The sequence below is a fragment of the Solanum stenotomum genome, chromosome 1, assembly GCF_019186545.1.
Source record: "Solanum stenotomum isolate F172 chromosome 1, ASM1918654v1, whole genome shotgun sequence".
Taxonomy (NCBI): Eukaryota; Viridiplantae; Streptophyta; class Magnoliopsida; order Solanales; family Solanaceae; genus Solanum; species Solanum stenotomum.
The window spans coordinates 92,532,203-92,603,458 of NC_064282.1; the positions used below are offsets into that span (position 1 = coordinate 92,532,203).

A 71,256-nucleotide genomic window follows, 5' to 3' on the forward strand; every position below is an offset into this window, starting at 1 on the left:
TTAGACTAGATATTCCATTTTTCCTCTTTTCGGATGATAGAATGAGCATCATAGTTTCGTCCATATTTGTTGCCCAAACGATTATAAATTAAAGGGAAAAAGGATAAATATACCCCAGAACTATCATAAATGGCAACTCTTGGGAGTGGCCCAGTGGTTTGGGCTTGGGACTTCTATGTTGGAGGTTTCAAGTTCGAAACCCCTTGCTAGCGAAAGCAAGGGGTTTGCCTTTTGGGTCGAGCTCGTTGCACCGGGCTTGCCTAGTGAGGGTTACCTCTCCTATGTGGTTTGCAAGCTATTGCATAGGAGCGGGGGTTTTATGCTGTGCGCGTCCAAAGGGTAGCGGCTGCGAGTTTCCCTTGTCATAAAAAAAAAACTATCGTAAATGGTATGTAGATACCTATTGTCATACTTTTGGGACATTGGTGCCCCTATCATTCAAAAACTAGAGCATATATATCCTTTATACTAACGAATATACACATGCCATAATCTTATTCACCAACTCGATATATATTAAATATCATATCGGCGGATAAGAGTGTGCCACGTGTCCCTATTTAGTCTTCCGTTATAGAGTGGAGCATATATGCTCTAGTTTTTGGATGACAGGGGCATCAATGTCCAAAAGTATGACGGAGGGTATCAGCATACCATTTACGATAGTTTGGGGTATATTTATCATTTTTCCCTAAATTAAAAAATGAAAATATCATAAAGTGCATTAGTCGACATTCCTATTAAGTTGGCCAATAGGGGTATTAACTGATTTTTAATTTTTAATTTAGATTACTAGACTTGGTATTGGGCTAACATCCAATTGGATATAAAGAATTTTGAGGGAAAATTTCATAAGTAGTATTAGCATCCCTTTTTGCAAAATATAGTGAAATTTCCTCCCTAAACTTCTTTCAATACGTAGCAAAATGCATTGTATCCGCGAACATATAAAATCCATTTCTGATTGAATCGAGTAGATATAGTTTATTATTGTAACTATATGTGTATGTACATATTTTTAAAGCAGAAGTTGGATGTATGTGAAGACATCAACTATACGTGTGGCCAACCATATCGAATTTATGTATTTTCAAATGGTAAGTGCACAACATTGGCAATTGTATGGAAGATTAATTGCATGTGAAGGGTATGCAAATTACTTCCTCCGTTCCAAAGTGTCTCTTTAGCAAACCAATTGTCCCGAGTGTCACCTTAGGAATTCAAGACAAAAATTACTATGTTTTTTCAACTGTACCCTTATACTTCATCTACTTAATAATGTTCAATTTTCAAGAGACATTTATTAAAAAGGGAAATTTAGTAAATTACTCATTGTATTTATTGATTTCTTAATGGGCGTGATTTTTACTAAGGTGACACTTATTTTGGGACGAAGCGAGTATATGTCAAGTATTTGTTCAATGATGGCAATCTCTAAAACACCTAACAAACAAGTAGGATTGGGATGAACTGTGATGACTAGGATTTTTAGATACACAAATACACGTTACATAACACACGATGGACAAGGCTATTTGACAATTTCTCACCATCACACGACGAACAAATAAAAAACAAAATTCAAGGCTAATATACAAATTTAATGGGAAACAAAAAGTAATATTTAAAGGCAATTCTCAAAATATGGGTGATCATTTAGGGAATTAACTCGTAATTAAACCCCAAGTTCAGGTTCAATAAAAAATCACATTTATATATATATGTTTCCTCTGTTTACAAAATTATTGCAGATAATGGAATTCTGGGCTCTTTTTAGGTGCTACTTGGTTCCTCTTCTTCAACTTCAGATGCAGCAGTTTCCAACTTCTCAAACTTTGCAACTCGAAATATCGCCAAATTAGTATCCCCTGAATGACAAAATGTTTCGAAAAGACTAATCAACTCGGGGTAGTAGGAAGTTTGACACGTACAATACAAGAGTTTAACTTCTATGAACTGACAGTTTAAATGAGCTTTTAGTGTATAAGGTCACCTAACTCATAATAAGTGAGACTAGTAAACCAAAATAAAATAAAATTGAGAACATACACCAACAGGTTAAAATACGGTGATAGTTTAAACGTTGTTTACGTGTCAGTGTATATAAGTTAAATACTTGATAAACTCGAGCAAACAATACAACCATCCCATGGACAAGGAAAGATCCCTTCTCGTCGTGTTGCCACTCATAAATCATAAGAAAGTAAGAGAAAAAAATTCAGTGAAACGAAATGAAAGATTGAAGATCTATTGTAAAGTATGCCTTTTTCTTCACAAAGATGATGTAACAAGTAGTAGCGGAGCTAGGATTTTGGTTCAAAATATGAAGAAGTAGACAAACGAAGTTGATAATGTATGATTAACAACAAAAACTATACCAAACGTCACGAGACTTCCAGGCAATGCAGCAGCAGCCACACCAGGTACAAGCCTTTTCTCACCGATGAAAGTGCCATTCGTGCTGTCTAAATCTGTCACTACGAGATAGTCCTCCATGTTCTGCAGCCGAGCATGTATTGCAGATACTGTTTGTACATCAACAGGTTTTCAGATACAAGCAGAAACTAAACGTTTCGTTTGGCAACAATTTATTCTCGAAAGATGAAAAACACAAAGCATTTCAGAAAGAGTTTAACTTCTATATACTGACAGTGAAATTTACTATTAAGTCATCTCAAAGATAACTATAAGTAACTGTCTTATTCATACCATGGTGAAACTAAAAAACAAGAGAGGCAACCAGTTATAACAACTTAAATTGCATCGATAGTGTAAGAATTGTAGTAAACTGTCCCACGGAAGATCAAGTTGGTGAGTCGTGTGATGAGAAAACTTCCCACAGAGTTCGGAGAGCATTGAATTAGAACGAGAGGTTATATAAGCTATCACACGAACAGTTTTATTACCTGTAGGCACTGGAATGACTACATCTGCCTTATCAGCAACGCGTCCAACAATTACTGCACCCTAAAGAATGTAACAAAACTTGCAGTTAACATACATGACATACGCGAAACAGGAAATTGGCTACGAAGAGCATCACAACATAGTACTTACAGAAGGTATTTCAAGAGAGCGCGGCTTTGCAGTTGGAGAACCAATGTGTCTTGTGTCTCCATCACCTTAGTTTGATGTATTCAACATTTGATAGTAAGTCAATAGCTCTAAGCTAAACATCAACAAAATGCTAAGAAACTCCGTGTATAGTTAACCATATCTAGAGTTTACTATACTCTGCAGCTTATACACATTGATTATCTTGCTTCAAAGCATCAACAATTAGCAGTACATATAGCGTATGAACAGTAGTGGAACCAAGAATTTCACAAAGGGTATCCAGAAATAGCACAACAACAACTCTTTTCAAAGAGTGGAAAAAACATTTGCTATTAGTGAGAGTCAAACACGCAAGTATTCCCTCATTACAAGCGTCTGAAACCATTAGGCTACACTAGCTTGTTGTGTTACCTGACAACCATGTAGCTATGCCACTGCGTATGAGTCATAGTAATGAAGTCAAGGACAAAGAAAAACAACAAACTATAAGGGAACATATCGGTTTTAGTCATCGATTTTGATCCTTGTATTATTTGATTAAGCATATCTAACGTCTGACTAAAAAACCGCCCGAGTATGGTCCCTGAAGTTAACTCACAAGTTATTAACTTCCATAGGATTGTCTAATGCCTCAATCTTTGAGCTGCTAACGTAGATTGAGATGTCGTTTTATCTTTTGGTAACCGTGGTGTCCGGATTAGGTTGTTGCACTTGCACCTCGACTATTTCACCGAGTACCTCTTACCAGGGGCGGAGGCAGCCTTCTAACAGGGGGTTCATCCGAACTCCCTTCGGCGGAAAATATTAGTATTAATACATTGTTAAAATTATTTTTTATGTATATATAGTAGTTGTCGAACCCCCTTCGGTCAGTTCGTGTGTTTAGTCCTTCAGATTTTGAACCCCCTTATTAAAAATCCTAGCCCCGTCACTGCCTCTTACCAACATTGATACCTAACAACTCTACCCACCAAGTATTTTTTAATCGGATATCTGCTACCTCTTACTAACATTCGTACCTGGTAACTCTACTCACCAAAAGTCTAGGCAGATGGAAGACATCACTTAGCATTGTCTTTCGTCATTTTCACCCTCTTCATTGACCGTCAAAACACAACCTTTTCACCCATTTTATTGGCCTTTAGGCAACATTCCTAAGTGCAGATTTTTTTTTTTAACCAAACGGATCTTAGGCCTAATTTACATCCAAAAACTAGCTCAAAAAGAGAAGGATTGCCCAAGCCATATACAGAGTCCAGGGTTCTCGTCCTTCACCGATATGGGACTCATTCCATTCATCACCCTTTTTTTCATTTAAGTACTACTCCCTCCGTTTTATTTTACTTGACCTCGATATTATTTCATTTCACTTATCCATTTTAGTAAATCAAGTGCCCTTAGTTTTAAATAACTACATAAACTAGTAGTACTTGTCAAATATAAAATTCCAAAACATCGTTAATAATATTAATTTAATAAAATACACTTCTAATAAAAACTTTCTTAAGGGACATGTCAAGTTAACATGGATCAACTAATATAAAACAGAGCGAGTACTAGCATTTCATAATTTTGATCCCATTTTTTCCCATACAATTATTAAGTACTAACACACCACCACCACCACCAAAAATAACAACATAATGTAATTCTACGAGTTGAATCTGAGGAGGGCAGTATGTACGCAAAAAAACTACTACATGCTAAAAAAAGAGAAAAAGAACACATACCTATAAATTCAAGAACCCATGATACTGAACCATTAGTTGAATTACTCTCAACCACAGAAGCATAGATAGGTCCAAAATGCCTCAATTGCCTAGAACTACATTTTAGCTTTTTGGTTATGGAATTAAATCCAAGAAAATTAATTGAATTTGAAGAACAAATAGTAACTCTAGAAGGGAAAAAAGATGGTATTTTTTGGAGATTAACATAGGAAATAGACTGTGAAGTTGTAGTTAATTCCATCTTCTTCTTTTCTTTTTTTTTTGAATTTTTTGGTTCACTCTTTATGACATGTATATATATGGTTTGTGGATAAAATTGCTTTAGAGGAAAATGTGGTTAAGAACTTTGCTTTTGTAAAATGTTGTCACCAAGATTGTGGATAGCAAAAATGTCAAGTAATACTAGTGCCTAGCTCCTAGCAAAATTAAATTTTGTAGGTCACTTAGTTTTTTATTTATAATTTTTTATAATAGATTTTTATTTTGAAATAATACGTAAATATGTTTAAAAAAATAGTTTTAGTTAATATTTATGTTCTCCAACTTTTTGTTTGTACAAATAGACACTTACATCTTTGTTTGGATGTTTGGTATGTATTATTTCATAATGGATTGTATTATATTGTATTGTGTTGTTTTGTATCGTATAATATTGTTTAATAATACAACATTTGAATGGATTGTATCGTTCTCCATCGTTACATAATGCACATATTCATAATTTGAATGATAAATCTACAAGAAATTGTAGGATACGGGTAGAACTAATGTGAAAAACTAGGATAAATGAAAAAAATAAAATTATTAAATAATACATATAAAATGAGAAGAAAATATTAACATAACGATGCGACCACACCAAATCGATCATTGCACAAAATGTGTCTTTTCGTCGTTACCTAACGATGAATTTAAACAATACAGTACAATAGAATTTACGTAACAATCAAAATAAACATTGTATTTATACTAACAATACACCATGTAACAACCATCCAAATAATATGTTAAAGTTGTATAAAGTAGAATAAGTAGACACACACGTTCTACATAGCATATATAATATAAATCAATTTGAGTATATTACCCAATTCTTAAAAAACTCAGGCTATACAATCTAGATTTTAACATGTTAGATCTCTTGCATTCACTAAAGTTTGTGACCCAATAAAAATAAAATAAGTCTCATAAAATTTGATTTAAAATCTCCATAGAAGATACTACCCCTAAAAATAAAATTCTAATTTAAAAAGGATTGAAAAGTTGGGGTCTTTTATTCATTACTAATCCTAATTTAGGTAAAACTCTTAAGTTGGCCTAGTTTTTTTTTAGTATTAAAATTTGCAAAATTCCTCTTTTCAATCAATTATGACTCCTCACTCAGAAATGAAAACTTCTTGAAAGAATGATTTTTTTTTAATTAGAAAATGTTTATCTTATCTCAATTCAGAAAAAAAAAAAAAGAAATAAAAATATTTCTATTTTATGTGAATTATTTTTCTTGCTGTTTAAATGAAAATTTATGACAGACTACGATCTTATATATATAATCTATACTATCAGTTTAAAAGATAAATGGATTTATTCTATTTTAATTGTTAAAATGAGATTAAGAAGAAGAAAAAAAATATCATTTTCTACTTATTTATTAGTTAAAGTAATTTTAAAAGAAAGAAACAAGAATGTGGTTATTTAAAAGTAATATTTATTTTATCCAAATGCCCTAGTAATTATTTTATGCCCTCATAGTAATCCCGTCATTAATTTTTATTTAGATATTGATAAAAAAAATGTAATAAAATAGAAAATAATTTTCTTTCTTAATATTTACCGAATTGAAGTAAGATAAAATTTCTAACTAAAAAAAGCATCGTTAGAAAATTAAAAGGATGTGTTTAAAAGAAAAAATAATAATATAATTATTTGAAAAATTACATTTTGACCCATTAAGTAACAATAATTAAAACATTTATGGACCAAACTATTGACAATAAAAATATTTATGGATTAAATCATTCACTAAAGATATCTTTATTCATTTCGCATCATTTAAAAATATTTTTGATCCTTTTATTTAGAATAGTTTAGAAGGGTAATGCCCCCTCTATTAATAGTTTAGAAGGGTATATTAAGGCATATAGTTAAAGGAGATACTTATTATGTCTTTTCCCTATAAATAACACAAAGAGTTAAGTAAATAAAAAATATACTCTAAAATATAGTATACATATCCTTCACATGGTTTTCAACTAAAGTTAAAACAAAAGACATTTCATTCTTGAACTTTTATGTTTGTTTGCTCTTATTTGGATAAAATTAGGTATATGTGAAATGAAATATTTGAATTCACATATACCAAACATCTTCCAATATATATAAAAGGATATGTATAGAAATGTTCAAGAAAACCTTTCTTTTTCTCATGTGTTTTTTCTAATAAAAAGGGAAGTTTCATTATTTGAATGGGTCATTAATTTCTTCCTTATTATCCATGACAATATTTGAAATTGTAAATAACAATCTATCATTAAGAAAAATAACTAATCTCATAATAGAGTTGATAAATTCATACAGTAATAATATTTATATAATCTTTTGTATTAAAAGGTCTCTTAGAAATATAAGAATATTACTGAAAAATAAATAAATGTATGAAAAATGTCTTTTTCATCAATCGAGACAAATAATTTATTTATGATTAAAATCTCCTATCAATTCGTAAATCGATTAATTATCAAATACAAGTAACAGATTTATCGATTATTTCATCGATGTCTCCCATTCATTCTTTTTCGCTTTATTGTCTTAATTTCTTAGAAAACCTCCTCTCTCTCTCTTTTTTTTTATGTATGAATTATCTACTCCAATCAAATGCATATATAACTAGAGATATTTCATAGTTAGATTTTTATTGATACTTTCAAAATGATGTAAGATTGTGAAACATTATATTTTAGATAAGAATTGAGTACTTTCACCTAATTAATTTTATCTTAATAATTTCTTTGCATAAAAAAAGAATTTATTATGTTGAAAATAAAAAAAATCTTTACATAAGTAGCCAAATAAATTATACACATATCATCGATTATTATTAAAATAATTAATTTGGTAAACAACTATTTAGATTAATTTTTCTATATAGAAAATTCAGAGAGTACAAATCCCTTGTTTGCATTAAAGACTTGGGAGAATATTAGGCAGTACAATCTATCATAAATAGTACTAATTAATGTCACTGACTTAAGTTGTACTTTTAAATTATTCTCTGGCTATGTTTCATCTTATTTGGGGTGGGGGTGGGGTGGGTGAGAGACTATGAAATTATTAAAGAAAAGCTTTTTAAAAATTAACTCAAATTCCTTATATGGTACTTCCTCCTATTTTCATATTATAAGTGCTGTTTTTATTTTTTTTAATTAAAATTTAAAAATAAATGATGTTTGATATGATTAAAAGAATAGTAAATTTTTTACTTGATAGATGAATTTTTTTGAGGTAGAAATGCATGTTTTGTCTCATACAAATTAATATCATGGTGGGTGGTGATATATATTTTAGAAACTTTTAATTGGCTAATTTTTATTCTTTAATAGTATTCCTCCAATTTTAATTTGTTTATCTAATTTTCTTTTTTAATTTATTTAAAAAAGAAACGCATCTTTTTTTAATTTTAATAATTTTTTAATTTCGACACTTCATGTGACAACTTTGTTCATTATAAATATCTTTAGGACCCGCTTGGCCATCCCAATTTAGTTACTTTTTTTCAGAATACTTTTTCATTTTGCTTAAGAATCAGTGTTTGATCATGAAATTTCAAATTTAACTTTACGCTGGATTCCAAATTAGGAAAACAACATATACTAATATATTTCCAGCTTTATTTTCATAATTTCAAATAAAATGTTGTCTTCTCTCCTTTGCCAAAAATATAGTTAAACACAACTTCATCTTCAATTTCATTTTGAATTTCAATTTCATAAATTTCAGCTATAATTTAAATTATTTGAAATTAATGGTTAAATATGTACTTGGTTTAAGAAATGAGTATATTCGGGACAACGTAGGAGTAACTTTGGTGGAAGACAAGAACCAGAAAGTGAGAGTGAGATGGTTCGGAACATGTGAAGAGGAGATGTCCAAATGCCCTAGTGTATATGTGTGAGAGGTTGGCAATGAGCGGTTTTACGAGAGGTAGAGATAGACCCAAGAAGTAATGGGTAGAGGTGATTAAACATGACATGACATGATTCAACTTACTGTGGATATGACTTTAGATAGGAGGTTCTGGAGGACACAGATTAGGAAAGCAGGTAGCAATGCATTATCTCGTTGTTCGTCCATACTAGTAATAATATTGCTTCAACAGTTTCTTATCCTTTGATTTGTATTATTATTTTTTGTTACTTGCACTTTGATAACCATATTACTTTGTTATAGTTACTGTTCTATTATTATTTGTTGTTTCTTGTATTTCGGTTATTTCTTTTTTTGAAATATTTTGGTCATTTTTTCTTAAACTGAGATCTATCAGAAATGACCTCTCTATCTATAAAATAAGAGTAAAATTTATATACATTCTATCTATGTTTAAACCCTACTTTACGTAATCATAATTAATATATTATTGTTATTATTTAAGATTACAATATTCAAAAAAATTCTTTTTATCATGCCCAATAAAATTAAGATAAAAGATAAACAAATAGGAGGGGAAGGACTAGAAATAATAAGCAATAATTAGGTTAAAAAGGGGAAACTTTTTTTATAGTGTAATGCCAAATTTCCCTCTCTATCTTATTATCAAGCTCTCTTTGTTGTGTTATGTGGACTCCTTAAATTTCTTCCTAATTCTTTAGTTAATTAATTATATCATTTCTTAATGATCAACCCCATACATAAGTGGATAACTTATTTGTTTCGTTTGATGGGGGTATTATTTTTAAAATTTATTTTTTAAAATGATATATTTTATATCAAAAAACATTTTAACTTTATTTTTTTCTTGTACCTTATGACATATATTTACTTTCTTGTAATTGGTTTTACAATTAGTGTACATTTCTGTAGTTAACTTATTTGTGCATGCTTTAGCTAGGATAATTATTTGTCATAATATATAAATATGTTTTTTAAAATTTGGTCTTAATTCATAATGGTATAATACATAAATGTGTCATTCAATTTGGCTTTAGTTGATATTTATATTCTCCAACTTTGGGTGTGCATAGGTAGACACTTAAACTTGTATAAAATTGAACAAATAAACACATTCGTCTTATGTGACATCCCATATGACAATTTTGTGTCCTACAGTTACGTGTATTATGCCACGTAGGACGTGTATGTCTACTTGTTCAATTTTATACAAAGTTAAGTGTCTACTTGTGCACACCCAAAGTTGGAGAGCATATATAAAAACTGAAGTCAAGTTAGAGGGCATATTTATGTATTGTGTCATTCACATTTATGTCATTTAATCTTGGGTGTGCACACTTAGACACACAAATATATATAAAGTTGAACAGAGAGACACATGCGTACTACATGACATCTTATGTGACAATTTGAATCCAACGTGGTGCCCTATGTGTATTATGTCATGTAGGACTCACGTGTCTGTTTGTTCAACTTTATGCAAATTTAAATATCTACTTGTGCATCTCCAAAATTAAATAACATAAATTTTTAAAAAGTTTAAGTTAAAGAACATATTTCTATTTTACGCCAGTTATTTCTATATCTAGTTAGATAGAATGGGGATTTCTATCATTTATTTCTAATAAAAAATATATAATATATACTCGCTTACGATTTGAGTATTAATTGGGAAGACCCTTCTTTTAAATAATATATATAAAAAAGGAATTAATAAGTCACATGACTTTGAAACCAAGAGTAAATAATTCTTTATTTATACAACCCCACATGTTAAAAACTCCTCTATTTTTCTTTGTTATTTATTTGCAAAGTAATCCAAGATTTCCTTTGCTATATTTTTTTTTTTTAAGAAAGAAGAAAAAATGGTGAAAAGATAGAGAGAAAATAAAAGGTATCATCAAAGAATGTGGTGTTGTGAATAAAATTATTTTTTCTTTAATTAAAAATTTTGTTTTTAAGCTTTGAATTTGAAAAAATCTTTAGTAAAGAATTTTACCTTATTTCCTTTTTCCGACCAAAGTCACTTAGAGGTCGTTTGATGAGAAACAAGTTATTCATCTATTATTTTTCGTATAAGTCATACGTCGTTTTCTAGGTAAATAAAAAATAATTTTTTCTGTATAAAATTAATACGACGTTTAGTTGACAATTTAGAAACCCGCATATAACTAATACAAAATAAGTTAGGAGGAATTATATGTATTATTTTATGCAATGATAGACAATGGAATACTAATAATTAATTCATGCATAACTGAGCATGTATAAAATAATACATAAATTCACTCATTACTAATCTCTAAGTAACTCTAATCGGCTACTAAATCGAATATTTGAAGAAAAATAAAAATAAATAAATAAACGTGGTAAAAGCTTCAAATTAAAGAAAGCAAATGATTTCTTTTTTCCTTAATTTAATAATGTGGGTGTTTATCTATCCCTAATCTTTCTCCTATATTTTCTCACTCTTCTTGTTGCAATGTAAAACCTCTCTCTTTCTCTCTCTTTTTTGTATTTTTTTTTGCCCTTTTGGCTTCTTTATTTGAAATTCCTTAAGCTGCTGACACCTTAACTATCTCTTGTTGTGTTTCTCTTTTCTCAAACTCTTTTTGTTTTCATTAATAAGTGGATCTTGATTTCTTTTCTTCACCAAACAACAATTGGGTGGTTTTGCTCAAAAAGATTCTTACTTTTGTTCATTTACTCATTTTTAAAGTTTGGGGTTTTGCATTACCATTTCATCTTTCAGTTTTGTTTAATGGGTCTTGAAAAAGTTTGAGTCTTGGGTTTTGTATAATTCACATTTTGGGTTTTTTGAGTTCATTTTTTAAAAGGGGTTCTTGTATATTGGGTTTTAAGCTTAATTTCAGTTTTTTCTGTGTTGAATTCAATTGAATTCTGTTAATTTTTTGTTAAGGGACTGATAAGTGGTCACTAGCTCAAGGACTTTGTTGGACTGCTTCACTAGCTTTCTTAATTCAGGTATGATTAAATGTTGATTTTGTGATGAATTTTTAGTTTGAGCTTGTTATGTTTCCTGGTTTTATTAGGCCTTTATTTGTCTAAGCATTTTTGTATGTATTTTTTTGGTGGGGGGTGGGGGTAGGGGAGGTATGAATGGGTTTTAATTGGTGTGAGTGAAGTCTGTAAATTTTAGGAGTTCATTTTCATTTTGACAACAAGGAAGAGGATATACCACTGTAATCTCATTAGTGGGGTCTTAGGAGGGTGGTGTGTATACAGTCTTGCCCAACAACGAAAAGAAAGATCGATTCTTTGGAATCAAGGTAGAGTGGTGTGTATGAAGTTTTACCCAACAACGAAAAGAAAGATCATTCTTTGGGATCACTTGTGAAGTTAGAGAGATTGTTTTCGATAGATTCTCGATTTTCTGATTTTATTACGTGTTAAATTGCTTTTGGGGTTTGGAGTGGGTGGGGCTAGGTGTGAGTGGGTTCTTATTGGTGTTAGTGAAGTCTGTAAATTTTCAACTAGGAGTCCAAGTGTGAGTAAGCTAGCGTTGGTCATAGATTTTGAAAATTTATCTTCAAATATCTATTTGGCTATGAAATTTGATTAGATTTTGAAAAAGTATCTTCAAAATATTTTCAAGTTCACAGTCCAAATTTTGGGAAAATTTTCACTTCCACTCGTAAAACTTCAATTTTTTCCTAGTAAAATGCATGTCCAAACACAATTTCAAGTATCAAAATCACAATTTCAAAAATTGAATTTTCAAGTTTCAACGTCAAAATCGTGGTCAAACGTGAGCCAAGTATTTTGACGTGGTTGAGGGTCTTGCCTTCCATAGTGGAGGTAGAGGGTTCATTAGTAGCATAGCTTCCGCTTCCGCTTCCACTTCAACTTCCCCTTCCCCAGTCCATGATGTAATAAAAGAGTGTAGGTATTTTAACCTTTTTAGTGTGAGGTTATGCTGTGCAATACAATTCACAGGACATTTTGTGCATTTGTCCTTATGTTATTTTAATCGGAATTTTCATAGTGAAACCAACAAGAGCCTATTGGTGGAAAAAGTTCCCCAAAGAAATTGATTTCCTTTGCAGCTAAATTGTTGAGTTCGTGATATGCTGATTTTGAAGCTAAATGATTGATCAATATTATCGTCATCTTCTTTTATTTATTTGTTTTCAGAAGTTAGCAGCTTCTTTGTTTTATTCGACAAATATGACGTATATGTTTATTTGCTTTGATCAAATCATAAAGTTATTATATATACCTAGGATTGAGCTCAGTGAATTTCTTTGTGGACTTCATAATATTAACATTTTACTTCTTCTGTTTCATTTCATTTTACCCCAAATAACTTATTGTGTCGTATTATTTCGTAGTTAATGAGATTAGGTGGGTCTGGTGAGTTTTTAGAAGTTTGATGCCCTGAATTATGTATCGGGGAATTCTGAATAAGTTATCCCTTTTCATCATTTATCGTTTTATCTTTTATGTTATTCTGTGTGAATCTAGGTGAACTTGCTTTCTGAAGTTGGTGGTTTATATCTATCGTTTCTAAATTCTGTGGGTTCAGCCCTTTTGTAGTGCTGTTATTTGAATAAAATCCTTAACTTATCCCAAGTTTCTTTTTTTGGCAGTTTCTGATATTAAGCTCGACTGGCTTCGTCATGCACGAGGTCACTCGCTTGGAACATATCGCCTTTATTTTTGCCTCGACTTTATAACAAACAATTTCATCTCCTTCTATTGGCAATTACATGCTATTTTTTTTAATTTATTAAACATTTTTAGGATATGAGCATGACAAGTGAAACCGAGGAAAGGATGACATCCAAAGTTGACATGGATTCACCAGATGAAGCTAGCGGTGGAGATTTAGGAGAAAGTGTACCACTTAAAAAAGGTCCCTGGACTTCTGCGGAAGATGTGATTTTAGTGGATTATGTCATGACACATGGTGAGGGGAACTGGAATGCTGTGCAGAGGCATTCAGGACTTGCTCGTTGTGGTAAAAGTTGCCGTTTGCGGTGGGCAAATCACCTGAGACCAGATTTAAAGAAAGGTGCATTCACCCCCGAGGAAGAGCAGCGGATAGTTGAACTGCATGCTAAAATGGGAAATAAATGGGCACGAATGGCTGTTGAGGTTCATACTATCTCTCTATCTTTTCATAAAATCTTCAAATAAAATGTCTTTAACTGGCATCCTTCATTTATGTTTTTACTTCATATTAATTCCTATTTAAGTTGGATTTCCTACCCCCGATAAATTCGAGGTTTCTGCCATTACTGTGGACAGAATCCATATCATCATTCCTTCCGGACAATGTCTTGTAGTCCTTGATAAGTACTCTTTTTATTACTCCCTTTATCAGATTTTCTGTGGTATGCTTTTCTTTTTAGTCTATCCCAAAAAGAATGACATATTTATATATTTAGAAACAATCTAACTTTAAACTTCCTATTTTACCCTTATGAGATGATTTAGTACTACAGAGATTTCTATGGCTTGTTTTATGCCTTAATTTCCTCAAGTTTCAAAAGTCTTTCTTTCTTAAACTTTGTGTTCAGTCAAACAACATCAGGTAAAATGACATGGAGGGAGTAATACTTAAATTTTGAATAAGTAATTAGTGTTCCCTCCATCTTAATTTATGTGGCACTGTTTGGCTTGGCAAAAAGTTTAAGAAAGGAAGACTTTAGAAATTCGTGGTCTAAAATAAATCTTAGACATTTGTGTGGCTATAAATCATTTCATTAAGGGTAAAAGGGGAATTTTAAAGCCAGTTACCTATTTCAAAAAAATTATAGAAAAGTGACGTTCATTTTGGGACAAACTAAAAAGAAAAGGGTCTGACATAAATTGGGACAGAAAGAGTATTATTTTGATCAGTATGTCGTCTAATTATGAGTCTTTGCTATCCTTCAAATTTCCAGTTGTGTGTCCGGGGATCTTGATCTGTTCAATCTTTTTGAATCAGATTTAGTTTTTCTTTCCGGTATCCCCCTGCTTGTAATCATGCTATCCCAAATTCTATAATTGTTGACAACTTTTGTGTTATCGTGTTAAATTATAATAAGTAATCCTCAATGATACAGCTGAGGGACTTTCGGAAACAGCCTCTCTACCTCCACGAGATAGTGGTATGGTCTGCGTTCACTCTACCTCCCCAGACCCCACTTAGTGAGATTTCGCTGGGTATGTTGTTGTAATCCTCAATGATACTACAATGTACTACGGAAAAAAAACAGTAAGATCCTCACTAAGAGCACTTCCTAAAACCAGTCCTGATGGCTCCTCTTGTTGGACTGGACATCGGCCTGCCCAATTACTTATCAAAGAACTAGCAACTGAGCTAGTATTGGCAGTCATCAATAGCATCAGTCATGTCAATAGGCTCTCTAGTGCCAGGAGGAGTGTCTTTAAACAGAAAGCGCTCAGATGGCACTTTACCTCCAGAAATCAGAATAAGAGAAAGCCCTCACTTCCCACCCATAGCTCTCGCGTAAAGTTATCCGTAGTTCTTGTTGACACTTCATGTTGTGTAATCAAACCCATCCTGTTTATTGATAACAGTTGGCCATCCATTTAATTTGCTATGTAACTAGAGCTGCATTTTCTTTAAATCCTGGTCAGGGTATGAAATGAATTCCCTTACTGATAGACTTGTTTCTCTTACGTATGTCGATTGGACTCATTTTCAGAACTGAAGTGGACTCAGATTAATCTATCTTGTGAAAATGAGACTTGAATATTTAGAAATATAAGAATATTACTACAAGATGCAAATTTCTTATTTCAAAATGATGAAAACATGTACTTAAAATCTTAATGAAGATTGTTTTGATAATTCATAGAAGCATAATAGGACTACCACTTCGGGACACAGGGGTTCTGAGCCTTAGAAATCCAAAATATTACATCTACTCAGATGGGCATTGCATTAGGGGTTGATCATGTGAACAGTTTATGGCCGTACCAGCATAGCTTTGCCAATCAGGCTTTTGTTGGCAAATGGTTTTTCTATATCTCTTTAAATAGAACTTGTTATTAACTATTGAAGTTTCGTTCTCTGGAGTATCTTGCTGCATTTGTTTTGCTCTATGTTCGACACTAAGGGGTGTCCAAAATTCACCTAATTATGCCTTGATCAGAAGAGATATGGCTTGGATTTAGAGATTCATATACCACCGTAACAGTTGCCAGAATCCAAGATGTAAAAGGTTTCTGGCTCAATGAGGTTATTGCATCGTCAAGTCTCATCTACATTAACAGATTTTGTTTTTTTTGAGAACGGTAAATTTACTTCTATATATCCATCAGGTATACTACCACAAGTGTAGTCCCCCTTCACAAAAGTTGTCACTTTACATTAACAGATTTGTATGTACATTTATTATACACTTGGTCATTGTCCCTTGACCAGGATATGAAAACTAGACAAAAATGTTTGCCTGGTTAAAAGGTGAGAACTGAAGTTACAAATAATGAACGCCACATTGTCAGAGCCCCTTTCTCCCAAGACGATTTTCTCTAACACTATCTGCTGTCACTTGAAATAGTCCGAGTTACATTCTTCCTTCATTTTGATACACATGATTATGCTAATGAATAGTGTTTTTGTTCTTCGTAGAACTTATACAGTTATACTTCTTTTAGTACTTTACATTTTAAAAAAGGTCTCATGACTTTGTAAGAATCTGTCTCAACACTTATGTGGTCCCGGATTTGCTGTCCAACTTCTACTTTAGGTTCTCCCACAGCTCATAGTACTTCAATAGTCTATTATGGACTAGAAAAGGTTTAAATTCTTTAAAACACTAACCTATCATTTCCACATTGAGACCCGCTTCTGTATAAATACCATAATTGAACTCTTATCACAATAACAATTAAAGAGAAATAATGTTAGGCTGGAGATATTATTTATTAAGTAGGAGTGTGATATCTTCAAATTCTCTGTTGGATAATCGGTGGTATATGATTAATATTAACTTTTGTTATGCCCTTTCTACCCTTTCAGCTGCCTGGCCGCACAGATAATGAGATAAAGAACTACTGGAACACCAGAATAAAAAGACGACAACGTGCAGGCTTGCCAATTTACCCTCCAGATATTTCTTTCCTGGTAAGTCAGAACAAACAAAATGAGGAGTTGGGTGCATTCTCCTCTGCAGATGCGCAAAATTCTGATGTCTTGGGAATTAACAATTTTGAGATTCCTGCTGTGGAGTTCAAAAAATTGGAACTCAATCATCTGTTGTATCCGCCACAACTTGCTGACATTCCTGCTCGTAGCTTGCTTAATGATCCTGTAAGTAACTTTCTGGCCCAGGGTCATAGGGCTCCCTATAGTAGTACGTATTTCCTTTCTACAACGTATCCCTCAAAGCGTATACGAGGATCAGAATCTGTGTTCTCCGGTTCAAATGGTGATCTCCTCAACTCCTTACAATATCAGAATGACGGTTCTTTGCTTGCTCAACCCTTGGGTTTTTCTTCATATAGTCATAATTTAACATATGATGATAACCGATCATTCTCAAGTGTAGTTCCGGGCGGCCATGCCTACTTAAATGGCAACTCCTCTTCAGAGCCCACATGGGCAATGAAGCTGGAGCTCCCTTCACTCCAAAACCAGTCAGAAAACTGGGGCTCACCTCATTCGGCTCTTCCTTCATTAGACTCTGTTGATATTCTGATTCAATCCCCTCCAGCTGGACATAGTGAATCCGGTAGTCTGTCACCTAGCAACAGTGGTCTACTGGATGCTGTGCTTCATGAATCCCAAACTATGAAAGCTTCACACGATAACTCACACCAAGGGAACGAGACATCTGGTGTTACAGTCAATAATTCATGTCCAGATCTCAAAGGATGGGATGGGCATCCAATCTCTCCTTTAAGTCAATTCTCTGCATCAGTATTTAGTGAGTACACCCCTATCAGTGAAAGTTCATTACACGAGTTCCTGTCAATGACCACAATGCCAGGTGAGGACGGTTCATTTACTGACTACTCCTGGTTATCTGCATAGTTGAAGTTTATTGTGTTTCTATAATTGGATTCTTCCATGATGTTAAAGGATGCAAGATTAAGCAAGAGATTGTCGATCTAGCCCCCTTGGACGAGGAAGACGACACATCAAACCAAACGATCTTTTCCAGTCCCAAGACACAGCATGCTAATAACCATCTGGCTTCGAAAGATGCTCTTATTTCTTGCTTTTTCGATGATTGTGCCTGGGATTGCAAGCAAATCCATGCAGTAGCCACATCATCAGGTCAAGCTAGTGGACACAATTCTTGTTCTTGGGATGCCATGTCAGCCGTGTAGGCTACAGCCCGAATGAGATTATGATAGTTTTGATAACGTCTTTTGACACAAAAGTTGGTTATCTCAGCTATCCATTTCTGGGTTTTCCTGTGTGCATCAGTTTAAGGCAATCTAGAGACAAAAACAATGAAATATTTTTTTATGTGGCATCAAGTTGGACTGCAGTTTTCTAAATATTAGACTGAGACATGCTTAATTAAGGCAACATGGACAGTGAGCATTCATGTAGCCTACCTCAACTTGCTTGTTATTGATGGGGTGGTTGTTTGCTGTTGTAAATCAACTATGGAATATGCTAGCTTTTTATTTTTCGATATTCTATATAAAAAAACAAGCAGTCGATCTCACAGGATGAATGACTTCCAGTGCATAGATGCACCAGTTAGCTCAAACAATTAATTTTAAATAAAACGTAGTCTGGTGCACTAAGTTCTTGCTTTTGTCGGGATACCAATAAAGAGTTCAATCACATTCTTGAAACAAAAATCTTTTACACCTCGATGATGTAATATTCACTTGTACTCTTCTAAACTTAGATTTTTTGATTTACTATAAACAAAAACACAATACCCGTGATTTGAAAAGGATATAATGTACGCAAAACTTATCCGCCCTACCTTCTACATAGTTATACATAGCTATATAGCTATATATCCAAGTGACTCTTACCATTACCATTTCTAGCGCTCCCCCTCAATATAATGGCACAACTGCTTAACTCCACTTCGAAAATGTGTGTTTTTAATTTTCTATACAGAATTCATTGCATTGGCAGGAAATTTAACATTCGTAAAAGTTCATAGTCTTTAATTTTCTTAATAATGACTTTTAAGTTTTGAACTTTCACAAAATAGGTTCAAGGACCAAAATTACACATTTGGATAAATTGGGTTGAATACCAGAATAACGAAAAACAGAATAAGGCAAAATCACCATTTCCACTATTCAAACAGATATGAGAAAAAAGAATCAACCAAACAACCCATATATCAACAGAAGAATCAACTCATTTCTCCCTAGTCTTACTACAACAGCTTAAATGACAGGTCTGATCTGACTTTCACTGAAGGTAAAGAACACAACCAGTAAAAATTTTGAAGCTAAGAGTTGGTCTTACAGAGTTCCAGAGCAACGACTACTTGCCAGCATAGGAAATAGGCAACAGCAATTCAGAAGTTTGGTACTAAACCAGAGAAGAGGCAGCAACGTTTTTCTACTAAGCATCACTTGTGAAGTAGAAACAAGAGTATCCTCCAATCAGGGGTTGAAGTTACAAAGGCTATAATGGCAACAGCAAAGGTATCGACTTTCCAGAATCACGTCTTAACCCTAAATAGTCTACTGAAACTCAAACTTGGTGTCAGCAAAAATGTTTAAAAACTCAGTATGGAACAACTTCCAGGATACTGGTATTACAAACAGACTTGTTCGGTATTTCAGAAACTATGGTACATTTACCTTCCTGTATCATTTTCAACACATCTTCCAATATACAGAACAATAAAATCAGGGTTCTCTATCTAAAATCAGGTCCGGTGCCTAACCCTCCTGCCATTGGTATCGCCACCATCGGAAAGCTGGGCCCAAACGCTTCTAGACTTTCCGCCTCCACTGCTACAATCATCCTCACAACCAGCAACGGTTTTAAGAAGCTCTGACTGAAGAGAAGGGCAGTTTTCCTTCAGGTATTCAAATCCATCAGATTGCATGACAGCTGCAGAAATATGCCAACAAATAGATGAGGGAAATTGCAGTGCAAAGAAAGCACGCGAAAAACACACCTACAGGCTGCAGTTTTCCATATACCATAGCCTTTAACATAGAAAGGTCCCCAAATGAACTTTGACACTAGTTATAATCGAAGCTAAACTCCCCAAGGGGGCAGCAACTCATCAAACAAATGCTCGAGACACTTGGACATCCAAAGGGATATGCACATTCTTTTGTGACATTCTGTAGCACTAAGTCAGTTTTTTTTCTTTGGATCAGTTCTATAACAGTATCTCACTTAGTGTCATGACTTGCTCAGTGAGACTTCTTTTAGAGCCCACTCGATGGAAAAACAGGTTTGCAATTAAAATAAACTATGTGATTCATTTCATCATTTTTAGTTCATTCACCAAATAATAGCCTGTTTGGATTGGCTTATTTCAAGTAATTTAAGCACTTTTGGAGTGTTTGGGTAAATTAAAAAATGCTTATAAGCACACTTGGTTTTAAGCTAAAATGATAAAAATAATCTTTATGATAAAAATAAGACAAAAGCTATAAGTTACAATTTCTAACTTATGGTTTTTGGCTTATAAGTCAAAAATCAAAAGGCAATCCAAACAGGTTCTAATACTTCAAGTCCATTTTAGCAATAAGTGCCCCCTCCCAAAAGCACTCAAATAACAAAACCAGAAAATAATTACATTGATCTATAACTTTTTTAGGTATCTTGATTCAAATTTGACATATCCTAACTTGGTGAACACCAAAGCTTCTGATGCAGGAATTACCGGCTGTTTTGATGCTTTCTGCTTTAAGACAGTGGTGAGGCCAAGAACATTTCTTCTTTCAGTTCAGTGAAAAATCTCATTGCTATTTTGATGTTCATATGCAGAAAACTCATTTGATTTCCCAATTGAGAATTTATTTCACTTGAGTGGAATCCAATCATAAATCATTCCATGATGCACCCTAATGCAGCTCTAGAGAAAAGCAACCTAACAACAGAACAACGGAAGCTGGAGTTTGACAGTTAAGTCAGACTTCTTTTGGTGCTGTGTAGAGTGTGGCTTAAGACTTGAGGTGCATGGCTGGGTGTAGTCTTGCTGGTGCAACAAAAGGAGATTAATGGATCCATAGAAGTTCAGTTGATAACACCATCGGGCGAAATTGTGTTCAACGAAATTGAAGTCAGCATGTATAACATCCGTGGCATAGATGTCCATGCCAAATTCATGAGCACAAGTTATAACCATTTCCCATCCCTTCACCAGGAGAGGATAGCAATCCACTTCATCAGCGTAATTGCTAGATACTTTTTTGCTATGGGCTTGTTACATTGTCTAAAGAGGTACTGATCAAATGTATATCTGGGATGACATGCAGCTTCTCATTTTGTAAGAAGAAGGGAGGCCGTGAAAAAACAACAAGGTAAAGACAAAAGAAATGCATCATAGAAGCCCTTCATACCCAAGTCTAACTCTTCAATAAAATATCTCTAAATCCCCTCTTTTTTCCAGTTATCTCTAGAGAACCTCCAGTGCGAGAGAATCCCAAATTATTGAATATAGGAATGAAATGGGTCCAAATGGAGCGAGATAGACACTGAGGATTCATATAGCAAACCCTTAGCTAGGAATCAGGCAGAGCTTCTGTGTCTGTCGTTGTTGTTTACGATACTCTAAAGCAGCTTCAATTTAGAAAAGTTCTAAGCAAAATGCTCTTATTCCACCTGGCAGCTGCACTTCTCAATTTTCAGTATTTTCCATGAGAAGAGAAAAGAAAAAGAAGAGCATTCTCAATAAAAGAAGAAAGACTTATTTCCTTTTATGTCCTATCAGACATAAAATATATGGTCAGCCTCAGGAAAGAAGCATAATGCCCTACTGAATAGGTTTTGGAAAAGAGAGAAGGCAAGAAACTCAGCAAAGAGACAGACATGGGAATGGTTAACTATACAGACAAAGATAGATCCGATAGATACTGTTGACATGCTAAGGGTCCACTACTCCACAGCTTTCTGCTCAAGTGAACAAAAAAAATGACAAATAACCCGCCCAAGAAACAAAAAATTTGGGGGGGGGACACCAATGACAAGGCAAAATGCACAATGTTCATGCTAAACAAACCACCAATTTTCATTTATTGCAATCCAAGACAAGGAAATTGCACTAGTTTCACCTAAACAGTTCAGGAAAACTGCAGAAATCACTATAAAATATAGACAAGTTGCAATAATAAGATCTCTTATACCTGCAAGATTTTCAGCAGCAAACCTAAGGCAAACTGCTTTGAGTTCTGTGGCATGGTAACGGTCAGCTAAAGCAAGAGTTCTGGAAACAGAGTTCACCGAGATATCTTTGCAAAGATGAGATTCGCACACCCGCCTTAGTCTTGTTAAATCATACCGATCGGCTGCTGCTAGCAGTTTCGCTGTCAATGTATCGGTCACAGAAGGAATAGAAGAAGAACTAGTATCTTCTATCTCTTCATCTACAAGAGAATCTCTGTATATGAAGTGCAACATAGCCTGTTTCATGCCACAAGAATATATATATCAAAAAGAAGGGTGAGTGAGAATGTCATGTTTTGTTCTGAAGAAATTTGATCTTTTTCTGCCAAAACACGGAAGTTATTTTGGAGAAACAAATACAGCAAGAGAGATGGAGCAATGCCACTATTTGAGGCAATGAGAAATTTTGTCTTCTTCGACAGCACAAGAAAACCCAATTTAAAATAAAATGATTAACAAAGTAAAAAAAGAAAAATGAAATTGATGCTCACTTTAAAGACCCTGGGTTCCATATCTGTGACAACAATCTCCTGCGTATCGCCCATCAGTTCATCAAACAATTCAGTGCGAAATACAGGAGAACGAGCAGTTAATACCAGCTTATGGGCATGAAATTTTTCACCAGCCACAATGAAAACAACATCAGAGCCTTCCATATTCTCTAATAGCATTCCAAAGTGTGATCCCATATCAGAATCTGGAACCTGGATTGGCTGTAAGCTCGAGATATCAATTGTAGATCGAACAACTCCCACAGTGCAATTGATTTTCAAACAGTCATCCTTGAGATAATCTGAATTCTCAAGTAAAGCTCGTCTAAAGAAACGTTTGTATCCCCTGCATCACATAGATAAACAACATAGCAAATTTTGTCTTAAGTTGTACCAGCAAATATTAGGCTTAAAGTAAAAGGGTAAAATAAAGCTCAATTAGGCCTAGACACAAATTCTAGTTTGTATTTTTTCTTTCATTCATGCCAAAGAATAGAAAATTTCAAGAAAGACAGAAACCTAATAATAGAGCATGTGCCAATAAAGGAAATGCATCACTGTCAGCAAGTGCCTAATATTTCCCCTAAATACTTCGACTCGGTTAGATCTAAGTTGCTCGGACTCGGGTGTCCGTATCCCCGAATCTTAAAAGCTAAACACTCTACCCACCCCGGACCACCTGTGGGATTCCACTTGGTATGTTGTTGTTGTATCTAAGATAAAATTATGAGGCCAGATTGGGGAAGGGGATGAGGTTTGGATTAGGATCTCGGGGGGGGACAAGTAATGAGAGTAGGGATAAATCCATGCGACTTGCTTTTCCTATTTTTACTATGAAAGCCATTTTCCTTATTTCCAATAAGCTTACTTTCCTAAAGAAAATATTTTCCAAAAAGTTTTTACCAATCGAATAAGAGAAAATACCATACCGAACACGCCCTGATATGGGGTAAAGATGACAATTAGTAAGTAATAAAGAATTTATTTATTTCATGCAATTGGTCGATAAAAAAAGATACGATTTCCTTCGAAGAGGCAACACAAATGCACCAAAGGAACATTCTTAGTAATTTCTTTAGACTTTATTAATTATTCCATCAAATGTATGAATAATATTTTATTCCTATTTACTCAATATTTCGTAAAAACTTATACCTATGTTTTATTAAGCATTCTTTGCAGACATACTTGGCATTTTACTGAAAGTTGAGACCTTTATTTGAGAAAGGAAAAGGAAAGAAAGGAGAAAGTATTTATGAAGGAAAGGTAAGTTGGAATTAGCTAACTTATCATTAATTATCATAAATAATCATTAGTTGGAATAAAAGGTGTTTAATTTGATAAATATAATGTCTAATTGTAAAATTCAGGTATTATCATATAACCTTATGTGAGAACTAACAAAAAAGGTGATGAAATTCTATATATAAAAAATGATATATAAAACACATTGTGTTGCCAGGGGCTGAGGCATAAGGGTACGGGGGGATTCAATTGAACCCATTTCGTTGATAATTTATACTACATATGTAAATAGGGGGGGAAAAGTTGTATCTATATAAGTTGTTAAATCCCCTTGGCATACAAAATAAAAATAAATTGATCACCATTATTGAATTATGACTCTTCCACTGATTGTTATGCTATGCAATGTTACGATTACAGCATACCAAGGTACTATATCACAAGCTTTTGTATTTATAGTAATTTTTTTAACTTAATCTTTCAAAAAAAAAATTGTGAAGGAAATATCATAAAATCTACTATATATATTGATAATATTCTTATAAATCTCATATTTGAAAAAAAACAATAGCTCCCAAAAATGATATATGACTTGATTTTCGAATTAAGGGAATAATTACTAAATAATAGTTATTGATAATTTAAGAATTAATTAAAACACAAACATAATAGTGTGAAGGTGCAAAACAAAGAAATAACTTCAATGTCGAAATATACTGACAAAAGAAGTTGGGGAAGTGAAGAAGTAAATGAGTTAATAATTTATTTATGTTTTTGTAGATATCATCTACTGTCTCCATTCACTTGTACTTGACCATTTTGAACTTTGCACGTCCCATAAAAACAATGATTAATATGAGCATTTTACTGCAATATCCATACTAATTAATGTTAAGCCTTAGATCATGAGAAATAATTTGGGATATAAGCAATTAATGCTAAAGGTAAGACGTGAAAAAAATATGTTTATCTATTGATATGACAAAAGTGACGAGTAAAAGTGAAAATATATTTTTAGTATAGTCGACAAGTAAGAGTGAATGAAGGAGTAAAAAAGTTGAGATTTTAATGACAGAGAAGGTTATAATGTTACACTCTATACAAATTGTACTTGATTGCATTGTTACAACATACATAGAATTACTATTAAAAGGACGAGTAGAAATCAACTTTATATCTTCATCCATGGATTCTTTATTCATACTTATTCAATTAGAAGTATTGATCCAATTTATATTACTTTTTCATTTTATTTTTACAAAAAAATCAAGTAATACTATTTTTTATTATTTCATTAAATTATATTTTAAAAATAATATACAACTTGTTTTGGTACAGAAAGAAAAAACAAATTTTACCGCAAACTGGTAGTGAGTAGGAATGAAGACTTCACATTATATTTCAAATTTGATACAATTATCCTCTAACTCGACAATTTGCTTAACTTCACTTACAACAGAAAGTCTGCAGAGAGACGAGAGAGAGTTGTTCGGATGGTAAGTACCCCTTACTTTCAACCCGAAGGTTGTGAGTTCGAGTCACCAAGGAAGCAAAGTCATTTAGTTGTCCACCATGAAAGTACAGAAATGCATCTAAATACTCGAACACAAATTGTCATACTTAACAAAATCCCAATAGAACTCTGCCTAATCAAGCTTACCAAAGCATAGCTAGCTCTGAAGCCCGCTATGAAAAGGAGTGTTGCAGTAGGTAGACAACAAGCATAATATCATCTAACTATAGTTAATACTCCTAATACCGAATCCTGAATAAAGTGGATGGAAATATAATTATACCCGACCCCAACTAATTTCTCTCACAACTTCACATAAGGCAGAGGAGTTTGATCACTTTTGGGGTAATGGTGGAGGAATAGAGGCATACTAGATTTACAACAACAACATACCCAATGAAATCCCACAAGTGAGATCTAAACAACATACTAGATTTGATTGAACAAAATTCTAATCAACACAATTGGAACTAATACTTCCCAGAAAGCTCATAAATAGCAGCTGCAACAGCACATCTTTCACATAAACCAATACAATAAAACAACAACAACAACAATAAAGCATGAAATTCACTGCAAATTAAAGCTAAATTACATAAGCTAAAAAGAATCCAAAAAGAAAAAAAAATCTCAACTTTACCACTGCCCCAAAGCTCGGCATCAAATTAAAACTAAATTAACAGGAGTTAAAGCAAATTACCACATGCTGCCGCGGTATTTCAATGTATACGGTCCACTTTCAAGTGACCGATCAAAATGACTATGAACCTTATGCTTCCCTTTACCACTCTGATCAACCAACGTCAATTCAAACAAAGCCCTAACATCCGTTCCTTCACTCGCCAACGCAATAAAAAGTGACACATACGTTGAATTATCCTCAGGGTTTTTCCCATCAGGATAAAAGTAAATAGCCCATTGATGTCCACCAACGGTAAAATTATCACTCGCGATGTGTTTCCCAACTCCCATTCCTTTAGCCAATGAATACCCCTGAATCACAAACCTGTGTGAACCGTTTACCGTTTCCGTCACCGACCGGGAACTCGTCGCCCGGGTTAACGGACTCGTGTCGGAGACGTGGGTGATTATCGGCTGCTCCGACATTGTGAATTGTGGATTTTTTTGGTTCGTTAGGGTTTGGAAAAGGGGAAATTCATGGAGGAAGGGGACTGAGAGGGAATTAATTGGAAAGCTTAGGGTAAAATATGGGAAGATTGAGAATGAAAATTTGATTTAGGGTTTTGGATTTTGTTCGGAAGATTGAAAGATAAAACAATGGTCGGAGATTTTCGAATTAATTGGGTGGCGTTAAGAACTTTGGGAGGAAAAATATGGGAAGTGTGAGTACTACGAAAATATGTTTTATGACATATTTTTTTGTCTTTTTTTTTTCCGACGGACTAATTTAGATTCATGTTAGATAAAAATTTATTCGGAGATATCGTTTTCAATGGGAAAAAAATTCATATGCAATGCTCAAACGCGAAATCTCTAGCCAAGAGTTGGTTAAGAAAGAAACAAATTCATTCACTACACTACATTTTCTGGTGGTTTCTGTGTCTGTTTTTATTAGGTAACTTATCGAGCTTCACTAATTTGTGAGTTAATTACTTAGATACACGCTAGTATGTTAGTTTGTGATATTACGAATCTTATTATATTTTGATGTGTCGAGATACATGTATCTCGGGATACATGGGGTCAAATTATTTGTAATTTATTCTAGATGCACGGTATCCAAGTGGATTCGCATGTATCTAGAATACATAAACAAATCTCGTTCGCCACTTTCATATCTCACTTGTATATCTGTTGTCCGGATACATGTAAATCACAACAGATGTATGTAAATAGTGAGTATCTACTAACTAGTATGATTCACATTTATCTAACTTAAGAATTGGTATGGATTGTTAGATATTGAGGTAATAAATTATAATTATATCAAACTATGAAGATAATTATAAATATGATAGGAATATTGTGTAATTAGATAATTTCTCCAAATTTGCTCATGTTTCACTTGACTAAGTATTTACTAATTAGTAATAAAATGATAAGTTTATTATATCATATTTAAAATATTATAATTTTATTAGTTACAATATTTATGATTAGTAACAAAAAAAGTAAATTAAAAATTAAATAATAAATTGTCCTTTAATTTTTTAATTACATAAATAAAAGTAAAATATTTATTTTTAATATATTGAACATGTAGAGTGGGCGGAGAAAGAACTTCTCTATTTGTTGCATGAAAATTTTCAAGTGGTAATGTATTTGAGGTATCAATAATCAGGTTAAATTTTTATTCATATATGATATTTATATTAAATCGTGTAAATTTGTTATAGTTAAATTATTTAATAATGTGGGGGATCCATGATAATTAATTGTGATTTAACTTGAAGCGGTATATAAAAATATATATCATGCATTTATTAGCGTAGGTAAACATATATGAAATTAACCATTTATTAGTGATGTTGAAAGATGACCGAAAGAAAATAATGGTAGATCTATTATGAAAGATAGGATTCATAAGAACTTAGTAATTTTTACTCAAGTTCTCTATATATATATGTAATTCACTAAATATTTTCAAATACTTAATCATTAATCTAATTATTTATTATATATTCATTTTAAATCAGTATAATTTTGAGTTGTTTGGTAGAATGTATTAGAAAAATATTGTATGAATTAATTTTTTGTATATATAACTAATGTTATACACTCTGTTGTGAACTGAAATGTGTATTAGTAATTCATGAAAATTCATGATTTTGATAGTAATGCACGAGTTTTTAATGCATGCATTAGCATGATTAAAGACACAATTATCCCTAAAACCTTTTTTTATATATATTTTACCATATTTGTGGAAGATATTTTTATAATTTTTTTTTTATAGAAATTATGTCATGCATGTTATTTTTAATACGTCAAACCAAACAATGCATTATAATGCAAACATAACTAATACCAATACATCAAACCAAACAATGCATTATAATTTAAAGATGTAGTTCAAGTTGGAGGTATAGTTAATGGTTTTTTCTTTTTGCCAAGAATTCTAAATAGGCGTTTGGATATGCGATCATACGTGATTTCATATCATGAGATGAAATTTCAAATTCTCCAAAAAGCACGATTTGGAATTTTCAAATCATAATTTTGAAATTTTCAAATACAACAATTAATCCACAATTTATATTTTGTAAAAACAACCCCACATTTATATCTACTAATTATTTATTTCATATAAAACAAAATTTATAATTCATATCACTACTTTTTAAATCAATTGTATATCATATAACGATTATTCTCACCAACATAAAATTTATTATTACTTCAAATCAATTCTTAATTTGCTATTTATATTCACCAATTTCATTATTTTTTATCAAATTTATTTACCAATCAAATGACTAACAAATGGCTAAAAGAAACAATGTTTGTTCGTCTTCTCGATCATATGATCGAAAAATGCAAGTTCAATGTGAGAAGATTGTATGTTCTACGTGGGAGGATTATATTAAAGACTAATCATTTGTCCCATGTTTAGTTGTGAATTATACTAAAAATAGTTGTCCCATAATAGTTGATCACCTTACTAATTCAAGAAAGTATTAATTAAAATTTTCCTTTATTACCCTTACAATTAACTTCTTTGAAAATGTTCACATAATTTGTTTTGTAAAATTTCCAATAAGCTTTTAAGGGTTGAATTAGTAAAATAATCTTCTTGTTTATGATTTCTTAAGCACCGTGCAAAATGAGAAGTGATCAATTACTATGCGACGAAGGGAGTAGTAAACTACAACTTATGTTCAATTTTATTTTTTTATTTAATTAAGTTTGATCAATAAATGTTGTATCTATTTAGAATAGATTTGTGATAGTGTATTGTGTGATTTTATAAACTTTTTGCTTATTTGATATGATTGTATAAAAAGAATTAAGACAATTTTATTAGTCTTACAACTTATGATTTTTTTTTAATGTTTATGAAAAAACATACAACACAAAAAGTCTAAATTGCATGTCCAAATAAAAATTTAACTACATATTATGATTTTATATCGCATGGCCAAATAAAAATTTAACTACATATTATGATTTTATATCGCATGGCCAAACAAACCCAAATTTTAATTAGGCACATGTGCTAATTGAGCACATGAATACAATATTTATTGTGAAAAAGGGTAAAAGAATAACTTTAAATTATGTGAAATAGAATAAAAATACTTTTCATTAATAAGTTGGTAAAAAAATGTCCATATTATTAATAATTTAGCTCAAATAAAAATATTATTTATTTACAAACACTCAAAAAAGCTTATATGTGTTCTCAAACACAAACAACATTTTATTTTTTCTTATAAATTTTGAAAGTGGAAAATAAAGGAAAATCCATTTCTATTGAAAGGAAAGGATAGAAAACCAATCAAAAAATTTCATTTCTTGGAATATTTATCTTGTTTAGGATTTATTTATTTATCTTTTTGGAGCAATTTGGAAAAAAGAAAAATAATATTGGAGCTATTTATAAATCTTTTCTAAAACCCTCTTTACCTTATAGTGGCAAGAACCAGTCCATTGACTCATTTGGAGTGTTGAAGAGCTCAAAGAAAATGGGCGAAAAAGGAGGAACCCAAATCTCAACAAACACAAACAAGATGATAACTGTTGAAGAAGCACTTGAGATTGTGCTAAATGTGGCTCAGCGGCTACCGCCTGTGACTTTGCCTATTCATGAGGTTTTAGGCAAAGTTTTGGCTGAGGATATCTCTGCGCCTGACCCTCTTCCTCCATATCCGGCATCTATAAAGGTACTATACTTATGTACCGTTTTATCAAATGGGTATTGCTCAGTATNGATTTATTTATTTATCTTTTTGGAGCAATTTGGAATAAAGAAAAATAATATTGGAGCTATTTATAAATCTTTTCTAAAACCTTCTTAACCTTATAGCGGCGAGTACTAGTTCAGTGACTCATTTGGAGTGTTGAAGAGCTCAAAGAAAATGGGCGAAAATGGAGGAACCCAAATCTCAACTAACACAAACAAGATGATAACTGTTGAAGAAGCACTTGAGATTGTGCTAAATGTGGCTCAGCGTTTGCCGCCTGTGACTTTGCCTATTCATGAGGTTTCAGGCAAAGTTTTGGCTGAGGATATCACTGCGCCTGACCCTCTTCCTCCATATCCGGCATCTATAAAGGTACTATTTTTTCACACTTATGTACTGTTTTATCAAATGGGTATTGTTCAGTATTGGAAAATGTGGTATATATTAGTGTTAATCGACTTTTTTTGGTGTTTAGTTGTTGAATTTTGGAATTAATGCCATGGGTTTTCTGGGAAAGTTGTTATTTTTTGTAGTCAATGCCCCTTTTCGCAGGTTGGAGTGCCTAGACTGTTGGGGGGTTGGAAGGGTTATGTGTAGGGGCGGAGCCAGATAGGGCCAAGGGGTTCATCTGGACTTCCTTTGGTGGAAAATTACATAGTTTATTTGGGGATTAGATGCTGAACCCCTTTGGCTTCTTGGTGTGTTTACTTTTTCATATTCTGAACACCTTTGGTGAAAATTTTGGCACTGCCACTAGTTGGGTGGCGAAAAAAAGGATAATTGTCCTTATATGGGCCACCTGAAGGTTAAGAGGCCACCATTTGAATGACAATATCATGAGTTCCAAATCTGGTGGCCTTTTGGTTACTGCTGTCCAAATGGGTTTTCATCTACCCTTGAATCAATTGATCAACTAGACTCGTTTAAAGTAGATGGGATTGGCAAAGAAAATGGACTTTTGAGGCAATTTGACCCAACAAGCTAGCTCGTGTGGTGAGGATTGCTCAAGATCAAATGGAGATAAAAACCCATTCATGGGAGGGTTAGGTAGTGAAGGAAGGATAATTTCCATTTATGGACAACCTGATGGTTAAGAGGCCACTGTTTGAATGACAGTATCATGAATTCCAAATCTGGTGGCCTTTTGGTTATTGCTATCAAAATGGTTTTCATCTACCCTTTGACCCTTAAATCAATCTATCAACTAGGCCTCGTTTAGAATAGATGGGATTGGTAAATGGACTTTGAGGCTAATTTGACCAAAAAATGCCAGCTTGTGTGGTGAGGATTGCTCAAGATCATAAGGAGATAAAAACCCTTTCAATCAACGAATGTGTGACGCATAACAACATTAACTATGTCTATAACTCTATATGAATCTTCTATAGACTAATTTCCTTTCTTCAGGCCCCAAAAATGATTTTGCTTCATAGAAGAGCAATCAATCATAGTCCACAATAAAGGGGTAGGGTTATGGTATTATGTACCTAAAATAGACAACTTATGATGATCCTCTACCTAGTACCCGAGTAACTATGTTAAATTAACAAGAATTCTAATTGATGGTTGGCTTGCTCCTTTTTTTCAATAATGGTCAAGAAGGATTTCTCAGTTTCCCACTTCTAAACTCGATGGATGATGTCCCTTCCCTATATTTTTCTCCACTTAATGGAGTTAGGTCTCATCTATTTGCACTTAATGAAGGCTTGTGTGTTAATTATTAAGATCTCAATCATGAAATACATTGTTTCTTTGGGTTTCAAGGTTAATCATTCAAATTTTAATTATTATATGCATTTGCTTATTATTTTTATGTTACAACCATATAATAAGTCTGAATAGATTTGAATGAATAACACCTAGAATAAAGTTGTAATATTATTGAAAGGTTATCTATTCAAGGGTTTTTGCAAAGAAGACATTACACCATTGCTCCATCCACATCCACCACCCATCATTATCAACTACCATCGCTGCCACCACCCATGATTGTCAATACTACCACCATCCNCCCACAATGTACTATCTTTGCTGCTGAAGCAACCCCCGAGGGCGTGGTTGTTGGCTTAATTTGGGCCATAATTAAAGCTTAAGAATAATACTAGGACCGAAGGGCATTGGAAATCCACAAAACCATCACAATTATTAAAAAAAGGTCACACACCATCACTTAGGTAAGGGAAAAGATTATATATAAATGCCTCTTTGCATGTTTCACTTGGTTGGTAATTAGAAGAGCTTGTCTCACCCATGACGTGCTACAAAGAAGAGGTATACAGATCTGTTCAAAGTGCTACATGTGTGGACAGAAGACTGAAGTAAATGGTCATCTGTTTCTGCATTGCAAGATAGCTACAGATCTGTGGAACATGTTCGTTTGTATACTCGGGGTTAACTGGACAATGCCCAGAACCACTTTTGAGTCCTAACACACTGGCAAGGAATCGGAAAGAGAGGATCAAAAGAAGACTGGTGGAAAAATATCCCTTCTTGCATATGGTGGACACTATGGAAGGAAAGGAATGGGAGATGTTTTGAAGGAAAGGTTAGCAGCCAAGAGGAGATCAAGATGAGATGTCTTAGTCTTTTGTATTTTTGGTGTAAGCAAAATTTAGTGGGGGAAGTAGATAGCCTTGTGGAGTTTAAAAGCCAATTGTAAAGTTAGTTTTGTCTTTTTGGATTTGAGTATGATGGCACCCCCTGGGGGTATGTAAATCCCATCTCATCGATTTTGATGAGTTCTTTTGTGTGAATACAAAGTTACCTATTTCAAAAAAATATAAATGCCTCTTTACATTTTGTTCATTAAAATCTTCGTACTTACTTTGAAGAATTAGTAGTAGGCTTCTCTCGCGTCTTCTGCTATTATCTATTTAGTTCGTTAAAGTTGCCTGCCATTTGCTTTGAGCATTGTAGTCTTGGGACATCTAAATTATGATTTTCGCTGTACCATTCCCAGAATTTGATGCTCAAGATAACAAGCTTGAGAAAAGAAGAGGTTTACATATCATTCTCTGCTTTGCTGAATAAGCATGGCGATTCTAGAAGTTGTACTTATTAAGTTCTAATGGTGAAACAGCACTGTGAAACTGATGAATTTTCCATTCATGGAGAAATTCAGAAAATGAGAGATGTCAGCTTGTTCAAGGAGTATTTTTTAAGATCAATGAGCTTTGATTTAGGGAGGGGGGTGGGGGTGGGGGGTAATTGACGATACATGATAAACTTGAGATTAAGACGGATACGAGATAGAAACAGTATCAGTTTGGAAGATGAAAGAAAAATGGGAGATGGCTAAAGATATAAATTGATGAAACTGAATGTTTATATAGTTACTTGAGTTGGAAGCAGAAAATATCTCAACAGAAGGCATCTTGATAAATAGTTTCTTTTATGTTGTTGCCTCCCTCTTTGTAGGGTATGGTTAACTTTCATTTGGGTGGACCTGTTGCAGGACGGGTATGCTGTTGTTGCTGCTGATGGACCTGGTGAATATCCTGTAATTATTGAATCAAGAGCAGGAAATGATGCACTTGGTGTGGCAGTTACTCCTGGGACTGTTGCATATGTAACTACTGGAGGTCTGTTTGTTCAGATATTGTGGTTCCTTTGATAGTGTTAGCTCTATACCTTTATCCCTAGACAAATATATTTGCTCTTGTTGATCTTGGTAAGATATTTAGAGTTATATCTAAAAACAAGCAAAGAAACATCCTTATAGGGAAACATTGATGTTTGACATCTAACTGTAACATATATTGTGTTGTTAGTAGGTGCTGGTGTGACCACTTGTTAGATGCCGTGTTCAGACTGAGTTTCCATTTTATTGAAGCTCTAGGGATAAAGTTGAGGCAGGACATGTCACATAGGGAAAGTCCAGCTTCAAATCCGACTTCTAACTCCCTCATCTTAGAGTTCTTGTTAGAGCAGAAATAAGGCACAAAGCGAAGAAAATCTAGATTGGCCTTGGGTTTTTTTAGAAAACCTCTACTGTTATTAGGCATGAAAGCTCCTATTAAATGATATCCTCGGTGATAGTCAGGCTCTGCCTTGAGCTTCAGGGTGTGAGTTTTGTGGCTTGATATCATTGAAATCAAAAGGATAATAGAAGCGTTAAGGTCTGGGCAATTATCTTGTTAAAAGATTTATTTGATGTTTACTACTACCAGATGTTTACTACTACCATTTATGTTGTCTTAGCCTCTTAGGATATAAGCTAAAGAGTCACAGTTATGTGCTGAATCTATATGCATGTCCACTTGTTCTGAGACTGTGAAGTCATTTTATTGGGATATGGACCGAGACTTTATTATTAACCAAACTCGCTGAAATGAAATTTACAAGAATGTTATTTTACCCCTAAGAAACCAACCAATGAGGAAAATTCTCGACTGTCAATATTAAGCAAAGATAAAGAACCCAAGGCATAAATCACTCAAAAATACAAGTGAGCTTGAATGAAACAATAAATCGAAAAAACCCCCCTAAACATTACATTTAAGAAACTAAAAACCATATTGAAGATTAAAACAGAGAGAATAAAAATACAACTGTGATGAAACAAATTTTGATGTCAGAATTGACGAGAAACAACAAGAACTCATTCGCCGGAACTCGAACAGTAACCAGAACTCTAACTCCCAAATTTCAAAGCTTTTTGTTTCTGCTTAAGTAACGAAATTGTTGTATTATCTCTATATTTTTATATCTGTATTCTTGATTCTGAATATCCCCTCTTTGTGTTGTTGTGTGTATGCATTTATTTATTTTTGTGTTGTGTGTTCTATCTGTATTCTTGATTCTGAAAATAACCTCTTTGTGTTGCTGTGTGTATGTATTCATATAATTAATGCAGATTTGGTTGGTGGTATTGAACTTCACATAATTGATGTAGCCTTTGGTTTGTAGTATTAATTTGTGCCTTGCTAATACCATATTAATTATGCAGGAATCTATGTATTAATTTAGGTGGAATAGAATGTGGAATAAAAGTACATGTGTTAGCTATACATGAGTTGGATTAGCTAAAGACAAAAAAATGCACCTAAAATAAGCAATCCATCTCACTAAACATTTTCTACATTATTGTTTGCTGCACACAATCCCCACATTATTATTCACACAACAATTCCTGCGTTATAGTCCTCGCACAATTAGTCCCAAACCAAATGAACCCTTAATATATTATTAACCTATTGCAACTGGAGTTTCTAGCTCACAAGCCCCTCGAAGATAATGAGCAATCAATCTGGTCCAATTCGGTGGATGTAATTTCTATTTTGGTGGGTTTAGAAGCTAGATGACTATTTCTCTCGACAAATGGTGATCCAACTAGTACTGTCTTGGTGTCAATTGATTTTTCCATGCTGTACAACTATCCAGGTCCAGTGCCTGATGGTGCTGATGCTGTTGTGCAAGTAGAAGACACTGAATCAATTTCAGTTGCTTCAGCTGAACCGAAGCGAGTTCGAATATTGAAGCAAACTAGCCCTGGAGTTGATATTCGTGCAGTGGTAAGAACTTGATGCCGTACCTTGGGTATGTCTTATGCCTTGGTAGAATGGAGTTCGGATTGTAGAACAGTTCTATTGTTGGTTTGATTTTAGTGCTTTTTTTGTTTTTTGGAAAATAATGTCTGTTTGAATATCATTTTGGAATTTGTTGCTTGTAGGCCGGAAGAATTTTTTTTAAGAAGCAACTTTTTGATAGTGTTCCATTCTCTGTAAAGCAAAACATTTTTTTTTTGTATAGGAAACAACTGGTTTATTTTTAAAACAAATAGATGAAGTAGTGGAGATTAATTGGCCAATTATTTTACCATGTGATCCAAAAGCTATTTTACTTATATGGATGTCTGCGCTGATTGCAAGCTAGTGTGAATGACTACGTGGCAGAATGACTTCTCGTTTCTGGATGGTTGATCGGTAGAAGGTAGAAGTCTGGATACTGGCATGAAAATTTTCAGAAAAATAATCCACATAGTTTAGTAAGTGCTATTATCTGTTGAAGTGATTAGTTGTATTAACTAGAGCCTGTAAAAGTTTTTTAAAAAAAAGAGCCTGCAAATCCCAGCAGAGACAAAAAACACTAGGTGTTTCTTCTCATTTGTCTAAGCTTTAGTGGACAAAGTTACATGGTACCTATGCTAGTGAGGTAGCAGGTACCCAGGGGAATTAGTCGAGGTGGGCTCAAGCTGGCCTCCCGGCACTACCGTCATAGAAATAATGAAAATGAAGTCATACAATGTCTGGCAATGAGCTGCACCCTCAGACCTAACGATTCATTAAGCTGATTGAACTCTATTGCTGTCCTACTGCTGATTGGTGTGGCTATAAGGAATTTGTGCTACCCCGGGATAGTCCATACGAGGGACAAGTGAGCTTAATAGGCATGTTGTTCTTTTTGCATGTCTGAACTTGGGACAATTTACAGCCTAATAGTGCATTTTAACTTGTTATCGTTTGCTCAAATATGGCAACCCACTGATTTCGAGTCAAGTCAGTCTTACTGCATCTTCATAAAATTCTTTTGAACCCTGAGAGCCATGAACTGCATATTCTAATATTCTTTGGGATACTGCTTATTTAAGAACCGTTCTCCTTGTAGCTGCTTAAAATTTTATTATTCGGGTGTTCTTGTTGAGAAGGATGCTATAGGCCTTGTAATTGAAACTGTTGCTTTCAATTACTTACTCCATATGACTACCACCATGATTGCTAAGTTGGTTCTTTTCAACTGCATTAAAATTGTCTTTTCCAGGGATCTGACATTGCACAGGGTACTATCGTATTGAAATCTGGAGAGCGATTAGGTGCTGCAGAAATTGGTCTACTCGCCACAGTAGGTGTTGTCACAGTGAAGGTATTTGTTTTATTTCCTTGCAGTTTAAATGTTATAACCCAGAATGTTTGCCTATATCTTCCTCTTTTCCATGCTAATTCTTGTGCAATCATGTTGCATTTTGGATTGCTGATATACAGGTGTACCCTAGTCCAACAATTGGTGTCTTATCAACAGGGGATGAGCTTGCAGAACCAACAGTTGGGAGATTAAATCGTGGTCAGGTTGTAGAAGCTACTATGATTCTTTTCTTCTAAAAGAAATATTTGATGCTCACTGTGGCAACTCAGTTTGCCATGATACTGACACTTCTGTCTGCATTAGTTTGTGACTTCAAAAGAAGCATCTTCATCCAAGTATCTGTTTTCACTAAAAGGAACTTTATAATAAAGTCAACATTTGGTCATAATACTTTTGTGATTCGATCAAACACTATTTTGGACAGAGTATTTCTACCCCAAATCTATTAGATCCTCTAATTGAATTGAAAAGTACTTTTGTCAAGAAGCACCTCTCCGAGAAAGGGCCCCCTGTGGGTGGTTTAATAGGTCATGCCTATGGGCTATGAGCTTACGGTGAATAAACAACAGAAGCAATCTTGAAGCATGAATTTCACAAGAATCCATGTGAAGGTCCTGTAATGCTATCTTATAAAACAATCTTGTTTCCTTGCATCATTATGATGGTTAGAAAACTGTTATGTGGGACAGTGTAGCACTCTTTCAAGCCAAATACACCAAACAGTAGCAAACATAGCACACTTCCATAAAAAAATCTTTCCTTCTCTACCAAGATCAAAAACACTAGGGTGTTGATTAAAAAGAACTCAAACTGCTGAAAATAAGTCACGATTCTCGTTTACTTGAAAGCAATGTCCTCTATATTTCTTGTGCCAAAGAACATCGATAAACTAATATGGGTGAGACTCGTGGTATATTTGCACATCATTTACCAGGCGTGAGAAATATGTTTATTTAATTTTCTTCTTTATCAAGAAGTCATTATTCAATTTTCAATATTTTAGCAAATCGTTGCCAAGATGCTAGCATCATTCATAAATTCTCGTCACGAACTATCCATATGTAGTATGTGTTTATTGAAATGCTGGACTTCTTGTGTTAAAATTGTATATCTATTGACTTCAAATTCCACTCCATTCAGGTCAATTCATTAATGCTAAAATATTTGTCTTCCAAGGCAAATTAAGAGTGATCTCAAATTGGAATCTGAGTTAATCTTTTATTTTTACACTGACATTCAAGTCTCTGACTAGACTAAAAAAACTTTGTTAGACGTTGCATCTAATTTTACTGTATCAACAACAATTGAGCCTTAATTCCAACCAGTTGATATTGCCTGTGTTCATTGGTTACCATTATTTTATGTTCTTTGCTAAATTCAAATTGATTGCAGAATTGAAGGTCTTTTGAGGCAACTTCTCTTCATGTGATTCTGTGTCTGCCTTTTCTTAATCGCTTTAAGTTGACCTTGTCCAATCGTGTATAGTATTAACATTCACATTTCTATGATTTCAACTTGAGAATATATGTTAGGCTTTAGACTGGCTTTGACTTTGTAGGTAACTTCATGTTGTATATCACTTTCACCTCATTTTAACCATCTAATCTTATTATTATATGAGAGAAATAGAAGTGTTAAGTTCTAACTTCTAATAGATGCCAATGTTATTACATATACTTATGTTTCATATCTTTGGGCTCCTTGTTTAAACCTTTTATGATATGGGAGATATTAAAGTGTCCGGCAGGTCTAGTGGATGACACTGTTATTGCTTGAATAGGTGAATATTTCCTATTATATTCAACTAATATAATATCTTTAATACAAGTATCTGCAAATGTCCCTTCTAATAATTCACAGTCAAAATAGATTTTCTTTGAACATTTTTGCTTGTTCTGTTCCATTTAACAAAGATTGACTCTGCATAGGATTCAGAATAGGGAGACCCTTGATGTATCACAAATGTAATATAACAATTATGCCTCAATCTCAAACAAGATGATACTGCCGCTCCATTAATTAAGCTTATCATAAGTCAATATACAAACATAAAAATAAAATAGAAAGCATATATCTCTTCGAGGAATAAAAGACACATAGAACATATTGGACCCAAAGTGAACGTACTAACATGATTAAACATATTCCTGAGTATTTAGTATCACCCCTATAGATTTTTTTCTTCCATTGCATCCTGTTTTCGCTAAGTGTGCATGAGTTCTAAGAGATTATAAGTCTTTTGAGACAAATTCTTTCTATGTGATTTTAGGTCTACCTTGGGTTTCTAAATTGCAAACGAAACACTGTAGTAGGTGTAGACATTCGCCTCTGGTGTATTTTACTTAATTTCAATTTATCATAAGCAGATCAGGGACTCCAACCGTGCAATGATCCTAACTGCTGCAACACAGCATCAGTGCAAAGTTCTTGATCTTGGTATAGCTCGTGATGATGAGCAGGAGATTGAGAGGATATTAGACAATGCATTTACTTCTGGAATTGACATCCTTCTCTCCTCTGGAGGTGTTTCCATGGGAGACCGGGATTTTGTGAAGCCTTTATTTCAAAAGAAAGGGAGAGTGTTATTTCAGAAGGTAATGCTGGCAATATCTGTATACAGATTTTGGAAGCTTATATTTTCATGAGGTAATACTCCCTGTGTATGTTTGTAGGATTGAGCTGGGAGTATGTACATATATGTATATCTGGGTGTTTCTTGTTTGTATCGACACACATCTTGTGTCTATAAATTCAGAAAATAATTACTCACTGGCTTTCTTTGCAAATCAGGTTCTCATGAAACCAGGAAAGCCTCTCACATTTGCTGAGATCCTTCCCAGATCATCTGACAGGACTTCCAGTAAGATTCTTGCATTTGGGCTACCTGGAAATCCTGTGAGCTGTTTGGTCTGTTTCCATCTCTTTGTGGTTCCAGCCATTAGGCACCTCTCTGGGTGGGCAAACCCACATCTTCCAAGGTTGCCAAGAGTTGATAGAAGAAGCCCTCTTCTCTCTCTTTCCCTCAATCCTTTTTCTATTTAATTTTTGGTTGATTTATAGCTGTCCAATCTCAGTAAAGCAGTATCCATTTCTAACAATTGTAGAGTGCAAGCTCGTCTAAAGCATTCAGTAAAGACAGATCCTCACCGTTCAGAATTCCATCGAGCTGTTATCTCCTGGCAGTTGAATGATGGGTCGGGTTATCAAGGGTAAGCGCTGTATTTTCTGTTTTTGTTTCTCTTTCTTTCAGAACATGCAGTTTCATCCAACTATAATCCTTCAAGGGTAAATTTTTGAAGTTTAGTAGTTCATATCAATTTCCAAATACATTGATCAAAATATCATTTTCCAAATGCACTTACTGGTACTGGTGTCATAGATGCTGATTCTCTTAGATTTTTAATCTAAGAAGCTCCCTTCTTGTTTACTCTGTCTGATGTATCACATATTCCAAATGGTGGAAGTGCTTGATATATGAGCTTATTCAGTAAATTAATAATCAGGTGATGTGGATGCGGTTCTTTTTACTTTGCTTTGCGGTCTTGAATGTACAATATTTCAATAAATCCATAATTTGACGTATTTGTAACGATATAATTTCATGCCTCCCTATGTTTATTTTTCATATAACACGGTTCATAGGTCACTAGATTGTGCATTTTTTTGCTTCTTTCGCTGTTTGCCTGTAAATCCTAGCTTTCTCAAATTGTGTTAGGGATGGTTTCTAGTGTAATTGTGCATATCGTGAAATGGGATATTGCGGGACTGTATCCACGTAGCATTGCTTAAAGACTTGTATGTTGAGGTAGGACGAGATGTGAGTTTAGAGAACCTCCAGTTTTATATTACTCCTAGTTCGCCTTATAAGATAATTTAGTTGTTATTGGAATCAAATGGGTCTGAATCACCTTGTAGAAGATACATTTTGTCAACCCTAAGTAGAGCAGTTGATTGATATTTTGTTTTGGGGAAGAGGGAAGAGGAGTCAAGTTGAAGTTGTCCAAGAGGAAGTTGAAAGAGAAGGTAATTTGCAATGCATTACGAGGTGAAGACCATGAATATGCCGCAATGAGGGACCTAAGCTAATCTAGTTACTGGCAGGCAATCCCAACTCATCTGCATGCTATTATAGGTTTTCAAGTAAAATGCTTTTCTGAAGAACTGTTTTTCTTTGAATCTGCTATAAGGCAAACTTTTATTAGTTAAGGTAATTAGATTTAGTAATCGTTCATTGAAGGGAACTCAGGAGTATGAAGACCCAATATTAAATGAAGTATAATACCTCATTCATGCTCTATTAGCAGACTGTTGCAGTGGCCAGTGAGTGACATCAAAAGCTTCTTTTCCCTCTTTATGATTTACAGGTTCATAGCTGAGAGTACAGGTCATCAAGTTAGCAGTCGACTTCTGAGTATGAAGTCAGCCAATGCTTTGTTAGAGCTTCCGGCTTCAGAAACTTCAGTACCTGCTGGTGCTTCAGTGTCTGCAATTCTAATTTCTGATATAAGCAATTCTCCTGGGAGCAGGAATCTGCAATTGACAGACTTAAGTAGCACCCGGCAAGAACATAAGCTAGCAGCTGCAGATGCTGGCAGTTCTGAAGTATCTGAATTCAAGGTAGCTATTCTTACAGTAAGTGATACTGTTGCCACAGGATTGGGACCTGATCGCAGGTAATTTCTAAGTAGGAAGCTGCTCCTCTGTTTTTAACGTTTGTTGCTCAATTGTTTTTGAACTTATGTTCCATATATACCAATGTTTCATAATGTCTTATTATCAAGGGCAATCCCCTATTTCCTTATTCTTTTGATTATTTTTCTTGTCCCCTATTTCCTTATTCTTCTGTATTCATGCTGATAGTTTAGAGGAAAGAGTGCATTACTTACATTTTGCATGCTATATCTTGTTAGCTAGTAATTTGTTAATGACATGCCTATCCCATATCATTTCTCATTGATGTGCTTAGATTGGTTATCTTGAGATAGAAAGAGGGAATTAAGACCATTTTGGCGTGTTCTTATATATTAACCAGTAACTTCTTTAGAAAAGCACATCCTGAGTTGTTCTTGGATGGTCATTTTTCAATCTAATTTGAAACCAACTTCATTAGTCATTGAGATGCATAGAGTGGTCATTGTGAAAACCATCAGTGACTCCTCATTTCTCCACCCACTAGGGGATTCTCCTCAGCTAGCCGTCTAACAAGAGAGTGACATGTTTTTCAACCTTCATAATGACCCCCCCCCCCCCCCCCCCCCCCCCCCCCCCCCCNCCCCCCACCTCCCCACCCCACCACACACACACAGAATTTGCCTCCATGACCACTATAAATGACTATACTATTTCTTGAGTTTGCCACTCCTTGTCTGAGACATGACGGTGCAACTGACACATCAGTTCTTGGAATTGAAAGAGATGCATCGGGGTACACCTCCCTTCCCCCACCTTTTTTATAAAGAGAGGTCGCATCAAGATACACCTTTTTGGTTCGTCATTCCGAAAGGGTCACTATGATGATGCGAAAGTAAAAGTGGCATATCTGATATTACTCCGTGTAAAGTGTAACATGTGAGTACACAGACTCTTTGCTACATCTATAAAGCTACTTCATATTACTTGGTTTTTGAATGGTTCATATATCGTTAATTAGGATCATATTGCTCTAGTGCTTCCAGAAGAGGCAAAATTTACCATCCTAAATGTCTCATCTGCAAGTGAACATTTTGTCAAATGCTTAGATATTCTATTTTGAGTTCATCATAGGCTGGTTACGTTAAATAATTTTTGTTTTCCCTCTTTTCGTTCTTCGAGACACTCCTTATTTCTCCATCCATTGGGGGATTCTCCACAACTAGCCGTCTAACAAGGAGTGACATGCTTTTCAAACCCTTCATATTGAGCTTCAATCTGATCCCCCACACCACACACACAGAGAAAATGAAACAGAAAAACAAAAGCTTCAAAAATTTGCAAGATGGTACCTCTAAGTTCTAACTATTTTGCAAGAAAAGAGGAAGTACCTCAAAATTTGTAGTCATTGGTAACCATTGATAAGAGTTGAACTATTATTTAATTTGTCTCTGTGGCCACTATAAATGCCTATACTATTTCTTGAGTTCACCACTCCTTGTCCAAGACATGATGGTGCAACCAACACATCAATTTTCAATTCTTGGAATTGAAAGAGATCCCCACCTTTTTTATAAGGAGAGGTCGCATCAGGATACACCTTTTTGGTTCGTCATTCCAAAAGGGTCACTTTAGTGATGCGAAAGGAAAAGTGACAAATCTGATTATTACTCCATGTAAAAGTGGAACATGTGAGTACACAGACTCTTTGCTACATATATTAAGCTACTTCATATTAGTTGGTGTTTGAATGGCTCAGGTATCATTAATTAGGATCATATCACTTTACTGCTTCCAAAAGAGGCAAAATTTATCATTTTAAATGCCTAAATGATAAAAAAAACTAGGAGGATGGTAGTCATTATTTGACAAGTTGAAACTCTGCAGTGGGCATGGTTTCTTTCTCCTTCTACCTCTACATCCGTATTCTTTCTATTTTTGAATAGATAAGAGGGCTACCATTGTACAATTGATTAGAGTGGTTGCTATTTCTTTAGTTTCCAGTTAAAATGTCTCATCTGCAAGTGAACATTTTGTCAAATGCTTAGATATTCTATTTTGACTTCATCATAGGCTGGTTACTTTAAATAATTGTTGTTTTCCCTCTTTTTGTTCTTTGAGACCTCCTCGTTTCTCCATCCACTAGGTGATTCTCCACAGCTATCCGTCTAGTGTGATGTGCTTTTCAACCTTCATAATGAGCTTCAATCTGAGCCAACCCCCACCCACCCACCCACCCACAAAGAAAATAAAACGGAAAAGCAACAGCTTCATCACCTAGATTATAGTGCTTTTGGATTTAAAATTTTAAGTGGAAGTTACTCAGGAAAGATTGTACCTTTAACTATTTGCAAGAGAAGAGGAAGTACCTCAAACTTTATAGTCATTGGCAACCATTGATAAGAGTGGAACTATTATTTTATATGGTCCTCTCTCTCTGTGTGTCCTCCCCCCCCCAATCCCCTCTTTTTTTTTTCAAAGAAAGGTCGCATCAGGATACACCTTTTTGGTTCGTCATACCGAAAGGGTCACTTAAGTGATGCAAAAGGAAAAGTAGCAAATCTGATATTACTCCGTATAAAAGTGGACATGTGAGTACCCAGACTCTTTGCTACATATTTCCAAGAGTATGCAGACTACTTCATATTACTTGGTGTTTGAATGGATCATGTAATCATTATTTGACAAGTTGAAACTCTGCGGTGTGCATGTTTACTTTCTTTCTCCTTCTAGCCCTACTTCTGTATTCTTTCTATTTTTTGCTTGGTTTTCACATGGATAAGAGAACTACCATTGTACAATTGATTAGATAGGCCGATATTTCTTTTGTTTCCAGTTAAAGTGTCTCATCTGCAAGTGAACATTTTGTCAGATGCATAGATATTCTAGTTTGAGTTTACCGTAGGCTGATTATTTTTATTGATTTTTGTTTTTCCTCTTTCTTTTCTCTGCATTAACACTGTTTTCACCTTGGATTGAATTTACATGGCCACTTGATATTTTCGTGCTCCCATGAAATGCTAGAGCCCATTAAAAAAACCTTCCCTGAATGTGTGATAAAGAATGCAAAGGAAGATCAATAAGAGGTCAGGATTGTTTATACTGAATGTGTCTATGCCATATGGTTAAAGCGGAACCAGCGAGTCTTTGAGAAGAAAGCCAGAGATTATGAAGTCATTACCAGGGAGATGGCATATATGTGTAGTGTTAGAACACAGTTTCTACGCAACTTGTTATTCTAGCTAGAGATTTGTTGCCTTGAGAGATAGACTGGCTAGTGAGTTTTGATGTAGTTTGTTTTTTCATGATGTGATAGCTAGTATGTCAACTAGCTATAGATCTGTAATGTTGATGCTTTGGTGATTAATACAAAATGATAGTTGCCAGAAAAAAAACAAAGAATAAAACCTTCCCTTCCTTGATTATTAAATGATCCGAGTTTCTTTATGCTATGTGATCTTGCAGTGGTCCAAGGGCAGTTTCTGTCGTCAATGCATCATCAGAAAGACTTGGAGGGACAAGTATAGTTGCAACAGCTGTTGTGCCAGATGATGTGCAAAAGATTAAAGACATGTTGCAGAAGTGGAGTGACGTTGACAAAGTGGATCTTATTCTTACCCTAGGTATGTTAGTTATTGTGGCCATGGTCCGTTCCTCTTTCAAGCAATAAAACATCTATGAATGACTTGCTGGTTTTCATTCACTAGTATCATTTCAATGGCTGGAGTAGCAATAAGTCTATTTATTTTTATTTTTCTGCTGAAATGGCTCTTTCAGAACACAAAGTTGTCATCTAGAACCTTCATTCTTCTTCTTGTTTCTCTCATACTTTTACTGGATGAGTCAGGTGGGACTGGCTGTACCCCAAGGGATGTTACCCCTGAAGCTACCAAAAGTATGATACAGAAAGAAACACCCGGTCTTCTCTATGTTATGATGCGAGAAAGTTTGAAGGTATTAAAGTTCTCATATCACTGGTGTTCCATGGGCATTTTATTAGACTATGTATGTATTACAGGTGCTAAAATTTGGCAGATATTTTAGACACCCTTGTCTGTATAAACCTTCATCTACTTGATTGCTGAAACTGTGGGGGTGTCGAACAAAGAATGAAAAAATAGAACTAGGTGTATAACCACATGCTCATGTTATTATTCACAGTGCATTTCTATTGAAAAACTGGGGAAAGAAAAGATAAATCTATTTCCCAAGCATATTCAAAAATTAAATACCACAATTTGTATGAGTAATCTTGAAAGTTGATCACACGCGGGATTACCCTTGAGGTCGATGAAATTAGAAATAAGACCATGGACGATTAGAGTTTAAATCCAACATAGGCAAAAAAATGTAATTGATTTTTTCCTTTTCTGCCTAAGCTAGGTGGAGTTATCCAGTGGATTTTTTCCTTTTCTGCCTAAGCAACTTTCTTCAAGTATCAAAATGAACTAGATTTAAGTTAACCAAGTGATTTTCTGTTTGCCTTTATGGTGGCCTAACAACAATAGATGTGTATTGTCAAACACTAATGAAGTGACTTCTTTTGATAACATCAGATATTTAATCTTCAGCATGCTTTCTTTATTTTCTTAATCAGTTATCCGGTGGTTGAAACTTTTGCATGTTCACATAAGGCAGCTATGGAATTTGCATGTTTATGTAAGGTGGCTCTATAATATTTTGCCTTTATGGTGGACTCACAATCATGCATCTTACTTCACATAGGTTACGCCCTCTGCAATGCTCTCACGTGCAGCAGCTGGAATAAGAGGATCAACATTGGTAAGGCCAGATATCCAAACTATTGTACTTTTACTATCATGCATCACCAAACCACCCACATGAATCAGCCGAAATTTTCCTCATATTGTTGATAAGCTCAGCTTAAAATTGTGCTCGGCTGACAGAAAGGGAAGGCATTTGTGGTTTTAGAACTTGAGACAACTATTGCAGTAAAACCGAATTACCTTGACTAAACTAAGATTATTAAATTTGTACAAGCATGCACTTTGAGTTGAATAACGTTGAGTCACTGAGTTGACGTATTAGCTAAGCATACATTTTCACAAGCACATTGTGCTATAATTACTCAGATTAATATGTAAAACTTAATTTAAGGCTAAGTTTTTTATTTTGTCTTTACTTTAAAGGAAGCTTGTGGCATCTTAGAGTTAGAACAGTTCTGCTGCAAGTTTATGTGAAGTTTCTGTGTATATTCTCCCTAAACCTATTTTGAGCAAGTCCAAAATCATTGAGCTGTATAGGTTTCAATTATTTTTATAGGTCTTTTCGCTGTTTCAATTTTTACTCTACTCATTTGCTTATCATTTGAGTTTAACTCAAAACTAGGGATGTGTTTCATCAGTTGTGTTATGATAGGATCTTCTATATAGGGATAAGATATTGGTTTACTAGCAAAGGTTCTGTCTTTGGAATCTTAGTCTTCCACTTAACTGAACGCCTTTGCTTAGCAAGTCGAATCTTAGTGTTGAGTTTAAGAACTATGGTTCATCTTTCATTTTTACTGAACTCATCTGCTTAGCAAGTCGAACTGCGTGTTAAGTGTCAGAACTGTGGTTGTATTGTCATCAATTTATGCATCTTCTCTCCCTAATACAATAATCTCTAATTTTCTCTGTTTGTTGGTTTTACTGTACATTCAAGTTTTAGGTGTACAATGTTTTACCTCCGGCAACAGGTGTCACACTTATGATCACACTTCCATAGTTGAAAGAAACGGGAAAGAGAATCATTAATATCTTCAATGTAAAATTACAACTAGTGGAAATTTTGAAGTGTTGAAGTGTGTGACATCTCCTCTAAAAACTTAAGTTGGCAGAGAGATCACATTTTTATTACTTGGTGGGTGTTTGGATTGACTTATTTTAAGTAGCTTTTGACTTTTAAGCTCTTTTTCATTTTTGGAGGTGTTTGGGAAAGACAGAAAGTGCTTTTAAGCACTTTTTTTAGGTTGAAAGAGTACAGAGGTAAGCTAAAAGCCAAAAGTTCCCAACTTTTGGCTTTTAGCTTATAAGCCAATCCAAACACCCCCCCAGCGTGGACCTTTTTTTTTTTCCATGTGCCAAGAACGTGGAAATTCTTTTTGATAATGGGTGGCTCTGAGATTCGATCATCTCTTCTTTGCAATAATACCATGTTAAAAAATGGGTTTTGGGCCCAACTCAAACCCTAAATCTAGCTCTAGAGACGAGGATTTCCCAAGATCATATAAAGTGACCTAATTCCCTAAGCCCACCAATGTGGGACTCAACACCCCCTTACACCCAAAACTGGATATTTGAAGCATGGACAATGTAAGACGCCCATATCGGATAAACAATGAATTGGTATGCACCCGATTCTGATACCATGTTGAAGTATGTAACCATCTCATCTAAAAAGCTTAAGTTGTTAAAGAGAGTACAATTTAATTGCTAAATTATGTTCTCAACACGCCTCACATGTAGGCCTGATTTTTTAATTTCATAGGCCAAACACGTGAAAATTCTTTTTGATAATGGGTAGCGGAGAGATTCGATCTCTGTCTGTTGTAATACCATAGTAAAGAACCCCTACCGCTACCTTGACCCAACTAAATGTCTCAACCCCAAAAGCTAGCTCATGATGGGAGGATAGACCAAGAACCCCTTATCCCACTGATGTGGGATTCCAACAGGAAGCTAGTGATAGATGTAGATAGTAGTTTCCTTTATTTGCTTTCATTCGTTTTCTTTTGCAGTTGGGCTGGGCTCCGACTCTATGATAGTTTAAGGTAGTTAAGGATGAGAGGTACTTTGAGTTGATAGTGAATCCCATCTCAAAATGCAAGTTGTTTTCGTATTCAACTTAAATTATTTTCCATTTCAAAATACTTGAGTTCATTTGAAGTGTATGAGAAATTCAGTGTATGAGAAAGCTCCTTCCTAAGTCTCAACTTTTGCTGCTGTTTTTTCCTTTAAGATGGTTCTCCTGGTATCATTAGGATATTTTCTTTTGTCCAATTCATGTTTTCCCTTAATACTGGAGACAAGGTTGATGCCTGCAAAGTTAAACTGCTAAATGGTCTGCGAGGCACACCATCTATGTGTCAAGAAGAGGCATTAGGCTAATTAGCAACATAAGTGAGTCAACTTGCAGATTTTCTTCCTTTACCAGGAGAGCCAAGTGCGAGCTGCATGATAAGTACCTTTTATGTAAAGAAAGTGCATCTAGCTCTAATTGTATCCCTTCATTGGTTAGAAATCTTTTACTATTCTTGGAGCTTTTCTAACTGCTGCTCCTTGATGAGTCCCTCAGAATTTTACCTTTTACACAATGTTTTCAGATCATCAATATGCCAGGCAATCCAAATGCAGTTGCAGAGTGCATGGAAGCTTTGCTGCCTTCACTTAAGCATGCACTGAAGCAGGTAAGGGGTGACAAGAGAGAGAAACATCCTCGTCATATTCCTCATGCACAAGCTGCTCCCACAGATACTTGGGAACGCAGTTACAAGTTGGCTTCGAGTGGTGGTGAAGAGCATGGTTGTTCGTGTTCCCACTAACATGTATCTCTTGTTGATATTATACTCCTGACATTAACTTGGAACCATGTGCGTCTAAAGCACCTTTTCCAATGAGTTATGTTGTATCTTATATACAAGGCCACTTCAAAGCACAGGAAATTTGAATAAATCTCTTTTTTTTTTTTTGGGTAACTATCTGTTTTATTAATTACCAGAAGTAAAAGTTATATCAAGCGGCTAACACAACATGCTTTGTTCTCAGTATTACTCTCATCTTACTACAGGAGTTTTAGCAATAGTCACATAGGTGATTATCTCCTTGGCCACATTTTCCTCTGTTTTGCTCTTCTTCACAAAAATTATGTTATTCCTCTCAATCAACACCCCATATATGCATTCAGCCAAAATGATCTTGAAGATTTGGGTTGTTATAAACTTCCCCTTTCCATGTTGTATGCACCATTGTAAAAATTGACCCCAATTTGTTGGGACTACACTATGTTGATGAGTCCATGTGAGCAGCCTATTCCATAAATATCTGGAGAATTGACATTGAATGATAAGATTCTTCATTTTTGCATAAGACCTTCTTAGGTACTTCCACACCCCATTTGGCTAACCTGTCTGCTGTTGCTAGTTTCGCCACATAGTGAAATAGGCTTTTGGCCTTGCTTCATTCTTGTACATTAGACACTTCCATTCAGTTCTTTGCTGCTCCCCTAGCACATACTTCCTGATCATACTTCCTTTCTTGCTCCCTGTCTGCTGGAGTTGCTCAGTATGCATGAGATGAGGGATATCTTTGATCAATTTCTTGTCTGAACTTGCCTAAGTTCAAATTGATGTCCCCTTTTTCAATATAAATATGACTCCCAAAGATGGTATCAATTTTACACAATTGCTTCTTGGCTCCTTCCATAAAAATTGGTGTCTTTTGAAGTGGCATTATTGAAGAAAAGATACGGTGGGTCGATGCGTAGCTGCTACCTGTCCTAAGTGACGTATCTTTTTGAAAAACTAGTTTCTAAAAAGTGTCAAAAATTAATTTGGAAGAAAATGAACATGTTGTGTGCATCACAAAATGAGGAGGCCACTGTACTATATATATATATGACATTAACTATTATTGTATAAAAATATTTGTAAAGAAATTATGTGCTCATTTCAATTTGCTTGTTGGTTGGACGAGGCAATCTTGGAGAACATCTTCCAGGCACCATTTTCTAGTGTTCAAATGTAAAAACCATGTTGCCTAACTTCAGAGTTCAATGAATCAAATAATTTCATACAAAAAGAACATATTGTGAGGATTTTTACATGACTTCATCTAGTAGGTAAAATCATAAAAACCATAGTTTCACACACTCCAAAACCCAAAATCAAACCATTAGTCTAAAAAAGCTAGAGAGATCATCACACCAGTAACATGATCTCAAAACAACCTTGGCTACCAAACTAAAAAAACAATCAACTCAAGAAGAGGTAGTAGTATTAGTATTAGTTGGTGAAAGATATCTTGCTGGTGGGAAGAGAGCAACAGCACCTCTATCTGGACCCGAAAACTTCCTGTAAATTGCCTTCAGCTTATTTTCTGCAGCACCCAAGTGATAGCTAACCAATTCCTTTGCACTTTCCATCAACTGATCTTCTGAGTATTCAGTATGGTGCTGCAGAGTTTGAGTCCATAGAGGACTTTTGTTGAGAGTACAACGAGCAGCGTAAACAGACGATGCTGCCAGCATTGATGGACAGCATGTTATTGTGGTCTTATAGTTCATCAGACCAAGTTCAGCAAAGAAGAAAGCCATGTTCTCCATCTACAATATCAACATAATTGAGTTAAATTAGCCAGAGATGAACACACACATGGACAATTATGTCAAAAGATGATTAGTATATAGTACCTCCTGATCGTTTGGTGTTGAAGCTTTAATGTACCTAACCAGAAACACATATGGTGTTGGAACTGTCAGATACCATTCCAGCTTACCAAGAATTGCTTTCTCCATCTGGAGTATCTGATCTCTAGCATATGCATTGTCTGATATATGAATGAAATCATTGACCTCTGGTGCCCAAATCTCTTCATACTTGCAAGCAATTAGCATTGAGCTAATGCCAACTAACTGAAGTTCCCTCCTGGGAACTGTCTTCACCGAGAGGAAACGGTCCAGTATGTTCATTGTAAGGTAAAGACTTTCAGGCATTAGCTCAAACTTCCTATGAACTTCTACTAACCAGTCCACAAGAATGGCTCTCATCTTATGATTCAGCTCTGGTTGAAAATCCATATAGTCATTCACTCGACCTTCGTCCTGGATTAGACACAACAGACAACCAAATAGCATATGAGATTCTAAAAGTGGAACACAAACAGTACAGAACAAGCAAAAGAGAGTCACCATATATACCTCAGTGAGCTTGTAGAAGTTGTAGATGTCCTCAACATACTCCACAGCAGCCAAATGATTATCAACATCCGCAGCATCGATATCGTCAATCTTTGGTCTATTGGCAAGTCCACAAGCAGCCTGAGAAAGAACACAATTTTGAGAATCTTGATATTACTCAAAACTACACTATTTATCTAAATTCTAAAGAGGGGAAAAACTAAATGTACATAACAACCTTGCTTCTTGCAGTGAGGGTAGAAGTGAGAGTCTTCCCAGATTTCTTTGTTTTTCTTCTGCCACTCAAGGGACTTTGCTTCAGTTCCTTATCAGGGCTTATAACAATAACAGTTTCAGGTGCAAGGTTGGCTGATGCTGCCGCCTTCTTAACTTGTACCTTTGTAGGAACAACTTTGTTGACGACTTCTGCAAGTGGTTTCTACAGACAAAAAGAAACAAAACACAAATTATATCATCCACCATTTCAAGATTCATAAATCCATTTTTTTCAATGTGTTAAGGTAAATCTTCACCTTGTTCTTCTCAGCTTGTGCATTAGCTAGCAACTGTGCACAAAAACTCCTAGTAGCAGGACGAGTAATCTGCGCTGCTTTAGGCTTCCCTTCAACAGCAGGAACAATCACAAGGTTGCCTATGTCTCCGAGTACACGCCTAGTTTTTCCAGCAACTTGTCCAATTTTCTGTTTACCACCCATTTCTCCTCCTATACAGATTAGTAGAATTCTCATGAGACATATGATAATGTTCTTGCAACATACAATTAGAGATTCCAATTTTCAATCACTCAATCATCAAATCAGCATCAATATCAAAAGAAAATCGACTATGAAATCAACTTTTCATCAGTAAAAGAATCCATAATCATCAGTTATCACCATCAATCAAAACAGAAACATCAGCAAGAACAAAAAGAATCAACAAATAATCTATCATTGCGATATCAAGTATTTCAAGAACCCCACCATAAACACACAGAGAAAGAACACTTTTTTCGTCTTAACACGAAAAAACCCATCTATCATGCTCATTTCATACAGATTTCAAATATTTCAAGAACCCCACCATAAGCACAAAGAAAAAGAACATTTTTTCATCTAAATACCAAAAAAAACCATCTACTACTATTTCCCTCCGATAAAAAAATTTCAAGAACCCCACTGTAAACACAAAGAAAAAGAACAATTTTTTCTTCTAAATTCGAAAAACCCACATAAGATTACCTGAATTTTCATTCAAACCCTACTATAACCACACAAGAAAAGAAAAATTATTCCGTCTAAATACGTAAAACCCAGGTGAAATTCAATTGAAACTCAATCAAAAAAGGAAGTAAAAAAACAGGGAAAGCTAAAAAACAGGCGAAATTTCAGAATTTCATTCAAACCTCTGGGTAAAGAACAATTATTCCGTCTAAATACATAAAACCCAGATGAAATTCAATTGAAACTCAGTCAAAAAAGGAAGAAAAGTACACAAAGAAGCTAAAAAAAGGGCAAAATTTCATACAAACCTCTGGGTAAATTATGAGGAACAACAGCTTTATTATGATCCATTTCAAATTCTTCTTCCTCTTCTTCTTCTATCTGATTATTACTCTGTCCAAAAACTCCACCAATACTCGTCAAAATCGATGACAGAAAAGAATGGAGACGACTATTCCCCGCCTCTCCTCCTTCTGTACTTTGAGTCGCCACTATTTCTCCCTTTCGTACAATTCTTTTTGTGAATTTTTGAAGTTTTTTTCCACAGATTTGTGAGTTAACAAAGAGAATTTATGAAGAAACTATTTGAGATTTATATGGAGGAACAAAAATGGCGAAAGGAGCGTTTATTGACTTATTAACGGTCATATTTTTGGCTTTTGAATAAGGACCGTTAGATGGAAACTGATCGGACGGTTGAGATTCGTTTTAGTAACAAAAAAGGCTCCTTTTTTACTAGCCGTTAGAAGGTATAGTATGTGAGAAGACACTGGGATTGTTACCGTTTGGTTAAAAAGGAAAATTAATATCAAAGGGCAAAATAGGTAATTATTTTGATTTTTGATTTTTTTATAATTTTATCAGAATTTTACACAAATATTATAGCGTTAAGAGCTAATTATATCATATCTTTACTCTTTTCCAAATTACAAAAATCCCTTAAATTTGGTGGAATCCGGACATCCCAAAACGTTCTAATACATCGCGTTTTGATTTAAGATACGTCGCTCAACGTCTCGATACATCACGTCTGAGTTTTGATATATCACTCAACGTCCCAATACATCGTGTACGTCCCAATACATCGCATAAAGTGTGTAACCGAGAATAGGAGAGAGTACTCAGAGTAGTGATTTTCGTAATTTTCTTAAATGGTAGGAAATTTTAGAGAATATGATAAAAATAAGTTGTATAATTAGGTAATTTTTCCTAATTTTATACCATTTAAGAGTTAGTTCAATATTTAGAGCAAATGATCTTCTATATCAATTATTAGTGATCCTATAACAACATTATATCCAGTGTAATCCCACAAATTGAGGTATCATGAGAGTAAAATGTACACTGATATTACCACTCAGTACTATCTTAAAGAGAGAGATTCTGTTTCTAATATCACCTTAGCTCAAGAAAAAAAAAATAGTCTAAAGCAATATAGAAAAAAGAATAACTAAAATGAAGAAACTCATCGCGAAATACTATAGATAACCTGACAACTCATCTTAAGCAGTAATCATTACAAATAAATGATAATCAAAATGTAAAAGAAATCATAGACAATAATCGAACTCAAAGGACAAACAACTACAAGAGTAATATTATGACTAATAGTTAAATAATAAGTGAGACGACACAACTATCTAACTAACCTCTTACCCTAATTTGTTACCTCCATAATGATATTATCTAAGACCATGTTCTCAGTAAGTTGAAATTGCGTCATGTCTTGTCTAATCATCTAATCACCTCTCCCCAATACTTTTTCAACGCATCTTTACCTTTCTTGAAATCATCTATAACCAACCTCTTACACTTTCGCACTAGGACATCCATTGCATCTCCTCTGCACATGCCCAAATCATCTGAGTTTCGTTTCTCACATTATATAATCTATCAAGATCATTCCTACCTTATACTTTTAATAATCCCATAACATTTTTTTTTTTACATTTTTAAAATATTATTTTTAAGGATAAGACATAAAAACACACCTAAACTATACGAGGATTCCATTATTTTTCTTCTTCGTATGATACATTATTAAGATACAAAGCATATGAAAGAATGAGAAACTACATAATTATATTGAATAACACCAAGGACAAGAAGAGAGGGAGTGCCCCAACTTCTCCGCATAAAGTTTGTTAAGTTTAGTTGAATCATTAACATAAATTTCACTTGAAAAAAAGTACAAATTTTGTGATTAAATTACTATTTTCTATCCTCAAATCAATAATATACAAAGTATAATCTCACTTTAAATTCTCGAACCAGTTTTTCAAATTTTAACAAACCATTTGAAGTTGAAATGGAAAATAAAAATAAAAATCAAAAGTAGTTGAAAAAAGACCAAAACAATAAAATATTTATTGTTTTTCATTTAATTTTGTGAACAAAAATGTTAAATGATGAAAAAAAATTAAGAAAAAGAATGGAGATGCGGGGGATCGAACCCCGTGCCTCTCGCATGCAAAGCGAGCGCTCTACCATTTGAGCTACATCCCCATGTGATTGTATCTTACACAGATATCATTAATATATATTTTACTATTACAAATCATAAAATGTGAAATGTGAAATGTTCTTTACTCTCTACAAGTATTTTGCTCTACTTCTCATAGCTATCGTTACATTTTTTGACTCATGAAAAGTGAAAAGGTAGAAACGGCTAGTCAGTCATGAACTACTTGACTTCCCTATAATGATTCAAAGTTTAATAAACTCATTCAATCTTTAATTTGAGCCTTTGCTATCGTGGGCTAAATAGATAGCTAATAGTTATGGGCAATAATTCCTTAATTAGGGGTGTGCAAAAACCAAACCGACCAATAAATCGAACAAACCAACGGACACCCCTAATTAGTATATACAAAACGAACTTCTTTCTTTTTTACAAAATATAAATTTGTGTGTCAATTTTATATTTAAAAAATGAAATCGTGATATAGAATTACCAAATCAACTTTTTTCAAGAATTTTGGATTTCATATCATGTCCGTACCCTAATTTCATCAATAAAGTGTGTGTGACTCACTAATGAATACACAAAATATGGTTGATTACTCGAACTCATAACATGTGTCTAAGCCATCAAAAAGAAAGTTGAATCTTTAAATGTTTTTCCCTCTAAAATATTATTATTGTTTAGGTACAATCGAAAAACTATCGACATTTTGCTACTTGACATAAATAAAGTTGAATACCCAATCTTCTTGAACAATGTAGGAAGGGCCACATCACGCATTGTGATCTTACCACTAGATCAACGCCTTCGTTTTTCTAAAAAAAAATATTGCAAATTTGCTTACCAAGTAAAAAGGACTCAGTAAGGTAAGAGTCCATTTCATCTTCAGTTTTTCATGTGCATCTAAACATATACAGAAAAAACAAAGAGCAAACATGCTAAGATCTATCTCCCAACTCCCTAATTAGATGTTTCATAGAGGATACACAATCCTATATCTATCAAGACTACAGTAACTTCTGCAAAAGAACTAAAGAAAGCACTCGATCAGAATGAAGTTGTTCGTCTTAGCTGATATCTTGGTTCAGACGACAACTCGGATAACATGTTCTCAGCTCCTGTGCAAGGTAAAAGAGTTCAGTGACAGTCACTAAAAAGACAACAAGCTGGTTTGCTGAACTTAAGAACAGAAATAAGAAAAGGTGGTTTTTTGTAACATGTAGATGTAGCGCGCTTTGCTGAGTTTGGACTGATGTCTTAGACCAGTAGGCCAAATAACAAGACATCTAGAAAACCGAGTAGGCAATATATAAGAAAGACTTCATCAACAAAGAGCAAACTATTCATGTCATGCCTATATGGTTTCAGATTTGCACGCCTTGCAACTCTCTTCCGAACAACTTTACAAGAAAAAGGAGAAGTATAGATTCGAAATAACAGGAGGTGTGAAAAATGATTTAGCTATTTGAAATCCTAAAATTCACATTGTCAAGAAATCAGACAAATAGAGTAACCTGTACTGCTTTACCAGATAATTAACAATATGAGAAAGAGCAAAACCTGTACAACAAAGTCTACTAATTTATTTGGTTTAATCATTCGGTATCTGAATCCCATTAGCACTAACAAGACATTTAAAATGGCCAAAGGATCTACCATAGCTGCAAACACACTCCAACTGATGATCATAATAATACCAATCAGAGATAGATCTTTCACAAATCCCATATATCAGTTATTGAAAAGACATGTATACCATATATCTCGAGCTGATGGTATCGGAAATAGCCGCTCTACCTCACAAGGTAGAAGTAAGGTCTGCGTCACTATACCCTCCCTGAACCCCATCTGTGGGATCACACTGGATATGTTGTTGTTGTTGAGAAGATATGTGATGGAAATCCTATGTCATGTAGAAAGTAACCGGTACCACGGATCACATGTTTAAAGGTTTTTAAACACACCATATATTTAATATAATTACTTCAAAGGGAATATGAAACGTGTATAATGTCAAAGGTCTGATTTTTAGAATGGTAATCCTATGGCACAAACACCACATTCACTCTTGATATTGTAGATAAGAGGGTTCAATATCCCTACAGATTTAGGCTCATTGTAACCAATCACTAGCACTATTGGCTCAGGTTTTCTTTCCTAGAGAGTAGAGACTAAGAAAAATAAAATACATCAAAAAGAGGCTAAAGTATACAAGCTTTAATATAATAAGTCCTTATGTTGCCCAGAACCAAGGTGAAGTGATCAACAAACATCATAACACCAAAAGGCCTACTTTTGGATCGTAAAGCAAAAACCAACTCTTGCCATAAGAAAATCTTAAATGTGTTGATCCCAAACGATCAAGCTGTAAGGAGTTAGCAGGAAGAAGGTTTCTTCTTGTCAGTCCGTAAACAAACCATCAGAAGAAGGTTTAACCAAACTATCATGAAGACCAAATTTTAGCATAAGGGAAATTCTCCTCAAAACTGACAAGTGCACTACGATGCAGTCAGATGCACGGAAAAAGGTCGTAGAACATGAACCAGAAGTGAAACAAAATACTGACAAGAAAAATAAAATGAATGCTAGCTCATAAAATTACCGATACCTATCTAGATTAATTTTTTTTAATTAATATCTTCCCAACTCTTTCCTGCACCTCCTCTTTCTTCTCCTTTTCTATAACTTAAGGAAGCAAATATCACTTTGCCTACCAGAGGAGGAAGGAAAAAAGGGAAGTACCAAAGTAAACTCAACTCTAAACAATAAGAAACAAACAAGAAATCACTGAAGGGAAACTCACTCAATCACTGTGTACTACAAGCATCTAGGACTATCAGTCCACCAAGCATCCCAAAAACACCTGATGAATCATCAAAGGCAGCATTCACTTATAACCATTGCATCAATTGTTCAGAAAGGCAAAATTTGCATTAGCATAATAAAGCAAAACATCCTTTTCTGGGTAAAAGCACTGTAAACTTTCTTTTTGACTGGTAAGAGAATAGTATTCTAAATCCCCACCCCACTAAACTATTCAAAGACACTGGTGATACCAAACAATCCATCACAACCACACAACACACATGACACAAGTAAGTGCACAATAGATGGATGGGAACTTATTTATATTGGAGAAATTCAAAAGCATTATCTATACTCAGTAAAATGCAATTGATTATCATATATGTACTAGCCTAACTAATGTTTCCTAACAATTTTTTTAAAAAAATAATCCCTTATCATGCATTTCCAATCCTCTATCTTTAGAGCAATTCGACAAATGGTCTATGAACTAAGCACAAATGTAGAGGATATGCAACTCTGCATTTTCCAAGTTAAGCTAAAAATATTCAAACATAGTCACTACAATTGACTTTGTTTTTTTGGGGGGGGGGGGACGGGGAGGGGGGCTGGGCTTACAACCAAGACCTTCCGATATATGTAAACTCATTGATCTTAGCACTCTCATTTTATCTTTATGACATACTTTTGGAGGTACTAACATGTAGGAGACCAATAAATACCAAGAGTGAAGAAGACTCTTTATTACTTTGAGAAGAGATTCAATGGTGTGTTTTTCTACCTTTCTTTGATATGAAGCAAGATTACCTGAATGTAAAAAACTTTTGACCCCTGTTTTCAAGACTTATGGAGGCCAGATAGATAGGATATCCCTCGGAAGGAGAATGAAGATTATTATCATTCTCCCCACTTTTTACTTCACTAACATGTCCTTACTATTTTTGACAGCTCACTAAAAAAATGGGTCTTTTCGACATTCATACAAATTTCCCAAAAAAGAATTCATAGGATTATCAAAAAGAACCATATCTGCTTGATTGATTGCCCGAAAATTGTACAGAGAATGGCGTTTTGGGTGAAGCAAAGTTGAGGGAAATAAATTTGGAGAGGATGCTAATGTACTACCTTCATGTAGTAGTTTAGCAAGACCCAAATAATATATATATACATACACAGAGACACACACTAAACAATTGACAATGGCAAATATCATCAGCATTGATATCAGTCTAGGTCAAGATAAATGGAAGATACTTCTGGAACTAGTTTTTGGTATTTGGTATGTTATATATATTTAACTTATTTCTATCTTAAGCTCCTTGTCTAGTCAAATACTTTCATATAACACAAAACAACCATGAATAAACCTTATTGTTCAAGTGTTTTTGGTTTGTTGGTCCGTTTATTATTTGCTCTATTTCTATCTTAAGTATTTTCTGCGTTCTTCTTGAGCCACAGTAATATACACACATCAGACATGCATTAAAGGAAAATAGTAGACAATGGTGTTAAGTCCCCCTCTTTCACAGAGATACCCCATGCAGTATCTTGAACAATATTAAAGATATATCTATTCAAGAAACTGAATTAATATGTTATCTTGAACCCATTAAGCACAAGGGTTCAAAACCTAAAATCTTGAATTTGTCTGTAAAATCAAATGAATTAAAGCTCTGTAAAACACGTAATGAAAAAAAAAAAACCCATGAATTGTACCTTTATCCTTTTCTTCACCATCTTATTAAGGCCGTGTCTACCGTTGTAGAACTTGAATAAATAAACCTAAAATCTTGAATGTTGGGTCTAAAAACAAATAAATTAATTTTGAAAACCATTATTACCTCTTCTCCCATTTTTCTGAAGCTCCACAACATTAGACATGGCCTCTAAAGATGGTGAAGAAAAGGAACGAGGCAGTATACTAACTAATTTCACAGAGGATCTTGAAATTAACACATACCAATGTTTATATAGGGTTCATCCACTATGCCGCCGCCTTAAGAAAAGAGAGCCAAAAACAATGGTATTTTGAAATATGCTGCCAACATCTCTAAGAGAGAAAATGATCAAAATGGTACTTAATGTATGGCTTTGATTTCATTTGGTCCTTAATGTATGGACTTGATGGAAATAGTCCTTTATGTATCATTAATTGTGATCAATTTGGTCCTTAATCCTAAAATTAATATTTTATTTTTTTGCCATCAAAATACACGGAATATGTAAAAGATGCGCTCGTTCAAGACTTTCCTTCTCCTATTTCCAAAAATTCCAAAATGGCACATCAATTTTTTTTTAACCAAAAGGGAAAAATCGCTCCTGACGGAGCGATTTTCTTCTGACAAAATTGACGTTGTTACTCCTTTAAAAAACATAAAAATCGCTGCCGGTCCAAAAAAAAAATTTCTTTTTTCTTTAAAATCGCTGCTGTGAATTTTTTTTTTTAACAACGCTGCCCCAACAATATTTAAAAAATAGACATACCTGCTATAGCAGCCATTTTCTTAAAAAAAGTTTAAATTTTTTCTTATTAAAAATTCCCAAGGCGAGGACTGCTTAAAAAATAATGGAAAATCGCTCCACGTGTAGCGATTTTAGTTAATTTTTTTAAAAAATAATCGCTGCCATTAAAATTTTAGGGTTAAAGACCAAATTGATCACAATTTATGATACATAAAGGACCATTTCCATCAAGTTCATACATTAAGGACCAAATGAAATCAAAACCCATGCATTAAGGACCATTTTGATCATTTTCTCTCTCTAAGGCCACATAAACAATGGTTTGTTAGAGAAATATCTCAACTTTGATCGAATTTGTTGTTGCGATATTAAACTTTTATGAAGGCCTATTACCTTTTTAGACTATTTAATACGGTATTAAATAGTCTAGAGAGATAATAGGTTCAATACAAATCCGACCAAAATTGAGTATTTTTCAGACTCTTATCCCTATAAATAAACACATGTCCCAATCATCATTATTTGAAATTTACAATGTTTGTTTGTGGTATTTTTATTTTTTAAAATTTAATGATATTTGTTTTCTTTTTTATAATAATAATATAATATTAACGATCTAACATTATTAATATTCAAAATAAAAGATAATTTATAAATAAAAAGATAAACAAATAAAGTCATAACTCATGAGGAAGAAAAAAAAAACATCCTAGTGAGATTTATGTAAATTAATGTCATGCTTAAGTGAAGGATGTGCCTCAGCAAGTTCTTGGATTCCCGATTTGGAAAGTATTATTTGGGCATGAGATTTGTTGCAACAACGAATTCGATGGAGAGTATGAGGTGGAGAAAACATTAAGATTTGGAGTGATCCTTAGATTCTTAATTCGATCGTTTGAAACTCGTATAAGAACATACATAAATAAATCCACAATTGATGATAAGCGACCTTATAGATCAATACCATCATATATGGAATATTCAAGATCTTCATCATCATTTTTGCCATAATGATATTAACTCTATTTTGTTTATCCTAATATCTAGTACTGAAAATTCTGATAAAGTTATCTAGAACTATACAAATTCAGGAAAGTACGAGATTACGAGGTAAGATTTGGTTATCATCTAGTGAAAAGTCTAGGTAATAGTACTTACCCTAGAATTGAAAGACCTCAAGTCGGTGGTTAGTCTTTTTTTAAAATCTTCTTCGACTTTTTTATGATCAATTAAATAAAAAATAATTTTAATACATATCTTAATATGTAAATATGTATTCAAATTCAATGTTCTAATTTTAGCGAATAAATAGTCGAATGCCTTCATTTTGTTGTGGAATTCTTTTATTCCAAATAATTCTAATCTATCCTACGTTAAATACCATGAGTATTTAACAGAGAGAGAAAATAATATTTCCTTGACTACAATTTCTTTATATTTTCCTAAGCATTCTAATTATAATAAGTTCTGATTTATCACAAATTTTGTGTAGTTCTTGACTATGTATATCTTGTTAAAGAAATATGATTTTACACAAATAAAAAACTTAGACCACTTTTCATTGGCCGTTCAAAAATCAAGCTGATCGATAAATTAAATCGAAAAAGTGTTAATGATTTATTATTATTGAATTATTGAGTTAAAAGTTTTTAATGGTTTTATAGAAGAAAATTATTAGGTTATCGGTTCAGTTGGCTTTTTAATATTGGTTTATTGTTTATAAATCATTAACCCATTAAGATTGTAATAATTTATTACTTTACTCATACATAAGTATTAAATATTAATCTCAATACATTATTAGTTATTGTCTTTGTCCTTTCGCCTTCAATTTACACTTCACATTGACTTTGAGTTTACAACTTCACATTATACAAAAAAGCAAGAACCATATTTCTCTTAATTTCTCTTTCTGTTACACTTGTATAGTTCTTTTCATGCCAGTTATTTTTATTTCTATTTTATGAGCATTTGTAAAATTACATTATTGTCTTTCTGTGTCAAATTTATTAGAGAAGTCATATATTTATTTTATAAGCATTTTCTTATTGGTTAAACCGAGAATCGAATCGTTAATGAGCAAAATTGATAAATCGAAAACCGATAAAAAATATCTTATTAATTTGATTATTAGTTTAGCATATTTAAAAACCAAAAACTAAACCGATAATACATAAAACCAAATTGAACCAGCCGATACACACCTACCCTTGATTAGTGAAATTGACATCTTCCGGCTGCATTAGTATATTAGGTTCACAAGTTGTCCTAATCACTGAGTTTATACATACTTTGTATTTAATCCCCTAGAGAGTGCCATTGATTTATTTTTTTAATGACTATGGTGTGAAGACAGTGTATGTGCACTTAGACTAATTCAACGGGATATCTGTTATCTTCCATCAATAATATGTATAAAAAAATTCTATCAATCAAGACTAGTACAAATAAGAAGAAATTACCTATTTTTTTTTTGTCTCTATTGAATTTGTGCCTGAGCACTCATAATTTCCTTGATCATTAGACCACGCCATTGGATTCGGTGCTATTGTTATTGAGGATGAATTGTTGACAAATTCAAAATTAAGGAACTCTTATAGCTTTCATTACAAATAGAATACAAGTAAACATATAACACATACAAACTAAGGGTGTACAAAACCGAATCAAATCGCAAATCGAGTCAAATCGAACAAAAATCAACTAGTGGTTTGGTTTGACTTGATTTGGTATTGGAAAAAAAAAACCCGACTCTATTTGGGTTGGTTTGGTTTTAACTAAAAAAAGTCAACCCGAGACCAAACCAACCCGACATTATATATGTAATTTTAAAATTTTATTTTATACATAAAAATATTTACATTGATATAATTTTAAAATATTTCTTATACTATTTCATAGTTTTAATCTTTTAATATATTATTTCAAGTTTAAAACTTAGATTTGGAATGGTCCAATAAAGATTATAGTTCATAGATGTTGATAATTATAATAAAACTTAAATCAAAATCAATTAATACTAATGCAAAAAGAAAATCAATTCAACACTAAGAATGACAATAATATTGAATATTTGTTCTTTAGTTTTACATTGGTTAGACAATTAAAATACATAGCCTAATTTTAATTTTCCTTAAATATTTAGTAATGTTACTAATACTTACTAAACTTATTTTAGCATGATTTAGTACTTTTAAATTATGATCATTTTCATTATGACTTTGCAATATTTATTTTATATGATGATTTCATTATTATTTTTTATTGAATATTTTAGTGTCATCACTCATCTCATATTTTGTGTTATTTTCTTAAGAAACACCTTAGATAATTATATTTTGGTTGGGCTAAAAAAATATTTGAAGCATAAGTTAATTATATGTTTATATGCAAACTTTACCGAAAAGATCCAAAAATCTGAAAAAATTCAAGGTTTATTAGTTTGGTTTGATTTATAAACTTAAATTAAAATTCGACACAATGGTTTGATTTGGTATTTGAAAAACCCGAACCAACCCAGGTTGAAAAACCCGAACCAACCCAGGTTGAAAAACCCAAAAAAATCCGAATTTTATTAGTTTGATTTGATTTATAAATTTAAAATTTTACACAAATGATTTGATTTGATATTTGGAAAATTCGAACCAACCCGGTCATGTACACCCCTAAATACAAACATTGCCAAGAAGGTGAATTGTTGATAAATTCTTAATTAAGGAACTCTTGTAGCTTTCATTGCAAATAGAATACAAGTACATAAAACACATACAAACATTACCAAGGAGATTGCTTCTACAAAATGTTCATACAAACATTCTTCTACAAAATGTGCAGAAACAATTATTGAAGTTTGAGTAGACTTGAGAAGAGTACAAAACAACAACATATCCATAGTAACTCCACAACTCCTAATATTTTTACTGTGTAGTAATTTAATAACAAAGGGGTGTCAGTCAACAACCCTCAAGTATATGTGGCGCCACCACTGGAGGGTAAGATGTACGAAGACCTTACCCCTACATTTGTGGAGTAGAGAGGTTGTTTCTGATTAGACTTGCAAAAATATTACCAGATGAATGCAGTGACCCAGTTGTGGGTGATCTCTTACTTCCAAGGAATAGGTCTTTAACAAGTAACAGCTAATGAAAAATTCACATCTTTTTTTCTTCTCTAAAGGCCTGTCAAATGGGAAGTCATTGCAGAAAAACAAAGAAGTCACAAACAGATGTATTCCCCAATTCTTTGCTGGGGAATGGGAGCTTGGTTCTCTCTTAAGTTGTACAATTTAAATGTCGTGGACATTGTAACGAGCAGCAAATGCTCTTGGACAAAATCTCACCCCCGGAAAACAAAAGAAGAGGGTGGAGCCTGAAAGGGGGGGCATCATCCCCCAATTTATACAAAAGGCAAGGTTGTTTGAATGAAACAGTAAATGTGAAGACTGCAAAACTACTGTGTCTTTGGTAACGGAAGCAAGCAGTCATATACCCGTTCCATCCGTGATGTAATCCTGAGTTTATGTGCAGTTTGAAGATCTGGTTTCGCCAAGTCAATGATATCCTGCCTCAAACTGTTCACATGTAAATGTCATATTAGAGTAACAAAATTTCAGAAAATATATTTTGAAAATCCATGACAGACAAAGTATGGGTTAAGATAAATGATGAAGAGAAACAAACCTTATCCATTCACCAGTAGCCCTTGCATGTCCTTCCACAGCACAGTATAAGCGATCCAGATAATATAATGCCAACCCCAACATGCATTGAGCATCTTTTTCCTGAGGAGTTCGGGGAAAAGACGAAAAAAGTGAATAGGAGAACGAAAACAAGAACAACTCCAAGCTATGGCAGCATTACATGCAAGCACCAAGTTTTTATCTAACAAACTAACTGGAGAGCAAAAGATATTTATTGCATTACTGTTAGGGAGAAAGGGAATAGGATTGAGTAAAGGGTTCCAATTTACTAGATGAAAATAGATTGCAGGATAGCGGAAGAAATATGAGATTATCAAATGCGCAAATACTATTGTACAAAGATTTAATAAAGGTGCTGGTAAAGTTCAAAGGGCCTTACTTGTCCTTGCTCTTTGCAGCTTTCTAATTGCATAATCTTTCTCTCTACTTCCACAATTAGCAGTCGTCGTTGAATTCGGGCAACCCTTCCCCTACCTTCTGCTTTCTTATCCTGATTATATTCAAGATTTAATGGTGTTATATGATTTCGCACAGCATGGCAAAACTCTTAAAATGAGAGACCTCTATTAACCATCATATTATCATATATATCGACCAGTAAATGTTACTATTTCCTTTCTTGATAGTTTCAACTAATACTCACTTCCTCATGTCAATAGCATTAGAAGGGGAAAAGAGAAATGAAGAAAATATCCGCTGGAGTTGTTCTGAGCCACAGTTGAGTCCACTTTTTAGGTTTTAAATGGAATGGAAAGTGCCCAATCCAGAGGATCTAACAATTGTGTGCAATAATGAAGAATTCATCATTGTGTAATATCATAGAAACTGTTTCTGTGAATTGCATAACAAGCCTCCCTCATCAGAAAACTCCTACCCCGATCTCCTTCCCAAGGGAACTCTTTCCGATCTTTTTCTATGATGACATCAGAAGTAGGTTCCCTTATTGCCTCCCATAATCCAGTACTCTCTCTGGCGAACTCTGAATTTATGACCAACCTCTCCTTCAATAATCTTAAAACAAACAGGATAACAGAAGTAGTGGTAGTAGCCGAACTAGCTGATATAGCTCATCAAAAGTAGAGGCTTCAAGAACTGCGTGAATCGAGAGTGGGGGGAGGAGAAGAAGGTCCTTATACAAAATAGCACGCTTAATATAAGTGTGGGAATAGAACCCTGTTCCCGCTCTCCCCAGAGTCCTCCTCTTTGTCTCTCATGTGACAAAAATCCTGATCCCTTTTACAATTATTTTTAATGGAATATTATATATGACACAAAAATTCAACTTTTTAGTCCTTCAGGCTTCTAACAACTCATTTGTCTTCTTATATGTTTCTAAAGTGATAATGGCTTCAAACTTGTGATGCTGCACTGATCTGCCTTAGGGTATTCCTAATCAGTTTACTGAATATGACCTCAAGAAAAATGAGGGGACGCGGAAGATTCAGGAGGCTATTAAATATTCATCACGTTACTGTGAGATCAATTCTTGGATGGAAGTCATAGTTATGTCCTACATACACACAAAACGAAAACAAGCTACTTTACCTGTTTAAGCCAAGCGCGCACCAACATGATCACAATAAGGGAGAGGAAGAAAGCGGGCAAAGCAGCTAAAATAGCAAAATTGATTTCATTGGCCCTAAGAATTTGATCCAGCTCCAGCATAGCCCTGTTTTAAAAATATGAAAATCAGAGAAGAAAGCAATAAACACCTTTTACTCTCAGAAGTTATGACTTCAGGACAAGAATATCAGTTGCTCTCACTCACTCTTCAATGTCAAGCTTCAGCTTCTGAACCTGTAATGCAGAAAAAAAATGTTACATGCCAAAACCAGAAAGAATTGACTGCAAGTCTGCAACAGAGTGGAGTATATTTACCTGGATAAGAAGAGCACGAGAAAGCTCTCCAGAAAAAAGATTTTGAATTGGATGCATCAGTTCCTTCTCATACCTAAAGTGAAAAGCTAGCTTACTTAATAACAACAACATAGACAGGTAATCCCACAAGTGGGGTCTGGGGAGGGTGGTGTTTACATAAACCTTACCCCTACCTTGTGAAGGTAGAGAGGAGCAAGCTTACTTAGAAGAGAGACATAAAAGAACACACCTAGTTGTACGGTGGACCAAACTGTTAGTAATGTGAGCAAAAAATTAATCTGATTCAAACATGGTCTGTCAAGCATATATTACAACTATGCAATAGACTTGTATCATTGCTTTGGTTAAACATTCAACAAATACCAGGAAAGCAAACAAAATTATTTGAAGCAAGCTGAAAGTAAAAAGTTAAAGATTCTGTATAACATCAGAAACCCTTGTCAGTTAACTAGAGATGACAAATAGCTGGTCCATCCAGTCATCATACCCAAAAGGTTAAATTCATTCAAGAAAAGCATCCTGCAGTTTTTCAACAATGAAAACCTCTTATACCTCCACAATAGAACCTGTAATTGTCTGAGCAGGCAAGCAGTACAGACAAATTCATGGAACATGAGAAGTACTACCAATACAATAAAGTTGTATGGAATATTGCTTCCGGAAGAGGATGAGGACCATTGGATAAACTATATAATATCAAAATTAAGCATGCCTCTTCTTTTTTCTTTTGTTTATAATGAAAAAATACTTAATGTGCATTTTTTCTTATGCAACAAGAAGAAGTTTATTATCTTTGTCTGATTATCAGTTTCATAGACAAAAATGAGGCAGGAAAAGGGTTCAGCATTCACAGTAGGTCCTTTCCGTGTGAGAAGGAAACAAAGGATGTACATTGCCTTCTTTTGCACTGTCAAGTGACCAAACAGATCTGGGACATGTTTCTTAACCTATTTGGGGAGGTGCAAGTGATGCTAAAATCAGTTAGGAGCTTATATGGTGCTCCACATCCACACTCCACCATCCTCACTGTCCCATCTATTAACCTTCGAGTTCTAATGACAAAAATCAAATGCTCCCAGCATCGAAAATTCTCCTTCCTACACAAATATTATGTTACCCTTTCTGATTGTATCTATTCCCTAAATTGTAGTTCCTCATCCCCAAAAAAATAGAAACTAAAGATACATGTGATATAAGCAATGCAAAACCTGTATAGCCAGCACCTCATAGCATCCAAAAAGATCAAAATAAAACATGCAAGTACTTCCTTAAAAATCTATAAAGTGACAAGCGAGAAAAATGAATCTATTAGTTTACAACCATGACGTGCAATGGAAGGAAAATAGCATCCTCTACAATGAGTACTAACTACCATTATACAATCCCTACATATTAAATAAGCAGCAAACAAAAACAAAAGGAAGCCATACCTCATCATTACTATTTCAAGCATTTCCTGGTCTGTTGCATTTGGTGGAGCCTTCTCACCCTTCGTCTGCTCAGTGAAAGCTTGCAACATTCTGCAAACCAAAAACACCGTAACAGGTTTATCCCATAGCACTAAATGCATAAAACAACTCACTTTCTGCACTTACGAAAAGAAGATAACAAGCTAAACAGCATGCATAACACTCCATTAAAGAGTGAAAGACAAGAAGCACCCCTAGAGCATCATACTGACCATGAAGCAGGCTGGTGTCTTTCAACAAGGACCACATAGAATATTCTACAAAAAATGTTAAAGAAAACGCAAATGGAATACACACATCGAGCTTCTTAAGAAAATATATAAAGAGCTTGTCCAAGTTAGAACTTTCTTCTCCCCACAAGATTACTTTTTGTCAATTGCTAAGAATTGTGAGCAGCAAAAGCAATTTAAAAAAAAAAATAATTGGGGGTGGGGGAAGGGGAAATGGGGTAGGGGATTACAATGTGAGGAATCAAACTCTCACCATTAAGGTGGGAGTTCAGGTAACCAACCAACTAAGCTACTAAGATTCCCCGCAAGAGCAGTTCAAACCCAAGGAATAAATGGCTTATAAAGAAGTCTACTAACTTATCAATACCTTCGTAAGAATTAAAGATTGAATTACAAATATTATAAAAGAGACTCATGATGAAACAGTTTAAAAAAAATCAATTTCAATAAACCAACCTGTGTAGAGAGTCGGCAGTTAATTGCACTTCTTCAGGTTCCATTGCACCCTTCTGCCTCTTCCGGAATGTGTAGAAAAGATCGTCCCTTATAGAGATGAGCTGGTGAAAAGAAGACATACAACCAAACATTTACCGATGACAATCAGGGTAGCTTATCACCAAAACCTTAACTAAACCTGATGAGCCAACTCATATTAGCCAAAACATAGAAAACAGATTAAAAGATTGGTCATTTGAAAGTCCATCATGAATGGAAGGATCATTAGATAATGCAAAATCTCATATACACCTAAAAAGATAAATGAGAACTGAAATGCAAGATGGAAACATATCAGTCGAAGTGCCGAACAGCAGTGACCAGTGACGAAAGAAGTATTTCTTAGCAAGCATGATGAGACAAACAAAAAAAGAAAAGAAAAGGTGTATATTCTCCAAGTGAAATATTCATGTGCAATATTAAGAATCTACATGATGGAAAAAAAAGATCTCTCGACCTAACATCAACAAGAAAGAAATCAGAATAGTCCTAAAATTTACAGACTATCACAGAATGAAAAATCAAATCAAGGTTTGTGCTCTCATTAAAATTTGAAGAAGTCATATATATAAGCAATTAAGAAATATGTACTCCAATCCTATTTATGCACATTATAGATGTAGAGGACTTATATAGCCCAACAAATTTGGCATTGAGGCATAGTTGTAATGACATAAGCACTCTAGAAAAGATTCCTATTGGAGAATCCATCCGAAAAGAGTTCTTCAAAGAGAAGTTGCAATACACATTTTTATGGTAATGCAAAGAAAATGTTCTAATTACAAAGGTGAGAGTTGATCTTGCCACATCATTCTTATTGTACAAGTTGTATAGTATAACATACATCAGAGCCTTCAACCAAAGAGGAAATCATGTTGAAGGGTGCAGTCAGAGCAAATACAAATTGAAAAGCCAATTTGAACTCAAAATGTTGATAAACGATTTGCATTATCTTTTTCTTTTTTCAGATCAGTTAGATACTAGAAGATAGTCATAAGAATTAAATCCTGCAAAGTCATATTATTAATATCCCCAGTATTTGTGCAAATAAATGTTTTCATATTTTGGTTGGCATCAGTAGAAATGTGTGACCATCTCATTTAAAAGCTTTAACTATTAGAGAATGACACTTTTAATATTTATTTCAGGTTTCAAAACTCCCCCTCAAGTCCGGGCCTGATTCTTTTTCTTGGATCAAGCACGTGGCCTATTTTTATTGATGGGTGGCAATAAGACTTGAACCAAGGATCTCTGCCTATTCTAATACCAAGTGGAAATCTCGCACATCTAAAAGCTTAAGTCGTTAAAAAGCGAACACTTTTAATGTTCATTTAAGGTGTTTAACATCATAAATTCCAACTCTCATCTTATTCATGGATGGTTTCAAAAATACAAGGAAAGTCCACTTGAATACACATGATAAAGAACGAGCAACCAACCACGGGGAAATTCATATAAATCTTCACTGGCTTGATAAATTCCCAGTCTAGCATCATGAGAATACTATAAGCTTTTACACAAAAAACTCAAATCCTGATAATCCCCCTATCTATACAATTCCAATATTTCCAGTACCATTTCTCAAAAAAGAAAAGAAAAACTCAAATCCTGACTCCACGTATGAGTTACAACACAACCCCATGGTGATATTGGATCTGCATATCAGTCGACTATTAAAATGCTAATGCTTCATCTTTTCTTTTGATAGAGTTAAAAGAAATGCAAATGCTTTGTCATTCCAATATCTTGAAACGCATTTCCACTACAATTGT

The 71,256-nt window shown here is 34.1% G+C and overlaps 6 protein-coding genes and 1 non-coding gene across 9 annotated transcripts in view; 2 read left to right on the forward strand and 5 right to left on the reverse strand.

Annotated features, from left to right (window-relative positions):
* Window positions 1-1,700: 1,700 nt before the first annotated feature.
* On the reverse strand, window positions 1,701-5,055 carry LOC125873719 (uncharacterized). The gene is made up of 5 exons (XM_049554591.1): window positions 4,788-5,055; window positions 3,058-3,122; window positions 2,907-2,967; window positions 2,379-2,525; window positions 1,701-1,868 (listed from the first exon to the last, which is right to left on the reverse strand). Exons 1-5 carry the CDS (start codon window positions 5,026-5,028, stop codon window positions 1,774-1,776), a joined length of 609 nt encoding a protein of 202 aa, XP_049410548.1. The 5' UTR covers window positions 5,029-5,055; the 3' UTR covers window positions 1,701-1,773.
* A 6,320-nt stretch (window positions 5,056-11,375) lies between these two features.
* On the forward strand, window positions 11,376-18,603 carry LOC125863353 (transcription factor GAMYB-like). Of its 2 annotated transcripts, XM_049543545.1 has the most exons (5): window positions 11,376-11,933; window positions 13,559-13,597; window positions 13,713-14,066; window positions 16,945-17,914; window positions 18,007-18,603. In XM_049543545.1, exons 2-5 carry the CDS (start codon window positions 13,589-13,591, stop codon window positions 18,255-18,257), a joined length of 1,584 nt encoding a protein of 527 aa, XP_049399502.1. In that variant the 5' UTR covers window positions 11,376-11,933; window positions 13,559-13,588; the 3' UTR covers window positions 18,258-18,603. The 2 variants fall into 2 exon arrangements, with proteins under 2 accessions (XP_049399502.1, XP_049399509.1); XM_049543552.1 differs by lacking the exon at window positions 13,559-13,597 and having other exon boundaries at window positions 11,377-11,933.
* Window positions 18,604-19,240: 637 nt separating this feature from the next.
* Window positions 19,241-26,888, reverse strand: LOC125863426 (BTB/POZ and MATH domain-containing protein 4-like). The gene is made up of 4 exons (XM_049543627.1): window positions 26,210-26,888; window positions 22,752-23,097; window positions 22,221-22,497; window positions 19,241-19,971 (listed from the first exon to the last, which is right to left on the reverse strand). The coding sequence occupies exons 1-4, from the start codon at window positions 26,614-26,616 to the stop codon at window positions 19,784-19,786; spliced, it is 1,218 nt and encodes a 405-aa protein (XP_049399584.1). The 5' UTR covers window positions 26,617-26,888; the 3' UTR covers window positions 19,241-19,783.
* Window positions 26,889-30,119: 3,231 nt separating this feature from the next.
* LOC125863326 (molybdopterin biosynthesis protein CNX1) lies at window positions 30,120-49,560 on the forward strand. 2 transcript variants are annotated; one of them, XM_049543525.1, is made up of 14 exons: window positions 30,123-30,281; window positions 30,675-30,746; window positions 33,829-33,955; window positions 35,757-35,887; window positions 37,134-37,235; window positions 37,355-37,438; window positions 39,602-39,829; window positions 40,026-40,213; window positions 40,340-40,444; window positions 41,600-41,908; window positions 45,330-45,487; window positions 45,712-45,818; window positions 46,590-46,646; window positions 49,189-49,560. In XM_049543525.1, exons 1-14 carry the CDS (start codon window positions 30,156-30,158, stop codon window positions 49,405-49,407), a joined length of 2,013 nt encoding a protein of 670 aa, XP_049399482.1. In that variant the 5' UTR covers window positions 30,123-30,155; the 3' UTR covers window positions 49,408-49,560. The 2 variants fall into 2 exon arrangements, with proteins under 2 accessions (XP_049399476.1, XP_049399482.1); XM_049543519.1 differs by lacking the exon at window positions 30,675-30,746 and having other exon boundaries at window positions 30,120-30,353.
* Window positions 49,561-50,664: 1,104 nt separating this feature from the next.
* On the reverse strand, window positions 50,665-53,536 carry LOC125863416 (G2/mitotic-specific cyclin S13-7-like). The gene is made up of 6 exons (XM_049543617.1): window positions 53,290-53,536; window positions 52,292-52,482; window positions 51,997-52,197; window positions 51,780-51,899; window positions 51,273-51,683; window positions 50,665-51,185 (listed from the first exon to the last, which is right to left on the reverse strand). Exons 1-6 carry the CDS (start codon window positions 53,330-53,332, stop codon window positions 50,841-50,843), a joined length of 1,311 nt encoding a protein of 436 aa, XP_049399574.1. The 5' UTR covers window positions 53,333-53,536; the 3' UTR covers window positions 50,665-50,840.
* Window positions 53,537-55,413: 1,877 nt separating this feature from the next.
* Window positions 55,414-55,486, reverse strand: TRNAA-UGC (transfer RNA alanine (anticodon UGC)). The gene has a single exon. It is a non-coding gene; the product is annotated as a tRNA-Ala (tRNA).
* Window positions 55,487-65,075: 9,589 nt separating this feature from the next.
* Window positions 65,076-71,256, reverse strand: part of LOC125863343 (protein DGS1, mitochondrial) — a 13,640-nt gene continuing 7,459 nt past the window's right edge. Inside the window, exons 7-14 of the mRNA XM_049543536.1 lie at window positions 69,446-69,546; window positions 68,721-68,810; window positions 67,291-67,363; window positions 67,181-67,209; window positions 66,958-67,081; window positions 65,792-65,902; window positions 65,393-65,493; window positions 65,076-65,283 (exon numbers count right to left, since the gene is read on the reverse strand). Of these exons, the coding sequence (XP_049399493.1) occupies window positions 65,163-65,283; window positions 65,393-65,493; window positions 65,792-65,902; window positions 66,958-67,081; window positions 67,181-67,209; window positions 67,291-67,363; window positions 68,721-68,810; window positions 69,446-69,546 (750 nt within the window). The 3' untranslated portion in view covers window positions 65,076-65,162. The remainder of the gene's footprint in view (window positions 65,284-65,392; window positions 65,494-65,791; window positions 65,903-66,957; window positions 67,082-67,180; window positions 67,210-67,290; window positions 67,364-68,720; window positions 68,811-69,445; window positions 69,547-71,256) is intronic.

Excerpts from the sequence above, each read along its gene's own strand:
- LOC125873719 (XM_049554591.1), bottom strand. The coding sequence starts at position 5,028 with ATGGAATTAACTACAACTTCACAGTCTATTTCCTATGTTAATCTCCAA. Across the intron at positions 2,968-3,057 it reads GCTCTCTTGAAATACCTTCT|GGTGCAGTAATTGTTGGACG; the intron begins GTAAGTACTATG and ends TACATTCTTTAG. Across the intron at positions 2,526-2,906 it reads AGTCATTCCAGTGCCTACAG|TATCTGCAATACATGCTCGG; the intron begins GTAATAAAACTG and ends ATGTACAAACAG.
- LOC125863326 (XM_049543519.1), top strand. The coding sequence starts at position 30,156 with ATGGGCGAAAAAGGAGGAACCCAAATCTCAACAAACACAAACAAGATG. Across the intron at positions 45,488-45,711 it reads GGATCTTATTCTTACCCTAG|GTGGGACTGGCTGTACCCCA; the intron begins GTATGTTAGTTA and ends TGGATGAGTCAG. Across the intron at positions 46,647-49,188 it reads GAATAAGAGGATCAACATTG|ATCATCAATATGCCAGGCAA; the intron begins GTAAGGCCAGAT and ends CAATGTTTTCAG.
- LOC125863353 (XM_049543545.1), top strand. Across the intron at positions 14,067-16,944 it reads GGGCACGAATGGCTGTTGAG|CTGCCTGGCCGCACAGATAA; the intron begins GTTCATACTATC and ends CTACCCTTTCAG. Across the intron at positions 17,915-18,006 it reads GTCAATGACCACAATGCCAG|GATGCAAGATTAAGCAAGAG; the intron begins GTGAGGACGGTT and ends ATGATGTTAAAG.
- LOC125863416 (XM_049543617.1), bottom strand. The coding sequence starts at position 53,332 with ATGGATCATAATAAAGCTGTTGTTCCTCATAATTTACCCAGAG. Across the intron at positions 52,483-53,289 it reads TCCTCATAATTTACCCAGAG|GAGGAGAAATGGGTGGTAAA; the intron begins GTTTGTATGAAA and ends TAATCTGTATAG. Across the intron at positions 51,684-51,779 it reads ACTTCTACAAGCTCACTGAG|GACGAAGGTCGAGTGAATGA; the intron begins GTATATATGGTG and ends TGTCTAATCCAG.
- LOC125863426 (XM_049543627.1), bottom strand. The coding sequence starts at position 26,616 with ATGTCGGAGCAGCCGATAATCACCCACGTCTCCGACACGAGTCCGTTA. Across the intron at positions 23,098-26,209 it reads AAATACCGCGGCAGCATGTG|GGGATACAAACGTTTCTTTA; the intron begins GTAATTTGCTTT and ends TATGTGATGCAG. Across the intron at positions 19,972-22,220 it reads TGCTGCTGAAAATCTTGCAG|CTGTCATGCAATCTGATGGA; the intron begins GTATAAGAGATC and ends ATATTTCTGCAG.